This window comes from Salvia hispanica, chromosome 1 (assembly GCF_023119035.1).
Source record: "Salvia hispanica cultivar TCC Black 2014 chromosome 1, UniMelb_Shisp_WGS_1.0, whole genome shotgun sequence".
Lineage (NCBI taxonomy): Eukaryota > Viridiplantae > Streptophyta > Magnoliopsida > Lamiales > Lamiaceae > Salvia > Salvia hispanica.
Window position 1 is genome coordinate 27540924 of NC_062965.1, and position 69835 is coordinate 27610758.

General features: G+C 35.2%; 9 protein-coding genes across 16 annotated transcripts; 1 reads left to right on the forward strand and 8 right to left on the reverse strand.

The window, feature by feature from the left end:
• Positions 1–3920: 3920 nt before the first annotated feature.
• Positions 3921–6643, reverse strand: LOC125202466 (zinc finger protein GAI-ASSOCIATED FACTOR 1-like). Its single transcript, XM_048100863.1, has 4 exons — positions 6096–6643; positions 5601–5997; positions 5330–5526; positions 3921–5008 (listed from the first exon to the last, which is right to left on the reverse strand). Exons 1-4 carry the CDS (start codon positions 6196–6198, stop codon positions 4317–4319), a joined length of 1389 nt encoding a protein of 462 aa, XP_047956820.1. The 5' UTR covers positions 6199–6643; the 3' UTR covers positions 3921–4316.
• Positions 6644–9897: 3254 nt separating this feature from the next.
• LOC125201279 (zinc finger protein ENHYDROUS-like) lies at positions 9898–12473 on the reverse strand. 3 transcript variants are annotated; one of them, XM_048099326.1, is made up of 5 exons: positions 12318–12473; positions 11938–12041; positions 11442–11838; positions 11118–11362; positions 9898–10800 (listed from the first exon to the last, which is right to left on the reverse strand). In XM_048099326.1, the coding sequence occupies exons 2-5, from the start codon at positions 12035–12037 to the stop codon at positions 10112–10114; spliced, it is 1431 nt and encodes a 476-aa protein (XP_047955283.1). In that variant the 5' UTR covers positions 12038–12041; positions 12318–12473; the 3' UTR covers positions 9898–10111. The 3 variants fall into 3 exon arrangements, with proteins under 3 accessions (XP_047955283.1, XP_047955282.1, XP_047955281.1); XM_048099325.1 differs by having other exon boundaries at positions 11938–12052; XM_048099324.1 differs by having other exon boundaries at positions 11938–12144.
• A 5436-nt stretch (positions 12474–17909) lies between these two features.
• LOC125192950 (phragmoplastin interacting protein 1-like) lies at positions 17910–21906 on the reverse strand. The gene is made up of 5 exons (XM_048090636.1): positions 21889–21906; positions 21295–21566; positions 20463–20631; positions 19511–19557; positions 17910–19434 (listed from the first exon to the last, which is right to left on the reverse strand). Exons 1-5 carry the CDS (start codon positions 21904–21906, stop codon positions 18159–18161), a joined length of 1782 nt encoding a protein of 593 aa, XP_047946593.1. The 3' UTR covers positions 17910–18158.
• A 7-nt stretch (positions 21907–21913) lies between these two features.
• Positions 21914–26176, forward strand: LOC125192958 (splicing factor 3B subunit 4-like). Its single transcript, XM_048090646.1, has 9 exons — positions 21914–22016; positions 22135–22223; positions 22314–22370; positions 22513–22575; positions 22724–22789; positions 23420–23506; positions 24632–24725; positions 24823–25331; positions 25915–26176. The coding sequence occupies exons 1-8, from the start codon at positions 21914–21916 to the stop codon at positions 25290–25292; spliced, it is 1029 nt and encodes a 342-aa protein (XP_047946603.1). The 3' UTR covers positions 25293–25331; positions 25915–26176.
• Positions 26177–34049: 7873 nt separating this feature from the next.
• Positions 34050–34841, reverse strand: LOC125192968 (transcription repressor OFP7-like). The gene has a single exon (XM_048090656.1). It carries the CDS (start codon positions 34839–34841, stop codon positions 34050–34052), a length of 792 nt encoding a protein of 263 aa, XP_047946613.1.
• A 3425-nt stretch (positions 34842–38266) lies between these two features.
• On the reverse strand, positions 38267–40289 carry LOC125202082. The gene is made up of 5 exons (XM_048100406.1): positions 40058–40289; positions 39516–39694; positions 38994–39068; positions 38712–38763; positions 38267–38531 (listed from the first exon to the last, which is right to left on the reverse strand). Exons 1-5 carry the CDS (start codon positions 40206–40208, stop codon positions 38434–38436), a joined length of 555 nt encoding a protein of 184 aa, XP_047956363.1. The 5' UTR covers positions 40209–40289; the 3' UTR covers positions 38267–38433.
• Positions 40290–41421: 1132 nt separating this feature from the next.
• On the reverse strand, positions 41422–43661 carry LOC125201684. Its single transcript, XM_048099899.1, has 6 exons — positions 43359–43661; positions 42870–43045; positions 42690–42770; positions 42161–42232; positions 41866–41917; positions 41422–41689 (listed from the first exon to the last, which is right to left on the reverse strand). Exons 1-6 carry the CDS (start codon positions 43498–43500, stop codon positions 41574–41576), a joined length of 639 nt encoding a protein of 212 aa, XP_047955856.1. The 5' UTR covers positions 43501–43661; the 3' UTR covers positions 41422–41573.
• Positions 43662–46919: 3258 nt separating this feature from the next.
• On the reverse strand, positions 46920–49375 carry LOC125201771. Of its 4 annotated transcripts, none has more exons than XM_048100018.1 (5): positions 49126–49375; positions 48392–48573; positions 47800–47871; positions 47432–47511; positions 46920–47202 (listed from the first exon to the last, which is right to left on the reverse strand). In XM_048100018.1, the coding sequence occupies exons 1-4, from the start codon at positions 49256–49258 to the stop codon at positions 47440–47442; spliced, it is 459 nt and encodes a 152-aa protein (XP_047955975.1). In that variant the 5' UTR covers positions 49259–49375; the 3' UTR covers positions 46920–47202; positions 47432–47439. The 4 variants fall into 4 exon arrangements, with proteins under 4 accessions (XP_047955975.1, XP_047955974.1, XP_047955973.1 ...); XM_048100017.1 differs by having other exon boundaries at positions 46920–47275; XM_048100016.1 differs by having other exon boundaries at positions 47460–47511; positions 49126–49374.
• Positions 49376–53593: 4218 nt separating this feature from the next.
• Positions 53594–55858, reverse strand: LOC125201766 (E3 ubiquitin-protein ligase RNF170-like). 3 transcript variants are annotated; one of them, XM_048100007.1, is made up of 6 exons: positions 55626–55857; positions 55151–55329; positions 54966–55052; positions 54397–54459; positions 54085–54136; positions 53594–53907 (listed from the first exon to the last, which is right to left on the reverse strand). In XM_048100007.1, exons 1-6 carry the CDS (start codon positions 55759–55761, stop codon positions 53816–53818), a joined length of 609 nt encoding a protein of 202 aa, XP_047955964.1. In that variant the 5' UTR covers positions 55762–55857; the 3' UTR covers positions 53594–53815. The 3 variants fall into 3 exon arrangements, with proteins under 3 accessions (XP_047955964.1, XP_047955966.1, XP_047955965.1); XM_048100009.1 differs by lacking the exon at positions 54966–55052 and having other exon boundaries at positions 55626–55858; XM_048100008.1 differs by lacking the exon at positions 54966–55052 and having other exon boundaries at positions 55127–55329; positions 55626–55858.
• Between the last annotated feature and the right edge of the window lie 13977 nt (positions 55859–69835).

The window sequence follows — 69835 nt, forward strand, 5'->3', positions numbered from 1 at the left end:
CATTCACCTTTTTAAAGGTGTTTTTGTCCACTTTTTTTCTCCTAATTATATTAAGGAAAACACACATGCGTTCATACCAAAATCTATATTTTTTACTTAGAAAAGACGGTGAAATTTGATTTCTAGGGTATAATTTATTAAAGAATTCCGGCCTACTTTCTTTTCAGTAAATGCAAATATGATTTGTTGTGAACTTGCTTTAGTGTTCCACATTGGTAATGAGTTTGATTTTCCATTAATAAATCTTGTCCAACAAGCATCTTTAGGGTGATAATTGATTTTTATATGCCACAAGTTTATAGTACTATTAATTAATTTATTTAATAACATTAAAACCGTACACATGTATCATTGACATTAAATTTACGTATGAAAAAAGTGGAATATTATGTTTCTCTTTGTATAAGATTTCTTGAACCTTTTAAAGTTTAAACTCCTCAATCATATCAATAATAATACCCTTTTTTATAATGCTTTTATAAATCGTAAAAACTATTCTTAATTATTTAGTTTAAACTTTTATTCATAAAACAATAATTTGTCATATATATCAATGTTTTTTCAACATACTCCTATAATAATACTTTTTTTATATTAATATTTTGCACTATATTACATAAATACATCCTTTTATAACAACTGTGCGTGTTTTTGTTTTTGTAGTATTTTCTTCCTTAGTTGTCTTTAGTTCATATATGTGTCATCAAGGAACCCTGTTAAACTGCTGCAATTTACCACATCTCGATGAGATCAACCAGTGTCACCCTGAGAAAGGTCAATCAAGGGCGAGACAATACATAACAGTGGAGTCAAAGCCTTTTTTAGTCTCGTTGTCGCACCCTTAGGCACACCGATGCTTAATCATACACCTGATAAATTGACTAAATCTTTTTCGCCATTAATTCAATTACTACTAATTATTTCATTCAAGTTACAAGTAGCGTGTAAATGTAATATATTGGCTTACTTTATTTAAAGTTTGACTCTATCTATTAGTATTACCTCTTTTTGAGCATATAAAAGCCCCACGCCACGTTTCGAAAAATTCAGTGCCGTAGTTTTATTGTTTTTACATCTTTTAATGGACCATACATAGTTGTAAAACAACTTCACATAATTGACAACTTCTTTACAATTATTGGAAAAGTTTGAGCTCTGAAGAAAGGTAAGAAAAAAAAAAGTTGCAGTTAAAATGGTGGAGACAACGATGCATGTATTGCTAAATCAATTTTGGAGAAAGCGGCGTCGTTTCATTCAGCCATAGTGCCACTTCACATCTTTCTTTTCGAATATTTTCCAAAAATCAAGTCACTCTTAGTTAACTGACATAAAAAGTTTTTTTCAATTCCTAAACATTTTCTCGTTAATAAAACTATACTATTTCACATTATGATGCAAAATGTGTCATGAAAATGACCGAACTGATAGATAAATCTTAATGTCTTGAAGTTGAATATATTACTAACGATTGAAATTGATTGTGGAACAACGAAAACCACTATTTATAAGTGGTTAATTTGAAATTTCTAGGAACTCAAGAAAAATAAAATAAATTAATTATGATAATTATATGAAAACCACTCCAAAAAAATAATAGAATGACGATTTTACCCCTTAACGTTAACGATATCAGATGCCTGAAATCCTTTGTAGGTCATGGCAAAGGCTTATATTTGTTTGAGTTTAATTACACCTCTAAATTGTTAATCAACGTGTCTTAACTCATAAATTATAAATTGAAGGGTCTTAATCAAATCGATTTGCCGGCGATTTTATTCACATAATATGATGATGATGATGATGATTAATTTACAGACATACAATTAACTTTAAACTATATTTAAAATATATAGTAGTAGTATAATATTATGGAGACAAAAGCAATGGTTAAGTGATGTACTTAGGAGCTAAGTTTTGTTTATACGTACACACACGGAAAATAAATAAATAAATTAGGCAAAAGAAAAAAGAAAGAAGAGTCTTGAAGCATACAAAAGAAAAGGGGTTGAGATTCTGACTAATACAATTCGTAAAAAGGATTAATAGCCAACTCTCAAAAGCAAAGACACAATGTATTGTTTAGGTGTGGAAAAACAGTGGATATAAATTGGCCATGACAATTAAAGAAAGTATATATGGATCTTTAATAATATTAATGTTATCTTATAGTAAATGTGGACACTAAAATGTACACGTAAAAGTATAATTATTTGAAGTTGATTTGTCATCCATCGAGATCTTACTAAACGTATAATATCCATTATAGTTGAGATATATATAATGTGTGATTGAAGCTAATCTAAAATGTTATCGTGATTGATGAAAGTTCAATAATGGTAAAAATAATCGCATATTGTTTACATTTCTTAAAACTCGTACTGGCAAAGAAAAAGTAAGACTCTTGTTTATAGATGGGAGTGCGATTATATTTTTTTTTACTCGGTGGTCCAAAGTATAATTTTAACTACATAAAGACTACCATCCTTAGATTTTTGTAGTATATGTGATTAATTCGATCCCAAAAAATACCCTATGATTCATGGACTTTTTTCCTATGATTCGATTCCTTCATTGATTTCTTAAAAGTGGACCCAATTCCTATCAATCTAGCTAGGCAAAGAAAACATTGTGTCGTTTAATATTATTACAAAAACTTTTGAACATTATCATGTTTAAAAAGATATCACATGATGACTAGTTATAAAATCTACCAAATGTTTATTTGCTCTTATTTGGGCTGCCAGCTATCTGAAATATTTCGAAATGGGCTTTTCCGACATAAGGAATTCTATCAATTTAACCGTTGTAATTTAGATTTAAAAAATATTCCACTCGTCCAAAAAAAAATAGACTAGTTTTATCATTTTGGGTGTCACTCAAAATTAGACAAGGTCTAAATATGAAATTTTTTTAACCAATTAAACACCATGACACCACTAATAAAGTTGGTCCACAATCCACTAACACTATTTCTACTACTTTTTTTCCCTTTCTCTTCTTACTTTACCAATTGCACATTAAAACTCGTACCATGTACAAGTTTGCCTATATTTTGGGGACGGAAGAAGTATCAGTTAGTAGTAAGTACATTTTCTAATGGAATGGGAGTCGAACAAAGGTTGGACCCAAGAGCTTGAGGCACGCGTCCCAAACATCACTAGTTTTGAACGGGAACCAGTGGTTACCGATTCAAAACTGGAACCATTAAGTTACTTGTGAGGCCGGTTATGATTTCTCACTTTCCATGAAACCATAACCATCCGTTGCAGATCAGAGCCGGCGACATCCTTAGTTTACTTTGGCCTCTTGACCTTATGGTGGACAAGTGACTAGTTACTCGTATGATTTATTTTAATTTTTTTTACTCGTATGAGTGCTTAAATAATTTGATTTGATGCCCAATCGAAAAAAGAATGGTACAAGTATTTTCAAGGATTCAAATTTCTTCCGGAAACCATCATCCATATAATTGTGTAAATGTAAGTTGTATCCTAGTGTAAAATCATATACTACTATAAACCATCATGTAATTATGAACAAATCTGACGTAAAGATACATGCTTTCAAGCCCATCATTTGATATTTTTGAACTCATATATAATGGTAGCAACTTGCCGGCCTCACACTTTGACCAATACTAATATATTGACAAGTCTAATGATTCCCAATTCATGTCATTTTCATGATGTCACACCACTATAATCATAGTCTTATTGCATTATTTTGCTACAAATCAATCCAATTGTACATTACACAAAATTTCACTTGTGATTGAGCAAGATATCATCATCTTCTAAACTTTCTTGCTACGCTTCTCACTTCATTTTTATTTGGATAAGACCTAATTTATTGACTGACATTTGCCCCACAACCACCCATCATGTTTAAACATCACTCACCTAAACTCGTCTTTCCAGTGCTTAATAAACAAGATTTTTTCAGCCAAACATAAAAAGGGAATCCACAAACACAAGCTACAATCATTATTACATATGTTTATCTAACTAATTTAATGTGACAAAATATATACACAAAGCGTTGTAGCATGTGAGTTTAATACCTAGACTCATAATTGGTTCATATCTCATATCGAACCCGAGCTCGTACCTGGACGTATGATCACCCGATGAGACGAAGTATGGTGGCCGCCTACTCCACCTTCGATTTGAAACTGGAAAAAGAAAAACACAAATACTAACAGTAATTCTCTTTTCATCAAAGGCCTTAGGCCAATGAAATGCAAAATGGTTGCATCTCATCCAAAACTTTAAAACTCAGGATTTTTCACTACAATCAACAGCATTGTTTGTTGAGCTTCATCTTATATCTTGGCCACTGAAGTCTCTACCAACGTCGAGACCACCGTTCATCAGAACTGATAGTCCGCTAGTGGAGCCGCCAGTGGCGGCCATCCCCAAGCCAAGAAGGTCTAGGGTAGTATGCTTAGGCCCAAAAATTGAAGGAGTTCCCAACATTAGTTCCTTGAGACCAGAGCCACTATCACAGGCCAGCCCGAGACCAGCTAATGATGGCCCGTCGTGAGAAACACTAGGAGACGAGGACGAGGATGCAATTCCGAGACCCCTCAGTAACGACGTGTTTGATGCTGCAGCGCCCATCTGAGCGGCCTTTTGTAGCAATGCCGTTGCTGAGAGAGATGGCGGTGGTGCTGCTGGAGGATACTGCATATGGTCCTGCCCGGCTGTTCCGAAAATTGACGACCCTTGATTCACTGCAAGGCCGAGAGCTACTGGCTCTGAAGATGAAGACGGGGCAATAGCAGGCGTAGGGTCAGGACAAGCAATTGAACGGAATATATTTGAGAAGCCGGCTGTTTGAGATTGGAAGCTTCCAGAAGATGTGGATGAAGCAAACAGAGTGGCAAAGACATTACTACTAGAGCTTCCATTACTGCTAGAGCCACCCGTCAAGTTTGTCATCGCGGGTGTCTCCTCCAACATCCGGCCATTGGTCGAATCAGGTTTTGCACTTTCCAGCATCTCCGTAACTACAAGAAATTAAAATGAAGATAAAAAAAAAATCAACTAAAACAACAAAAGAAGCTATAACTTTTCCTTATAAATGATTCTATGCATAAAGTGAAACCATGCTTCCACTTCTTGGATCTTAATGCTTGTTTGCTTTACATAAAGTAAGTAATTTTTTAAATCAATCTCCCACTAATCTGTCCATTAATATCTAGTTCTTGCAATAAAAAAACAGCTAATCCAAAACCATATGCAGAGAGCAACAAAAACCATAAACTGACAAAACAGAATCCAAGATTCAAAGGCAACAGAAAAGGACAAATCAGGATTTAGCAAACTACCATGATTGTTGTTATCTGGTAAGGCCAAAGATACCACATCAGTTTGAGTAGAATCTTCATGCTCCGATGGCAATGGCAACGGTGGTGGAGGCGATGAGGCCGGTGAAGGTGGCGATGGCGGTGAAACAGAGGCTGGCTTCGATGTTTCCTCTGCTAAAGCATCACAAAATGCCCTGTGTGTGATAAAGCTATCCTTCCTACACACCACAAAATCACAATCAAGAAAAAGAGGCGAAATTCAATTCGATTTCGAAACCAAACCAAATTCAACCTGTTGAACAGAGTCCCACAGTCGCATTTGTACTCCTTCGTTCCACAAATCTTCGAATGCGCCTTCCAATCGGATTGAACCGCGTATTTCTTGGAGCATTTGTCGCATTTCCACTTCTTCTCGCCGTGCTTCCGGCAGAAATGCTTCTTGATCCCGGTGAGATCCCCGAGCGCCCGAGACGGCTCGTGGTGGACGCAGCTCGGCTCGGGGCAGACGTAGACGCGCTTCTTCACATCCTTGCTTGATCTCTGCCGCAGCTTCCATGGCAGATTGTGGCCACGCCGGTGCAGCTGCAGATTCTGATCGCGCTGAAACCCCTTTTTGCATACCTCGCAGACGAATCTGTTCGTCGCCATTAACGTCTTCGGTGATAAAGCGATCACCTCCGCGTCAGGATCTGATCAAATTAAATAATCCCCAAATCAATTGAATTGCATATTTTGAACTACACAGTGATAAAAAAAAAAAAAAAGGTGTGATAAATTCAATTCTCACCGGGCATGCCGGGGAGATTCCGCTTCTTTTTCGCAATTGCTTTCTGCGGCGGCGCTGCATGATTTCCGGAAGAATCATCGCCGGAGGCGGTGGAGTCATTCATTTTTTATCTTCTATTTGAGCCCTTACTAATTTTATCTAACGAAATTGATTCAGAAACCGGAAAAAATGCGTGCCCTAAAAAAGGCGGCGGCGGCGATTTTGCAAACTCCGGTAAAATGGCGGCAAAATAGAGCGGTAAAGAAGTAAAATTTACGAGTTTGCGGAAATGGGGTGTGGATAAAAACGGAGGAAATCAGGTGGGTGTTGAGATTTGACCAAAATTATAGAGGTTGGAATGGGAAAAGTTACAGAGATTGGCGGCTACTGTGTTGAAATGAAGGAGTGGAGTGGGGGAGGTTGTACACAGAGCTTAATTTGTTGCACCTTTTCAGATGAACTCTGCGGTTCAGAGCTGCCGGCGAGGTGGAAGGGCGGTGGCTTTTTTGAGTCGGCGGCTGAGAGAGAGAGAGAACAAGTCTTCTTTTTTGGGTCTTCAAAAAAATTATTTGTTGAAACATTATTAATGAAAGTTATTAATGTAACTGAATAAGTATACTAATTACTAGTAGTACTATACTATAATTATTATTTTCCATTTTCTATACGTAAATACCTGAACCTGAGGTGTCGGAAGCTTTGTATACTAAAAAAAAGTAAATCTTACAAACTAATAATAGTATCATATCGTAGTACTATAACTATTGTTTAATTTATGGGACATCATATTTTAGAGAGGTGATGACATTTTGGCCTCGGCCACAACCACAACCACAACCCATTATTAGTGCAAAGTATTTTAATGCATGCTACAAAATTAAAAATTAAATTAAACAAATTTTGAAAAGTTTCGATCTCATTTTATCACTTGCTATATTTTAATCCCTCCGTTCCATAGTAATAAAGTCTTTTTTTCAGCAAGGAGATTAAGAAAAATTATTTTAGGTGAGTTAAGTGAACAGAGAATAAAGTGGAAAATGAGAAAGGTAGAGAAATGAATATAGAAAAAAATAAGAGAAAGTAAAATAAGTGTAGAAAAATGTATTAACATTTAGTACTAAAAAGGAAAATGACTCTATTACTATGGAACGTACCAAAATGGCAAAATGACAATATTACTGTGGAACGGAGGGAGTAAGGCCATCTACAACGCCGTCTCTTATCCATCTCTTAACCCCCTCATCTCTTCACTATTCATGGACCCCACTGTACTTTTTCACTCCATATCTTAATTAAGAGACATCACCTACATGGCTACATCCCTCCATCTAGGCCTGCTTATTCGGCCGGTTTCGGTTCTAACCGGACCGGTTGACCGGTTAACCGGTTTTAAATTTTCATAAATTCAAGAACCGGAACCGGAACCGATCGGTTCCGGTTTGGAACCGGCCGGTTAAGAACCGGTCGATTCCGGTTCCGAACCGGAACCGATGTGTAATTTTAATCCGAATTTATTTATAATTTTAAATAGTTCAATACTAAAAAAATAATAATCCAACATCTAGAATTATAACAAATAATACCTAAAAATTAAAATAAATACCCAAAATACAAACCAACAATACAATAATATTCATATATGGATAAGAGTGATGCCAAGTGTAGTAGGTCGGGTCGATCTAGTTTATGTTAGCAATTTTTTACTAATACAAAAATAGGAGTTCTAAACTTTAGCAATTTTTTAAAAAAATTGAATTTTAAAATTGAATTTCATTTTCCCTTTTTTGGCTAAACATAGTATTCATTGGAATTTTCAATACTAATTGATATTGTTGTGACTATTTGGTTTATACCGGAACGCTTAATAAATAATTCACAAATATGTTAAAATTGTATGTTAAATGAATTGTTACATAAATTTGTAATAAATATATCATATGAAATGATATTGTATTTGTATAAGTTCTTTTGAAAACTAAAAACAAACTTATGATGTTCTATTCATTGTAGTTAGTTCATAAAAAATTAAGCACCCCTACCTCCATCTCTTAACCATCTCATCTCTTAACTATTCATTCAATTTTATTTTTTAATTTTATTTTCAACAAATCCAATTAATAAAAAACACACTTCATTAAATAAAATAAAATTACAATTTAAAATCTTAAAAAATATAAAAAACACATAATTAAAATCCTAAAAAATATAAAAACACTTAATTAAAATCATAAAAAAAATATAAAAAGATTTGTATTTTTTGAATTTTATACTATATTTTTTTTAATTTTTGAATTTTTTCTGAATTTAAAAAAAAATCAATTTTAACGGATATAAACGACGTCCATTCGTGGGCGTCACGCACGAACCACGGCTCGCCACGTCGCCAAGGCGCGTGGCTAGACGTCTCACCAGCTGCCTCTTCGGAAGGAGACACGGGACGCGACGGAGACGAGATGGCGACGAGACGGAGTTTGCATCGCTGTCTCACTGTCATCTCGTCGCGGACGTCTCTCTGCGACGAGATGGAGACACCCACGCGATAATATTTAGCAATTATACCAATTAAACCGTGATATTTTATCAATGAGTAGTGTATCTTTATTTTAAAATCTGTATCTATTGTAGTATTGCGTACCCATCAACTAAAAAATAAAAGGAAATATTAATGCGTAGAATTTATTTTTCATAGCAAAATATTTGGCATAATTTGGAACCGTGACTTTACAGATGACAAAAATTTCCGATAGTAAATTGGAACAATTAAAAAATTGTGATACTTAAGAATTAATGGTAGAGTTTTTATTCATACATTTAGTAATGTTATCAATTTCATCTTAATCTTCTAAACTTGTCAATTTTATCCAAAATTTCAGTTATTATAATTAGTCTACTCCAATTTTTTGAACTTGTCAATTCTATTACAATATTTTCAACTTAAAACTTGCAAATAATTTAGAAATTGAAACTAACATAATTTTATCATTTTCAGTCTCTAACTTGTGATATTTTTTCTAAACATATAGACTACTCTCTACACCCACGACAAAATTGTCATATTGTGAATGACATTATAATATTGGTAAAATGATTGATAGTGGTGTGAATAGCACAAGTTTCTCACTCTAACTAAAGGTGTACATCATTAACAAACATTGTAAATAATGGCTACGCAAGGTAATAAAATAGTGAGTTATGTCGATCCCCACTTATACAAATGGCCGTACCAAAATTTTCGGATCCAAAAAGAAATTGTGGCAAATATTTAGTAAACTAAAGTGTTCACTAATAAGACATGATATTACCCCGAGATTAAATATTTAGATCTTATTTATTCAATCAGATAACATTCATAAAACTTGTAGTAGTATATTAAATCGAACATCAATATTTTCTTATAGCACGTCTCTCTCACACACCTAGAAACAGATACAGAACCTATCCTGATAATCAAGTGGGATTATGGCAAATCAAGATGATATAAAGACAAGTCAGTACTAACCTTAAATGATTTGCTTAATTTGTTCCAACCCACACCAATCAAACACCCACTAGGATTCAACATCACATTATCCTCATCCTAATTAAGTTTTAAAAGATAAAACATGTTGTGTGAGAGATGATGCTTCAATCAAGCACACCACTATCATGACATAAATATTCACCTAAAAACTTTTATTCATCTGTCCCTATCAAATTTGACTCATCCCTAATCTAAGATAGTTTTAAATTAGCATTATTTCATTACTTCATCTGCTTCACCTTCTACTACTCACATTGGCCCAACCTAGTCATTATTAGATAAACAATTTGTGCACAGCAGATGTGATCACTAAAGTAATTCAACTTCTAATTATTTATATATTTGACTATCCAACATACTGTTCTACTTAGTAAAATTACATATTTGAACTATACTAATCAGTAATCACATATCACAACTGCTACTAGCATTTCTGGAGAGAAAGATAAATATGGGTGCACCAACAAACCTTCAAACAGACAAATCTTATGCTGCTGCAGAAACGTCGACACCATCATTAAAGTTGATACCCTGCCGTTGAGCCACCATTAGCAGCCATCCCCAGCCCGAGAAGGTCGAGAGTAGTGTACTTTGGGCCGAAAACGGATGGAGTTCCCAACATTAATTCCTTCAAACCAGACCCACTATCACAGCCTAGTCCGAGCCCGAGCCCGGAAGCTAATGATCCCCCACTTGTCTCCATTTTCTGCTGACTCCACTCCTCGGTAGAATTGGGAGATGAGGAAGACGAAACTATCCCAAGACCCCTCAGCAATGACATGTTTGGTGCAGCAGCGCCTATCTGAGCAGCCTTCTGCAGCAATGCTGTTGCTGAGAGAGCGGGTGGTGGCGCTGGAGGATACTGCCTGCGCTCCTGTCCTGCATTTCCGAAGATTGATGAGCCTTGATTGACAGCCAGACAGAGAGCTACAGGTTCTGACGATGAAGAGGGTGCGGCATCAGGGGTATAATCAGGGCGAGCAACGGATTGAAATAAGTTGGTGAATCCAGTTGTTTGCGGTTGCAAGCTTGCTGAAGATGTGGATGAAGCGAATAGGCTGGCAAATACATTACTGCTTGAGCTCCCACTACTGCCAGAGCAACTGCTACTGCTGCATCTCGCGGCTAAGCTTGTGGCGTTAGGCGACTCTTCCAAAATCTGGCTGCTACTGGGATTGGCAATGGTGCTATCCAGCAACTCCGTCACTAAACAATATCAAGAAACAAACAGAAAATACTTACTACTTATAGAAACAAAGAAGCAGTAACAGATAACAAGCAACTTCAAGATTATATGCAGATAACAACAGAAACCAACAACTTCTTTTATACTATTATATAGTTCTTGAACATAGTCCAAATAATATGCAGATAACAACAGAAACCAGTAACAGACAAAACTTCAAGATCAAAGACAAGTAGATAACAAATGTTATTGTATTTTGTCCAAATCAACAAATGTGTAGAGGAAAAGACAACTAATAGAATAAAACAACAAACAAATCCAAGTTGTATTAATATACCATGATTACTATTATCATCACTGCTGTTATCAGGTACTATACTGGAAGCAACATCAGCTGCAGCTTGAGGAGGATCTTCAGGTGTAGAGGCTTGCTGCTGCTGCGATGGTGGCAGCGCCGACGAAACCCTAGTTTCAAGATCTTTAGCCGCATCAGCAGCAGGCTCGGCTGCCAAAGGAGCTTTTTTTGCACCTTCATCTGCCAAAGCATCACAGAATGCCCTGTGAGTGATATAACTGTCCCTCCTGCAATCAAAACCAGATTAATAAGCCGTCAATTCCACTTCAAGACTTGAGTTTCCATGGAACTGAAGCCACTCCCCACCTCGAAAACACGACTCCACATTGACATTTGTACTCTTTCGTTCCGCAAATCTTCGAATGCGCCTTCCAGTCGGATTGAACTGCGTATTTCTTAGAGCACTTGTCGCATTTCCACTTCTTCTCGCCGTGCTTCCTGCAGAAATGCTTCTTGATCCCGGTCAGATCGCCCAGCGCCCGCGCCGCCTCGTGGTGGACGCAGCTCGGCTCGGGGCAGACGTAGACACGCTTCTTCACATCCGTGCTCGATCTCTGCCGCAGCTTCCACGGCAGATTGTGGCCCCTCCGATGCAGCTGCAGATTCTGATCCCTTTGGAAGCCTTTGTTACAGACTTCGCACACAAATCGATTCGTCGCCATCAGCGTCTTCGGCGATAGGGCAATCACCTCGGCATCAGGATCTGATCCAATCACACACAAATTCTCACCTCTATGATTCAAAATTACTCACAAAAATTAACAAAATCAACTCTCGAAGCTTCTATTCCACTTCCACATACCTGGAGTTCCAGGCAGATTGCGTTTCTTCTTCGCAGCTGGTTTCGGAGAGATCGTTTGATTACCAGAAGAAGAGTCGCCAGAAGCTGCCGACTCATTCATGGCGCTGAGATTTCTCTAAACCAGTAAAATAACGATTCTATTGATCTTCAAGCGCATAAAATTAGTGCTGAGGAAATTTGAGCGCTTCAAAACTTTTCCTATTTCAGCTACAGAAATTCAGCAAATTGAGGTCAAAAATGTCGCCGCGTAATCACCTCCGGTGAGGATAGGTGTGAAAACATTGAATATCAAAATTGCAAGTCCACAAAAATGGATTGGGGACAAAAACCATTTTATTATTCACTTCGGCCAAAATTAAATTACTGAAGCTGAAATCTACCTAGCGTGAGATGTAGAGCTAGACAGCGAGGTTGATTCCGCTGCAGCGCGCCGTTCGCCGACTGGAGAAGGTCGGCGGCGGGTCAGAATTAGAGAGAGAGAGAGAGAGAGAGAGAGAATTCGGTAGAGAGAGAGAGTGTGTGTGTCCAAAAAGTCTTCGTTGTTACCTTTTCGGTCTTCATATCTTAGGCTTATCTGCTTTTATTTACCATTTTTGGATTTTCTTTTCTATTTCCATTTTGAATTTTTGTACACAGATTATCTAATTACAGTTTGTATAAAGAAAATTTAAAAAGGTAATTACGAATTAATTTACTACTAGTATAAATATTGGTCTCAAATAAATTGAAATTAAAACTGTCTCTCAACGAAATTTAATTAGAGATTGCGTAAAGAAAATTATTATCGGAAGGTCATTTATGTGTCGATCTACGACATAACATTGGGTTGGGGCTACATAAGGGTTCTCATTTTCTATTTGAAAAATATAAAAATTTAACTTAATTATTGTATGTTTTTATATTTTGGACAAAAGAATCTTTTTCATGACAACATTAAGCTAGTAGTAATTTTATTTGGGATGTATTGAATTATATAGTACAACGTTAATTTTCTACTTCCAGTTTATTCAGAATCTCAAATAGTTGTAGTCAATAGTGCATAAAAATGGTAAAGTTTATAATGTCGATATTCACTATGAATAGATAGTAACCATTAATAAACTTAAAAATAAAGAAAAAATGATAGTACTGATTAGTTCAATCCGCAAAATATACTATGATAGTATGATACTAATTAATTATCCATTCATATATAATGGCACAAGTGGGGTTGAGGGCAACGACAGACCCATGATATATAACTCGTGGGATCGGATATACCGAATACTTAATGTATGGAGTATAATATTTAAATAATAATTATTTAAAAATATAGATAATATTTAAATACTAGTACTATCTCTGTCCACGAAAATTTGTCTCATTTTTCCATTTCCGTCCGTCTCCCAAAATTTGTCCCATTTCACTTTTACCATTTTTGGTAGTGGATCTTATATTCCACTAACTCATTCCTACTCACATTTTATTATAAAACTAATACATAAAGTAGGATCCACAATCCACTAACTTTTTCAACTCACTTTCCATTACATTTCTTAAAACTCGTGCCCGGTCAAACCGGGACGAATTTTCGTGGACGGAGGTAGTAATATTTTTGAAAAAATGCATTACAATTCTTTTAGTATCTACTAAGTGGAGTACTAATTAAATAAGCTAATAAAGTCCCATTTCATTTTGAAGAACAAAATTTTTATTCACCACACAATAATATTGCACAAACTACGATGCGTCTTCATCACCACATTTCTACGCAGAGTTATCTTGGTTCTGCTCTCTTTTTCTTTCATCGATCTCTCCTCTCAATTTTAATCACTATCGATAACTTAATTGTATATCTACTCTCTCTCTCTCTCTCTATTTCTCTAAATCCCAGTTTTCAACACTTTTTCGTTTAACTTTCGTGGAGCGGTGGAGGCGTTGGCCGTGGGGTCGGAGGTGGGCTGTTGCGGGATCGGCCGACGAATTCTCGTATATTCCGGTGGCATTCATGGACCCGCGGTGGGGTCGGCCGACCCCACCTAGGTCCGTCTCTGGTTGAGGGATGACCAATTCCACTGTCTGAGGGTCAGAAAACTCCATTAAATTCAGTCTTTAATGTTGTAGTCGACAACATGGTGCAATAACCTCTTTTGTAACTGTGACTTACTTTCGTTATTCGTTCGCCATGTATTGCCAGTGGTGTTCATCGCACTGCCTCTACCTTCCGAAGCTAGCGACAACCTTATTCATTGTGTCTAATTCCATGATAAGATTTGTCATTATTTATATACATATACTAGTTTTCTCCTAATCAAATTAACAAAATGAAGATTTTTTACAGCATAAAAGTTTAGAGATCTCAAATTATGCATGATTGCAAATTTGTCGGTTGATGATAGTTGAAACTTGATAGGTAGTATGACCGTATATTTAGGGGTGGTAAATCGTGCGTGTTGTGTCGTTATTACTTATTCATTCGTTAATTGTAGATTCTTTCGTGAACGAGATAACGCATTTAAAGGTTTAAAATTATTTATGAAGAAATTAAAAGTATGGAAGCCAACAAAATTTCTTTTTGATTAAGGCCTACTCTGTTTGACTCTTTTGTCCCATTCGCAATTTGTCCTCTTCTTTTGGTTGTATCTTAGTTGTCTCAGAATTTCCTTTAATTATGTTAATTGACTATGCTTCAATTCCACAAACTAGTGACAGAACTTGGACTTTTCATAAATTACAAGTTTTATTTATAAGACCAAATTTGTTCTTGCCAAAAGCATTTGATTAAGCCGTAAATAATTTTTTAATTGTATCTAGGCATTCATTGGTATGTATGTGGCGTGTACGTCTAATTAGTATTATTATATGAACTTTCTAGTTATCTTTTGATGACTATTGCTTTCAAGTGTATCACTATCAATGCACAAAAAATATGAAAAAGATAAGTAAAAATTAATGAGCTACTTTATTTTTGTAAGGTAGTGGAGGAACAATAATAGTAGGCAAAAGATAGAGTGAGATTTTATATATTAGTATGATACATAAATAAAATGTTTTCGTGCACGAAAGTGAGACCGTACCACCTCAGCGCACGTGATGTTGTAATACTTGATAGGAACATAATCTCACCATCCTTCCATGTACCATATATACAAATAATGCACCTTTGAGGATCCAGATTTTGACATTGAGACTAGGGGTGGCTAAATGGGTTGTCTGCGGGTATCCGCACCCGACAAGTCGGGTACTCATACCCATTTTAGCCAAATTTGATGTCACAATACCCGTCCCGCGGCATACCGGGATTATCCGATACCCGTGTCGGATATCCCGTACCCGACATTGCGGGTACCCGTACCCGACCCAAAAGCCTAATAAAAAATTTGAAAATCATAATAACCGCCAACATTCCCTAATTTACTTTATTAATATCGATGGTAATGTTGAATAGATTGAGAATAAAAGTGAGGGGACACTTTATAGCTAATTCCGGTGAGTTTTCAATTGTATGTTCGTTGGAATATAAAATGTTTTAAAAGAACTCTTAGATTATATAAAGTACTTCCATTATTTCCCCTTAATAGAGGCATTTCAATTTTTTCACTCATTTTAGAAATTTAATAATAGAAATACTCTTCTATACATTATTATCTCTCTAACTTTATTTTTTCTCCATTCTAACTATTTATTTTTAATTTTTCAAAATGAGTACGTATATGGCTATTAAGTAAGTATTATTTAACTATTTACTTTTTTTCTCCACTTTAACTATTTAAACACCTTTATTAATATGGAACGGAGAGAGTGTTAAAAGATAGAATATGACTAATACTAATAATAACAGGTATTATCAGGACTAACGGGTATACCCGCTACCTGTAAAACTCTAAAACACACTACCCGATCCCGCCCCGTTTCCCGTTATCGTCGGGTGGCGGGTACCCAATACCCCGCGGGTAGCGGATCGAGATGGGAATTACCCATTACCCGCTACCCATTTTGCCACCCCTAATTGAGACTAAGGCCATCCGCATCCCTGTCTCTTATCCGTCTCTTAACTGTCTCATCTCTTCACTATTTATGGGCATCACTGTACTTTTCACCTCATCTCTTAACTAAGAGACAGCACCTGCATCCCTCCATCTCTTAACCATCTCATCCCTTAACTATTCATTCAATTTCATTTTTTATTTTTATTTCCAACAAATTCAATTAATATTTCATTGAAATATTAAATTAATACTAATAATTCATTAAATCATTAAAAACCACAAAAATTACAACATCCGAAAATACGAAAAATACATAATTGAAATCCTATGGAGTATTTTTTTAATTTTTTAATTTTCAATTTTTATTACAATATTGAAAAATACAAAAATTAAAAATTACAATATTTTAATTTAATTTATTTTCGAATTTTCTTGATTTTTAAAAAAAAAAAACAAAAAAAAACATTTTAAACGGATATAAACGACGCCCACTCGCGGGCCGGCGAGTGGGCGTCACGCACGAACCGGAGCACGCCACATCGCCAAGGCGCGTGTCTCACCAGCTCGAGGCCGGCCTCTTCGGGACACGTCACGCGACGAGACGGCTCGTCTCTTCGGGACGAGATGCATGCCGCATCGCCGTCTCGATGAGACGAGATAGGGACCGCATCGAGACGCGATGCGGATGCCCTCATAGAAAGTGTAGTACTAGTAGTAGTTAATTTGGCTTTGCCACTATTAGTATAGAGCATGGTATTTTTTTATGTTGGCGATGCTAGAAATATATGTGGCATTGACGGTAGGGAACTACGAGAGAGATGGATAATGAGAAAGAAAGAATTAGAGAACAAGCAAGAAAAGTTAGGGAAATACATATGATTGTTGTCAGTAGAATAAACATCGGCGTTGATAGAACGACGACGTTGGAAAAGCTGCACCGGCACCGTGGGCCATAAGTCTCAGCCGGCCTAAACTCACTTAATAGTTGAGATGGTCATGGGCCTAGGCCGAGCTGTATGTGAGCTGAGTTTTTAGTGGTCTTGGGTCTGGGCTGGACCTGAGTTTAAAAATGGACCAATTATGCCCACTTTAGGCAATGAGTTTAGCCCATTTAGTTTCACTGATGAGCTGGTAAGGACGTAAGGTCAATCCGACTCGATTAACAACTTTAAACTTAGAGATTTAAACCACAGCTCTAAATTGCAAAGAGTGAAACATACTAAGTTCATTATTAGTGTGGAATTGTTTGCATCTATGACCCAAAAGACAATCTGGCATCACTTCTACACTAATTTGACTATAAATGTCAAACAAATAACAACAAATTAATTAGCATAGAAAAATGTATTTCGGGTAGTTATAAGAAAAAAAAGTGTTTGACCATAAATTATTCGTCCTATTTACATATTCTTGTCAAAAAAATAATTTCGGCCATAAATCAAACTGTGGAGCAAAGTCCGAGCTATTTAATAAATTATTAAGATTATAATAAAAATGACTTTGGCTTAAAATTGAGGCAATACAATATGATTAATCATATTCTTCTTTCATTGATAAGGTTGTGTGGTGGATTTGTGACTACGAAATTTCAGTGGCTCCACAACTGGCCGACAATTAAATTAATGACTTCCAAATCAACTATGCCTAGCACCACCTACCTCATATACTACATTTCTTTCTTTTTAAGAAACAGAATCATTTTATTTCAAAATGCTGGATGTCAACGACTTTAATTAAAAAAGTTGAATATATATCTACAATATTCCTATTAATTTAACACAGGCATGTGATTTTGTCTGGAGCCTTTTGATTATTTTGTCAACTTCAAATTTAAAATTGATTATACTTTGCTAGAATATAGTTACAAAATACTACATATTTCTGACGACAACAAGGCAGCAATGTTCACTGTATTTGGCTCGAATTATTCTTCGATCTCATTCACAGTTGGTTTAAGTGATTAAACAAACTGAAATAAAAGAATACATTGCACGACTGAGAAAATAGACAGAAAATCAAAGTCAATCTCTAACCTTGTGTCATGTTTTTTTGTGGATAAAACAACTGCATGATACTATAACAACAATTTTGCATGAAAGCTAGAAGTACAATGGGAGCAAAAATGAAAGAAGCACAAGCTTCCCTCTCATTGTCAATTCATTCTCAATATTCAAATGTATAAATTAAAAAGCCTCCTCTCCTTTTTCTCCAGAGTTGTCGCCGACTACATGGTGTGGCATTCTGAATACTGGACTATGCTGTACCTGGAGTTGTAGGACCAGCAGCTTGTACCTTCGGGCAATCCGATGAAAGATGGCCCTTTTCTCCACATTCGTAACATGTTCGCCTCCGTATCTTTGAACTCATAGCGGCCGAGACACTGCTAGGAACTTGCTTTTCAACTTCTACACTAGCATTATAATGGTTGACTTGATAGTTCTCTTGTGGCACCTTCAAACTGGCAGCAGCAGGTACCAGCAGTTGTGTACCTGGATTTGTAGGAGTAGCAGCTTGTATCTTCGGGCAAGCTGATGAAAGATGCCCTTTTTCTCCACATTCGTAACATGTTCTCCTCCGTATCTTTGAACTAACATCAGCTGTGACACTGCTTGTAACTTGCTTTTCAACTTCTACACTAGTATTATAATAGTCGACTTGATAGTCTTCTTGTGGCACCTTTAAACTGGCAGCAGCAGGTAACTGCGGTTGTGTACCTGGATTTGTAGGAGCAGCAGCTTGTATCTTCGGGCAAACAGATGAAAGATGGCCTTTTTCTCCACATTCGTAACATGTTCGCCTCCGTATCTTTGAACTAACATCAGTTGTCACACTGCTAGTATTATAATGGTCGACTTGATAGTCTTCTGGTGGCACCGTTAAACTGGCAGCAGCAGGTAACAGCGGTTGTGTACCTGGATTTGTAGGAGCAGCAGCTTGTATCTTCGGGCAAGCTGATGAAAGATGACCTTTTTCTCCACATTCGTAACATGTTCGCCTCCGTATCTTTGAACCAACATCAGTTGTGACACTGCTAGTATTATAATGGTCGACTTGATAGTCTTCTGGTGGCACCTTTAAACTGGCAGCAGCAGCTACCGCATTGACTTGATAGTCTTTAGGTGGAGCCTTCAAACTGGCAGCAGCGACCCCCTTGCCATTCTCGACTTGATTATCTTTTCGAATTGGTTTCGACTCAAAAGCAGTACCTTTCTTCACGGCACAGCTTATTTTAATAGGCCTCCCACAGACTACGGTTTGATCCAAGTTCAAAGCTGTTTTTAGAGAGAGGCTGTCATCGAAATCGACATGGGCATATCCCTTGAACTCCCCCGTCTCTTTATCTTGACCAAACCGAATAGATTTAATTGCGCAGCCAACAAGAGTATTTTTCAAATCATCCTCGGTTATATCCCATGCCAGATTACCCACATATATCCTATTGTAGCCCTCCTCAACAGATGGTGCAAAATTGGGCAACTTGTTTTCTTTAGTTGGCTTGAAAGGCTGGATTTTAAGGAAAAATCCACCCCTGGAAAATAGTAGAAATTCAGATCAAGACAAAGTGAACAGGAACTTCGAGTGTTACAATATTACTATAAGCTTACATGTCGGAACCATCAAGTGCCAATGCTCTCTTAGCTGCAGCTTCGGTCTACAAGAAAAAAAGCACAAATTAACATAATGAAAGTGACCATGCCTCTCCATCAACTTGATACAGTGATTTAATAGAAAAATTTATGGTCCTAGCTACACAACGGGCTCGAACTATCATCAAATAGAGGTACAATGATGGTTATCTTTGCCTCTCAAGGCAAACATGCCATGATGGAACGCAAAATCTCCAGGACCATATCAGAAAGACATGCAATCATTATTTCCATCTCATAATTTAAGCAAAAACCCACATTATTGTGAAAATGTTGAAGTTGGGATATTATGAAAAAGCATAATGGGACACAAACTGATATTTCCCCTTTTAAAATATATGATCTTATTACTTGTAAGCTCCAATTCCAAAAATAACTTTTAACCTAGGAGCTCAATCTATAAAATAAGCTTAGTTAACATGGTACTATAAGATTGATTTACTTTATTGAATTTCAGAAAGTGTGATTCAACAGCTAGCTGAAATGCAGCAATAACATAAATAAGATAACTAATCTAATAGAATTCCCGTTCTCTGTCATATCTGTTGTACTTGTATTGCATGCATTATACTCCCTTCGTCCACGAATAAGAGTCCCGTTCACTTTTTTGCACTTGTTTTGTAAAAATGATAATAAATAGTTAAAGTGGAGAAATGATAAAGTAAGATAGAGAATAATGTAGATACGAGTCTTATTTACATTATTCTCTATCTTACTTTATCATTTCTACACTTTAACTATTTATTATCATTTTTACAAAATAAGTGCAAAAAAGTGAACGGGACTCTTATTCGTGGACGGAGGGAGTAGCGTTTTAGATTGGTTCCACGTCGTCCTAAAAAATAACACTAACCGCGGAATGTACGAACAAATCATACAAATTCATCCTCTATCCAGTCAGAGAATCTACCTTGAAAGTGATAAATGCTATTCCTCGGAACTTCCCAGTGTCAGGAAATGTCATACAATCAATGAAAGTAATGGTTCCACAACCTTCAAAGTAACTTCTAATATCATCCTCATTGGAGTAGTATGGAATGCCTCCAACGTACACTTTTTGAGAACTCTCTAAATTAATTCTGCAGGATAAAGCAAGATGTGATGAGTGAAACTATTCAGAGCTAATCAAACATATGAGGAGTTTTAAAAGTTTCAAAATGTAAAGCAACCCTGTTGCAAAAACTCAAGACAAAATTACAGCCTACAGCTGCGCAATGTAAGTGTTGAAGCAAAAAGGCATTGCATTTATCATGCTAAATTTTCACAAGAATCATGTTACTAGCCGTCCATTGAAAAGCTAAAAACAGCTAGGAGAAGGCAAAGAGGAAGGATAACTATGTCTAGGTTGGTCAAGTACTCTTTGTGCATAAGTGAACACAAGAAGGGTTGCTAGTCTTGCTCTTTTGGCGAGTTATGAGGTCTTCTGATAAGTTCCATCCAAATATTAAAGTTAAGAAAGTATGAGTTAACATGCTACTCATGCAATTTGACATAGTTCTAAGCAATGAGCCACAATAAAGTAGAGCTACATATCAAAAGCTTAGCTCATTAAACAAAATAGCAATATTGAAAAAAGTTTACCATATAACCTTCAAATGAGAAAATTAAACAATTACTGTTCAGCCTTCACGTATATTATCTGATTGGTAAATAAAAATATACTACTACCAAACAAGGTCTATTTACAAGTAAAGTCCACGACAAATAAACCATCCAATAGAATAAAGTCCGGAATGGCATACCTATCATTATCAATGCTCACATCAGGATTTGCCACAATTTTCTCCGTAGTGGATCCATTTTCATTGTGGTTAACTTCTTCCTTGACTGCCCCATCTTCTGCCTCCTCATTTTTTTTATCTTCATTCTTTCTCTTCTTTATCATCCACCACTGTCGTGGCCTCTTCTTCTTCTTGTTGCTTTTCTTCTTCACTTTAACTGAAGCCTCACTTTCATCTTTCTGCTTCTTCTCCACATTCTCTGATGTCTCACTTACATCTCTCTTCTTCCTTTTCTAGTAATGATGTTAATGGAGTTTGGTGCATTTAGTTATTGATACTGCAATGTTGGAAAATGTTTTCGATGTCAGATTTAAGGAATTTTTTTGAAGGATTCTTGGTAACGGCCTTGAAGTTCTAATGACTTGGGTGGTTATAGTTTACTACGAAATAGGTTTTGCATTTTAGATCCAAGGTCGCTTATGTTCATTCTGCATTGCTTTATACATCCTTGGTTTTAGAATTCTGAGTGGCTGTTTTGTATTTGTGTCCAACTACTCATCGTATTTTGTTTATTCCAAGAGTTTAGCCTTATGCTGCCAGTTTTATAGTGTGCACCAAGCCACCAACCAACATATGATGTATGTTTCCCTTGGTATCTGAAGACTTATGGTTTATCTTTTATGTGGACATACAGGCAGGTGAAGAGCTATTATGGGAGCTGTTTGTGCAAGCAGGTCCAGTTGGTACGTCTCTGCTTTTTTTATAGACCTTATTCTGTAAACCTAAGTAACTTTGTAGATTTTGTTGCTTCGCTACGCACTCTTTCCTTTATATTTATCTTTCTGTTTTTGCTTGTTCCAGTTAATGTATATGTGCCCAAGGACAGGGTTACAAGTGCTCATCAAGGCTATGGATTTGTGGAGTTTAGAAGTGAAGAAGATGCCGATTATGTAATCTTTTTCACTTCCAACATTATCATTACCACAATTTTCATTTCCTTATCTCATTTCATGTGTTTTGATCATCAATTCCTTTTGCAGGCAATCAAAGTTCTTAATATGATTAAGTTGTTTGGAAAACCTATTCGAGTAAATAAGGTATGTTCTATGCATTTATGTTTTCGTTCAGCCAATTGCATTTCTTCCACTGTTCTATTTGGTTATGACATATCTTACTGGGTTTATATAACAATTGCTGGTTTATAAGAGCCTGATTGCATGGTCGTTATTTGGGCTGTAGGCTTCACAAGATAAGAAAAGTGTCGATGTTGGAGCTAACCTGTTTATCGGAAACCTTGATCCTGTAAGAATTATTTTACTTTCTCTGTCAATCGCTCTATGTTCTATAAAAGTATTTATTTAAACTGGTGTAATGTTCTAGACATATTTATTTGAGGTGAATATCTTTCAGATTTTGGTTGATCCACAGCTGAATGGTTTTATATATGCAGGATGTTGATGAAAAGCTTCTTTATGACACTTTCAGTGCTTTTGGTGTTATTGTTGCAAATCCAAAGGTTTGGCCTCTGTCATCTCTTGGACTTATCCATTTATTCTTGTTGTTTTTGTATGCTCTCTGTGAAGAATTGGAATATATGTTTTTGTACTATAAGACAATGAAACAGTATAAGTCTGCTGGGCACTTTCTCTCTACAATGGCCTATCGTGACCTGGGGTGCATACTTTTCCTTGAGAAATGGGGATAGTTACACTTCTATGTGCCATTGAGATATATCTTTCCTTAATGCTAGTTGCTACCATTCTAGATTTCATGGTCCCTGCCTCTTTATTTATTGTTGAAGTTTATTTGTTAGTTAATAGTAGTAATTTCTTTCCTTTTCATTTTTGTATTACCATTTGCAGTAATTATTTTTTCCTCTTCTTCATTGTTTACTTGTTCATAAATATTAAATACTGATGTTCATAAACCTCCTACTGCCTCAGGTTGAATATTTCACTGATTAAAAGTCCATCTGTAGTTAGGATTAATATCTGTGTGTTCTTGCCCATTACCCTTCATTAATCTTTTGTTTTTGCCATGTTTAATGCCTCATGATGAATGAGATCATCTTTTTCCAAGTGTCATCTGTGAGAGTGTATTTTGGCTTTCATTTGCTGCTTGTTTTAAGTTTTAGTCCCATTTGCAGATAATGAGAGATCCTGAAACTGGAAATTCTCGCGGTTTTGGTTTTATTAGCTATGATTCATTTGAGGCATCTGATGCCTCTATTGAGGTAATATTTTCTGTCTAATCCTGTGCTTGTGCTGCCTGTGTATATTGGGGTGGGGGGGAGAACTATATCTATATATATAACATAGCACCTTTACCAAATATAGAAGCCCCTCTGAAATTTTATGTGAAATATTAAACATTATAATAATTGAAGTTTTAAACAATTATTCACAATTATTCATTATCAATGGTTAATCTAATTAAAAAAGGGATATTGGCATCTAATATCATAAAACTTTCAAAAAGTTGGGTTTTTCCCACGAATTTCAAAATTGGCAAATAATATCACGAACTTTACCCCGGGTTTGTTTTTTCCCACGAATGAAAAAATTCCCACAAATAATATTATGATACAGTTTTTTTCATAATTTCTCGACAACAATTTTGAGAGCTTCAAGTTTTTCAATCTTTGAAGATAGTTTTTCTTGAAGTACACCCTCCAAAATTGTTCTTCAATCTATTAAAATAACATGATTTTTTTTTCATTCGTGGGAAAAAACAAACCCAGGGTAAAGTTCGTGATATTATTTGCCAATTTTAAAGTTCGTGGGAAAAACCCAACTTTTTGAAAGTTTCATGATATTAGATGCCAATATCCCTTAAAAAAATTAAGTGAATGAACATAACAGATTAGGTATTTCAGAATAGATTTTGGTTATGCATTTTGTTTAACAAATTATATTTCCATATGATTTTGTAAATATTTTATAAAATTTGTGGAAATCTTTGCAATATATATTTGTCAGTATTGTTTCTAATATATTTTTTTTAAGTATTAGTATTATTATAACATGTTAGCATCCTAAATTAATAGCTTGAACCTTGAGGGTCATCATCATGCTGTGGTGTGTCTGTCTTCAGTCTTGTGTGATGCCAGTCAGCCAGTGTTTAATGTTAGTTAAACACTGATTTTGTGGTCTCACAATAGATTCTTTGACGTATTGGTGCTATGAAAATGATTGATTCTCTCCTAGGAGGATGGGGTATATGCTTGTACTTGAATTAAGTTATTCTCCGACTGATAATTTATAGATAATTGGGAAGTTCAAAACAAAATGTTTCTTCTCTGTTTCAAATGGCTCATATATTTGCAAATTTGAATATCCTAATATTCTTCATCCCACAGACGATGAATGGGCAGTATCTCTGCAATCGTCAGATAACAGTGTCGTATGCGTACAAGAAAGATACGAAAGGAGAGCGCCATGGCACCCCTGCAGGTGAGTTCTGCTTAAGACTTTGAAGGTCCTAGTTCTTGCCACTAAAGCCTAATAGTCATTCATTACTGAAGCAGTTTTGCCCCATTACAAATTGCAGAAAGAGTTCTTGCTGCTAGTAATCCTACTACCATAAGAAGTCGGCCCCACACCATGTTTGCAAGTGGACCTCCAACAATACCTCAGCAAAACGGTGGTGTCAGCGCCCCAGTCGCACCAAGGCCCTTCACAAACGGCCCTGTTCCTCCCCCTCCGATCCCAGCACTCAGTGTGCCACCCCCACAGAACATGTATCAGCCTATGCAGATGCAAGCGCCATCTTGGCAGGGTCAGCCCCCGCAACCTGGTCACACTGGCATTCCTCCACCAATGCAGCAGTTCAGAAGCATGCCGCCACCACCTCCACAAATGGCCCCAGCTCCTATGAGACCTCCACCGCCTCCATCTGGAATGGCTGCTCCACCTGGTTGGCGACCACCACCGCCCCCTCAGCATCTCGTGGGTGGAACCCATCCCATGCAGCATATGTCCATGCCTCCACCTCAGCATATGCATATGCCGCCGCAGTAAATTTGACACTCGAGTTGTCGTATGCCTCTTTAGAAATTGGTACTGTTCTAACCTGCTTCTCATTATGACATGTTCAAGTAGTTGCACAATATATTCTTGTTTAACTTCTTTTGCTGATGATTATACAGTTAGAAGTTCGTATATGCTTTCACCTTCAATTTTGAAATAACTTAGTTTATTATGATATCTGGATTTGCAAAATAAATGCTTTATCTTTAAGCTTGGTCTGTTAGTGAAGCATGCATGCATATGCTACGATCATGATACTCTTGCATCAAGATCTACTTTTCAGTCTCTCTCTCTCTCTCTCTCTCTCTCTCTCTCTCTCTCACACACACACAGCATTATTGTCATTGTCTTGTCTAGCTCCTTGAAACTAAATTCTTTCCCCAACAACCAATAAAGCTTATCCATTCAACAATTAGTAGTTACTATATGTTTGTCTCCTCCACATCAACTACTATTCATCTAGGATTTACCAGTACTGTCTTTGTTTCCTTCCCAGTTTTTTCTATTTCTCTATGCTAAATTATGCATTTTGTTTATCTGCACTTCTCTTTTGTGATCCTTTTCTTTTTCTTTTTATACACTAATAGAATTTATACGCATGTGAATTTTTCAGTTGTGTCCTTTCTGATGGATTTATGTTGTGGCCAAGTTACTACAACTATTCATCAATCACTTTACTTTCAAGAAAGACAGGTTAAAGTGACATTACTGAAGCTCATATTTTAGGAATTTGGAAATACTTGTCCTTTTCTTTTTAAGTCCTAATTACTAGTACTAAATATTTTCTCTTATTGTAAGTTGTTATTAAGAGAGGTTCATTTAGACATTTCCACACTTCTTGCTTATGCATAGTATATGGCTCCGTTCGGTTTCCACTTTTGTTCATGATTAGAGGTTGTGTTTATTTTTATCTCTTATTCGGTTGCCATTTTTCTCAAAATCTTGACATGTGACAATGTATCTTGGCATATTGTCTGGTGCTAAGATTACAATGTATCTCACGATTATCTATCAGACCACACTCCTATAACTAATTTAATCCAGGATAAAGTCTATTATGGCTTATGTTATATAGTAATGGAAGTGCAATAGTTGATGTCTATAAGTAGCAACCACAAATATTTTTGGCTGTATTATTAAATTATTCCTGTTCATTGAGTAGTAGAAACAGTGCCCTAAAGTCAGAAATTAGATTGAATACTATGTGAGAGATACTGAGAGATTGCATATGTAAATGGATAGATCTGGGAAAGAGGATAAAGAGGTAAAAGAATCTCTGATAGCGTGAGAAAAGAAGCGTTCTGTTAAGTCTTTTCCATTTGTAGCAAACTGAATTTTCATCAATATTGAAGATAGCAAACAAAGTGAAAATCTAATTTAAAAAGAAGAGAAAGTATACATATGTGAGGTAATCAGAATCTGCATCTCGACTTCTCATCTTCAATAGTTCCAAATTTGAGAAACGTCCACACTCATACTGTTGTCTTAACATAGTTTATGTACAAATTATGCACTCTATGTGAGACTTGTCAGCTTTCAAACATCAACCAAAGCCCATAATTAAATAAATGGCAAGTTCACAAAAAAGGAACTTGTGAGTCCAACACTGTAATTAGTGGCGTTGCAAGGCAGAGGCGGTGTGATAGTAGTTGCGAACAATGAATACGACGACGGAAAATGAAAGTGAACAAGGATGGAGTGGAGCTTCGACAGCTCCGAATACCAAATTTAATGGAATTTTCAGTCTCGATGGATCGATGGTAGGATCGGTCGAACCACTGACCCCATCTGGAAATGCCATTAAATTCAATGTAGACAGTGTTATAATATCAAATAGTATAATAGAACAAAACAAAAGGACCAGGGAATCATTTCATAAAGCTTCAACGATAGCAAGAATCGGAATGATCACATAGCTAATTAATCTCAAGAAAATGAGACTGATACTATAGTTGAATGATGATTGTGTAATTCATTGTCGTTGACTGATATTAGGTCAAAATAAGTACTAGCTACTACTATGTTTTAGACATAGAAGAAAGAAAGGAATAAGATTATCAACACAAGAAACATCAACGATGGTATAGCACATTGCCTTGAAGTTTGTTTAGAACAGTAGGTTAAATAGAACGAAATAAAAAAGAGTAATGTATTTGGCCATATTATGGCTAATCATAAATATTTATGAGAATGTGCACAAGAATTTATATGTAAATGTAATTAGTATATTATTTCAAATTCAATATTTATATGTCTAAAAAAGTAATTTGTTTTATATGGTTCGATGAAATTTGAACTCTTTACTTTTTTATTCTTGGTCTCAAAAGTTGGTATACATAGTCAACCTGATGTTACACAAATAGTACTATTGTAGTGACAAATAGGCAACAAAAAAGATTATGGTAATAATGAAAATGATTTCCATAACATGTGCAGTGGTTGATTATCATTCAAAGGACATAAAAAGAGGTTGACGATCAAATCTTAACCAAAGCTAGGTTTGATATAAAAAAGAATATTGTACGTCGATTAAATAGATAGTATCGATATTTAGTTTTGAAATAATACTATCACTTATAATACGTTTTGATTTATAAGACTTGGTCTTTCCTCTCAAACACTCCTAAGAGTATGCAATGTAACTTTCCAATAATATTGAGAATTACTACTATCTTCGTTTCTTGTCAAGTGAATCGTTTTTTTATCCAGCAAAAGGTTTAACAAAGTGTTTGGTTAGATATATGGAATAATAAAATATGAAAAAGAATAAAGTAGGAGTATGACATATATAAATTAAAGTAAGAAACATATTTTTGCAAAAAAGTAAAATAACTCAATTATGTTTGAACATTTTAAAGAGAAATACTACGATTATGGAAAGATGATTTTGCATAATTGAGTCGGTGTGACATCCATGCATGGTAGGTGTCTATTTCATTCAAATCGACTCTTTTCCATCGCATTTTTTATTGAGTAATGATAAACAACCAAATTTTGTACAACCAAAATAAAGTAATATTAATATTTAATGTATTAATTATATATTAAAATTATAAATATAGTAAGTGGATAAGTTAAAAAGACTTATTAGCATTTAACCTCATTTTTATTTTTATATTTGAATTTTTTTTCTATTATTTTTAAATTTTGAATTAAAGTATGCACTAAATAAAATTAATGGTTCCAAAAAATTAAAAAAAATATACATAAATCATAAATATATGACCATAATATTATACACTTTCCATGTACTATATATGCATCCATATATTTTAATAAAATGCATAAATAAACCTATTTTTATACAAATAAACTAGTTTTTGGTTGTACAAAATTTGGTCACATAGATTTGTTGTTTTTTATTTCCTTACCAAAAATTTAGGCACGTCTTCAGAAGGAGAGACATTACTTCTCAAATCGGTGGTCAGATCTAAATCAGTTGATTGCACACCAATTTTCTCGATTTTGCAAACGCTAATCCATCTTTCACGTACAAACGCTAATCCATCTTTTCCTAAATCTTGTGATCAAATTTTTGCTAATCCATCTTGTTGTAAACTAAAGAAAATTTTGTATAGAGGTAACTGGTTCACGAATTGTCAATTTTGATTTGGAGTCAATGGATATATTAGAATTATAACCAATTCGGTGGGCAAGAATCCCTCGTTGTGCACAGCTGGGCCAATACATGCACATACAACATATTATTCTATAATAAAATATATTAATATTATAATTTTAAATTAAAATAATGGGATGGGTGTAACAGCATCCCCTGGTATGCTATCAGCCAAAGCATGGTGAAGAAAATGGTTCGCCCTCTATTACTTCCACCTTTGTCATTTTCATTTGCCCCCTTAATTAATTGTTTACTTTCACTTTTTTTTTATCATAAGCCTCATATTGCACTAATCCATTTCATTCACATTTTATTATATCAGGAATATAAAAGTAGGATTCATATTACACTAATTTTTTCAATTTAATTTTCTTTACATTTCTTAGAACTCGTACCGGAGCCAAAATGGATAATTATTGGGAGACGTAGGGAGTACTATTTTAGTGTCTTTGATTTCCCATTTTTTTAACTCTATGATTTTTTTAGTGTCTTCGATTTCCCATTTTTTTTAACTCTATGATTTTTTTAGTTGCATCACAATTAGACGATTAACCTAGTGTTCCAATATTTTTAGAGCCTAAATCGGGCAACTAAGACCAATAGAATGGATTTGGTTCAACTCATAAGACATGAATACAATTTGAAAATGGAACCGTCACTTATATTGATCCAATCGACAATTTTAATTTAACCATGCACTACAAAAAGGAAGAATATGGGCATGTTGCAGGCAAGGTTAGACAAATAATATGAGTTAAATAAAAACATTAAAGAAACAATACATTAACAGATTAACTAAATACCCCAAAATTCATTTTATACTACCAATATATATATATATATATATATATATATATATATATATATATGTTTTGATCTATGAAGACTAGATTTAAATACAGAAACGCAGAACAAGATCATACGTAGGGCATTTTTAGGTCATAGTTAGTCTGTTTTTATGTCTATATATATATATAGAGTAGTGATATGGGGAAAGTGCCCCTTAAGTATATAACTAGAGAACAAATCACAGCCACAAGATCAAGAAAATCAAGGGCTAGTTTTAACACATGAGATTTTCGAATTTGAAGGAGAAATCAGTTCACTCTATCACAGATTTACTTCACTATACAAGGCGGGGGTATAATGGACATTTCACTAATAAAATTAGGGTTAACAATTGAATTAATTTCTCATTTGCAGAATTCATCTCCCGCCATCACTGCTCTTCCCGTCGCCTCCATCCATCGTCGCCGTCGCTTCCATCCACCGTCGCCGTCGCTTCCATCCATCGTCGCCATCGCTTCCATCCATTGTCGCTGCAATCGCTGTCGCCTCCATCCATAGTCGAACAATGAATCGAAATGAGAAAGATTTTTCAAAATGTAAGTTGTTCTACTAGTTTCTGATTTAGATTTCTCATTCTTATTTAGATTTAGTTTTGAGAATTCTGCAAATTCAAACGTCGAGAGTTTTTAATAAGTGAGATATGCAGTAGTTTATTATGGAATCCAAATTGAATAGAACAGACGTTAGCTTACAGTTAATTACTACAGTTAACTACTTCTATGTTTTCTGTAGGTTTTGATCGACAGAAAAAAAAGAAAAACAACAACCGTAGACTCCGATCGTGAGTAACAACTACCTGCTCTGTTTTTCATTTAGTGAAGTATTACATTATTAGAGTGAAGTGTTTGTGATCTATGCTTATTCTGCTCTATTTTTTCATTGGTTTGAAGTAAAACAGTGTTAAAGTGAAGTGTCTGTCATCTATGCTTGTAGTGCTTTGTTTTTCCAATTCAATGAAGTAAAACATGCTTACAGAGTGAAGTATTCCAGTGTTAGAGTGAAGTGTCTGTCATCTATGCTTGTAGTGCTTTGTTTTTCCATTTCGGTGAAGTAAAACATGCCTACAAGTGAAGTATTCCAGTGTTATAGTGAAGTGTCTGTGATCTATGCTTGTAGTGCTTTGTTTTTCCATTTCAGTGAAGTAAAACATGGTTAGAGTGAAGTATTCCAGTGTTAGAGTGAAGTGTCTGTGATCTATGCTTGTAGTGCTTTGTTTTTCCATTTCAGTGAAGTAAAACATGGTTAGAGTGAAGTATTCCGGTGTTAGAGTGAAGTGTCTGTGATCTATGCTTGTAGTGCTTTGTTTTTCCATTTCGGTGAAGTAAAACAGTGTTAGAGTGAAGTATTCCAGTGTTAGAGTGAAGTGTCTGTGATCTATGGTTGTAGTGCTTTGTTTTTCCATTTCAGTGAAATAAAACATGGTTAGAGTGAAGTATTTCAGTGTTAGAGTGAAGTGTCTGTGATCTATTCTTGTAGTGCTTTGTTTTTCCAATTCAGTGAAGTAAAACATGTTTAGAGTGAAGTATTCCAGTGTTAGAGTGAAGTGTCTGTCATCTATTCATGTAGTGCTTTGTTTTTCCATTTCAGTGAAGTAAAACAATGTTAGAGTGAAGTATTCCAGTGTTAGAGTGAAGTGTCTATCATCTATGCTTGTAGTGCTTTGTTTTTCCATTTCAGTGAAGTAAAACAGTGTTAGAGTGAAGTATTCCAGTGTTAGAGTGAAGTATCTGTGATCTATGCTTGTAGTGCTTTGTTTTTCCATTTCAGTGAAGTAAAAAATGGTTAGAGTGAAGTATTTCAGTGTTAGAGTGAAGTGTCTATCATCTATGCTTGTAGTGCTTTGTTTTTCCATTTCAGTGAAGTAAAACATGGTTAGAGTGAAGTATTCCAGTGTTAGAGTGAAGTGTCTGTGATCTATGCTTGTAGTGCTTTGTTTTTCCATTTCAGTGAAGTAAAACATGGTTAGAGTGAAGTATTCCAGTGTTAGAGTGAAGTGTCTGTGATCTATGCTTGTAGTGCTTTGTTTTTCCAATTCAGTGAAGTAAAACATGGTTAGAGTGAAGTATTCCAGTGTTAGAGTGAAGTGTTTGTGATCTATGCATGAATTAATAGTAAACAAATAACAATGCTACTAATATGAAGGCTTCGAATTCTTGTTATGATATGATGATTGTATGTATAGCTGATTGTTAGTATAATAATACTTGTATATGAAATACTATGGTGCTTCTATATACAAATGTATTCTTAACAAAGGTGAAAATTTTAGTAATCATTGCTAATGTTATCTTTCTTCTATTGATTTCAGTAACACTGCACCATATATAGATTCAAGAAGCTGCATTGCACCTTAGAGTGAAGTATATGATGACTGTTACTATGGCGAGCGGGAACACGATTGAAAATGTATTGCCTAAAAGAAGCAGCAAGTGAATACTCCAAAGGCTAAGAACAAAGTATTGCAGCTCATTAATATTGTCGGAAACAAACCATGAGTCATTGAATAACTTGGCGACAACATCAAAGCATTATCAAGAATGTAGCAACAACATGGAGATAAATGTGGAAAAATGATTGTAAACTTCAAGCGTTCATGACCATTTGTATGAAACTAGTTCATAATATGTGTCATTTAGTACAATATAAAGCTTATCCGTTTCAATTAAATTCAATATTATGTTGACTATTAATTTACTTCACTGCATAGCATATTTGCTTCACTATAGAGCAGTTTTACATCACTGTACACAACAGTTACTACACTATATAGTATTTCAACTTCACTGCAAGTATATGTTCACAATAAATGAACCAAAACATGTAATTGAAATAAAAATCACTCAAAAGTGTACTAAAAATGAGTCATAAGTGCTCTACAAAGTGAACTATTTATGTCCAAATCCTCACTGCCTATGTTTTGCCTTCTCATTCCCCTTTTTGCAATTCCCCAATCAATGCTCTCTTTTGTGTGGAAGACAGGACAACACCTTCTGCAAGAAGATGCTTCTTACCTGGGACAGAAGGGCAACAACAAATGTCAAATGGTGACCATGATTATCCTTACCCGTAAAAGGAGCAAATATCATACAGTAGCTACATATTAAAACCTTCATATAAGTACACTATAAAGCAACTTTAATTAACTATAAGTAATATAAACTTCACTATAAAGCATGCAAAATATATTTCATTATAAGCATATACTAGTTCACTATATACTCAATATACTTCACTATATGTTCAATATACTTCACTATATACTCAATATACTTCACTTTATGAAATATTCACAATAAATCACTGTTTGTATAAAAAGGCAATGTTATACTTCATTGTTTGTTATATATACTTCACTATATGAAATATACACATCAGTGTAAACATTAAATCACTAGTGTATAAAAAACCAAAGTTATACTTCACTCTATGAAATATTTACATCACTATAAATGATAAATACTTCACTCCAACGTAATATAAGTAGTTTTAGAGCTAATCATGCTGTGCAATTCACAAAACGCGTACACTTCCATTTAAAGCATATATACCTCACTCTGACATCTTTTTTCGCATCATACACACACTAATCATGCTATAAGAACAAACACATAGACTTCATCTTCATCACTTTAACTGATAATAATTGATAATTACCTTTAGATTCTTCTTCTTCTTCTTCTTCTTCTTCTTCTTCTTCTTCTTCTTCTGATGAAGGGGAATCTGAATCAGAATAATCTGCCAACGATGGTTACGGAATTGAATCCATGCGATCAGAAATTCAAATGTCGTTGATCAATCTCGCTGGAGAAATGAATCAGAAAGAAATCGAGCTGCAGTATTGAATCGTGGCTGACCAATCGCGATGAGGAATGAATCGAGATGAATAAATCAGGAATCGTTGAATTGTGATGGAGAAAATTCGTAAATCATGACTGATCAATTCACAAATTTGGACGATTCACGATGAACAAATCAGAAATCTGGATGATTCAGGAAAAACGCGATTTGATTAGGAAGATCAAATAAGAAATCTGGACGGAAGATGGACAATTTTGAATCTATGGAAGAAATCATAAGCTGAATTTGGTTCAGATTGTACAAATCGCTACACACAATTCACGTTAATCTTATGAGTTCCGAAAATGCCCTTGGGCTTTTATTTTGAGAAAAATCTGAAAGATTATTTAAGCCATAGGATTAATTTGGAGTAATAAGATATGTGGCTGAGATTTAGTCTCTAGTTATACACTTAAAATTAGTTAGACCTTGATCACTCCTCTCTATATATATATATATATCACTCGCGACACCCGCCGCCGGCGCCGGTAATTCCCCATCGGAGGCGGCGCAAACATCTCCGCCCAAATCTCCGAGAAAGCCTCGACGATAACCCCATGGTAACTCCTCGAATTCAAGGACAGGAAGCACTGCAGCAGCTGCTCCAAATCCTTCTTCTCATACATCTGCTTCTCCACGATCATATCCATCATCGACCTCCTGAAATCCCCCAGCGGATCCTCCGATTTCTTCACGATCGCGAAGCTCTCCTTCACCTTCCCCTCCACCGTGCACGGAATCAGCTTCTTCAGCATCGACAGCCGCGCCGGCGCCGGCGGAGGCGAATTCCCCTCCGCCGCCGCTCGATTCGACGATCGAGATGATCTCCTGCTCCGGCGGCGGGGAATTCTATGCGATTCTCCGATTGGGGAGGAGGATAGCGGAGATGAGGAAACTAGGGTTTCGATTTCCTCGGTGCTGAACCAGCCGCTGTCGGCGGAGGAAGTGCTGAGGCGGAGGCGGCTGGGGACGTATCGTTTCTTCTTCTTCGAGCGGCGGCGGATCTTCTCCGGCGGTGGCGGCGCGGGGATTTCAGCGACGACGTGCCATTTTTCTTCTTTTTGCCAATTGAATTGCGGCGAGTGGTTATTGGCAGCGTGAGGTTGGGGGACATCGGAGGAGTGTGAGAGTGAAGGGACGGGATCTGTTGGGAGATCGGAAGGATGTTTGGAGAGGCAGGATTGCAGAGTGGTGGCGATGGCTCTGCAAATTCTGAGCTTGAAATGCTTCGCCATTGCTTTTTTAAGCTGTGTAAAAGGCTTTATATATACAAGAGGGAGAGGGAATTCATTGTCTTTTTGTAACTACTATTTTCTGTTTTCTACTTTTATCTTATTTGGTGGAGTAACATTTCATGGACATGTGTCGGTCACCCATTGGCTGACGGATTTGCATGCATCCGCGCGGAATGGAACGTGCTAAGGGTAGTCTCGTGCTTAGTGGCTAAGCACGCGGCAAACGTGCTTAGAGTAGCCACTAAGTACGCTGTTATTGATGCTTTGATAATCTAAAGGTACAAAGGAACGGCAGATTGTTTCTTTCGTCATATCATATATACAAACGTAGAAACAATGTAAAAACTATGTATACATCAATTGATAAAACTTTATTATATAAACACGTAGAACAATTTCTTATTATATGGGTCGTTCGGCTACCATGTATACTTATGACTTAAGGGCATGTCTAATCTTATATCTTGTTCGGATGTCTTTCTAAAAAAAAGCTTGGCTCGTGATACTATATCTTGGTTCGTGAAAACAATATCAAGATTACGTTGTATCTCATGATTATTTATCTCAGCTCTATTTCATAAAACTATTTTAGTCATAAACAAATATCGATTTTAGTTTATCACATCAGTGTTATATCTCATTGTTAATTTGTGAACCGAGCACCACTACTAGACGTAGAGAACGAAAGAAAGAGTAGGCAAATTTAGGAGAAAAGGACCTTCCAAAAAATTTAATCATTAGTATTGTAAAAACGTAGAAGAATTCTTTCTATTTATATTAATGAAACAAAGAGTTGGTAAATTGAAGAGAAAAGGAATCTTCGCCGTATGTATTATGGTTTTGACAAATGTAGACAAGAATTAAAGCTTCCATGCTTCTATTTCCATATAATCATTTTGTATTATGTGATGCAATATAAAAATGAGTCATTCACATCGTAAAAGAATAACAGACCTCATAAGAGGACACGTCTATCTGAACTTACATAGACGAGATATGATGATCATTACTAAGTCGATCGAACAACAAGAAATATGGAGTAGTATAATGTCAAGTATAGTACTTATTAAAAAACTACTATTCATAAATTACAATAAATGTAATTGTGGCTAAGTTCACTATTCAAATTTCGGCAAAACTCTAATGCACGTACGTTGGCATTGATTGGTTTGAAAATTTGATGTGAACTATTGAGTGAACGTAGATATGTACACACTTACCTTCATAATTTTACAAATTCAAACTACAAAATGACTTCAAGTTTAAACTTCGGACTATAATTTAAGGATAACCCTAAAAATTACGCTATAACATGCATGCTCGTATTTGACTAAGTAGGGAGGCGAACTCATGTGCAAACGTTCGTACGGTGAAGACAGATCCAATATTAACATTTTTATATGTTAGCACGATGCATCCGTTCGCACGGATTTTGTTCATTACAAGTTGTCCATGGGCCACATTTTGCCGTCTCCAATATTTTAAATTGTTGATTAGTCAATTTTATGTATGTCCCAACAACAATACTAGTACTACTATTTATATATTCTTCAATTTGATTTTGGAACAATGTTGTTTTTGTACCTTTTCACTATATTGGTAAAGAGTTAATGTATGCAGATAGATTTACTCTCTTTTTTGTTGGTTATTATAAATGCTAACCACATAGAATCTTACGATTCGAAATCATGTTCAAACATTTCAATCCGGAGTTACCGTATTCACTATGTATCAAAATAAGTTAAACTAACCCAAGGGGAGTGGTCGAGTGGCATGAGACTCGTCCATCCTTAACCAAATGGTCCTTTGAGTATGAAGTAGCTTTAAATCCTTGGGCCAATTATCTCACCCATTGAAGTCAGTAGTCAATCACTGGGCCTGGCGATAGATACCCTTGGTAATTAAAAAAAAAAAGTTTAACTAAAAGTAATTTTGAACTAATCAAAATTTATATATTGATTAAAAAAATAACCAAACATCTTATATATTGTCTTTCCTTTTTGCTCTCTTTTCTATATATGTGGATTAAAATTAAGTCTAACCATTTACACATTTGTAGAAGCAACATTGAATGCTTCCATTACCTGTAAACAGTCTCCTGTTTGGTGCAATAACATGAAAATTTGACTTTTGCTTCTGTTTTTCATTTAATTAGGTCCATTTTTAGGAACTTAGGTTTATATACTTGTCTTATCTCATCAATTAAATATGCTTGAAAGTACATATTGTGTATGTTCTGATAATTACAAGAAATTGAAATTCTTCATATCTTATTATTCAAATTAGTTGCAAGTAAATGATATGAAATGGTTAAGTGACTAACAACTACCTAAACTAACAAAGCCAAATGATATATTGATGAAATCTAAATTAAGAGAAACTTCTTCTAAGTCATGACATGCATTGTTGAGGAGATAATGTTATTGCATTTGATATATTGGTGAGGAAAAGCTCGAAATGACGAGTTGCAGCTAGACAAGACTAAAAATGAACCGGAACTCTTATTCGCGGACGGACTAAAATGGAAAAATGGGACTCCTATTCGCGGACGGAGGGAGTAGTTGAGGTGAAACTTTTGGGCTCGGAGTCTTAGAAAGGAATGTTGAGTGCGTTAAATAAATAGATAAAAAAAAGTAAGAGAAAGAATAAAGTAGAAAGTGAATAAAGTAAGAGAGAGTAAAGTAAGAGAAAGAAAAAAGTTATTACGAAATGACTCAACTATGAGAGAATTTTCCGAAATGAAAAAATGACTAAACTATGAGGGAACGGAAGGAGTACTAGTTTTATAATATAAGTTGAGTAGAATAATTTAGTGGAATGTTGGACTACGTAATATGTATAGTAAGAGTTACCTGAAACTCCAATTGCAGACGGATAATAATGAAAAATCGAGACACCTAATCGTGTATACTAAGGGATACTATTATTGTATCGATATGGGTCTATTCAGTGTCCTGATTTTGTCAAGAAAATTCTTATAAACACAAAATATAGTTTTAAAATTTACACATTGTAACTTGTTATATCAAGTCAGGCAAATCAAACAATACATAAATAAAAACTCATCCATGTATCGATATAGTTGGATTTGTGTAACAAAGTGAAGTGGAGTATTAGTGCCGATTCTTGATAAACTATCCCATTAAATATAATTCAAAAGATTTTCCCAAAAAAAAGGACAAAAGTTTACATATAACGCAACAAAAATATGTGAGAAACTGCTAAATTAAAAGTCAAATTACGAGTATAGTGGTGAATGGATATGAGCTACTACTACTAAAATATTTCAAATTAATTGCAAGTATATAGTGTGAAATAGTTGAGTAACAACTAACTAAACTAACCCATATCATACTACTTATCAATTAAGAAGCTGCAAACAGTCGAAATTGATCAATACGGATAAAAGGAAAGATCAAGAGAGCTTCAATGAAGTAGCTAGAGCTTTTCATAACTGTATATGTATATGATTTTCATTCTTCATCAGCATAGCTTCACAAAAACATAGCATCCTTCCGGAAATCTTGCTCAAACTCACATTTTCCTGTCCATTATCGATCTCCATTCTATTCCCCGCCAAATGCCTCAAATTCTATCTCCTTAGCCGCCTATTCATCCAAATATTAAACCAAATAAAAAGTGCACACAGGGCACATCTCAGCATTTGAACTAGTCGGAATTCAGTCCCTTCTGTCAAACAAAAGAAGCTGTGAGTAGCCAAACAACCAACTTGCTATTTCAACATGCAGCTTACACTAAACTATACAACAAGACTATACTAAAGTTGATGCTTCATGCTTTTCGCATAGGAAACAAAGAAACAAGAATCATAATGATATATAGTGTAAACTGAAGCGAAGAGGAACATACCAGTCAGCCAAAAACGGAAGTCATATATTGCGTAGGCAGTTTGGATCAGCAGCTGCAAACAAGGATTAGAAGGAAAGCAAATGCATAAGCAAAAAAACATTTTTCTTTGTAGTGATACTGAAACAAGTTAGAGGGGTGAAATGCTATCAAACGAATGACTGCATTTCAGTAGATATTTGAACACTCGTGCACTAAGACTTGTATACCGGCATAGATCATGAATTGTATATGCGCGTAACAATGAGTTAGAGGAGAAAAGTAAACTCATAGAGACGAACTTACATAAGATAACGGCATATTTTCAAATATCAAGTAGTACAAGGTTCCTTTAATGCACTGGAGCAGATTCACCTCTTTCTGCAGAGTAAATTGAAACATGGAACATAGTTAACTTTTGCCAAATTGTCTTGAAATAGCAGGAAAGAATCAGATCAAAGTTGAACTAGTAGATATATATATATAACTGGAATCACAGGGAATTATACAACAGTTTTAGAAACTGGAGTTCTAGAATTTGTATGAATGAGACAAAACCAAGGCACATCCTCACACAGCACATACAATTCAATTCAATGCAGTTTCATATGCAAGAAAGAAAATCATTGGACAGAAGTAGTTCTTCTCAAAGTAAAAGAAACAGCAGCATAAGACAAAGAAACTTACAAAAGCATGTAAAAAAGCAAAGATACTTCTATTAGCAGATAATCAGATTAGTAGCACTATAACAGTTAGAACTAATTCGATTCAAATATATCCATCTCGAAGAAATATGTCATATAGTGAACAAAAGCAAAACCAGCCGACCTTATGTGCACGATTAAATAGCAGGATCTGTCCGAGGACCTCAGCAACTTCTTTTCCTGGCTGAACCATTACAGGTGAATGTGGAACAAGATTATATACCTGGGATTCACACATAACCTTAGGACACTTGAACTTTCGGAAATCATCGATGAGTCTCCAAAATCGAAGAACGCAGGTACCTGTAGCCACATATGTAGGTGTTGTTGAGGATGAAATGATGATATTTAAACAATACAATGAACCAATTGGAAAGTGAGCAGAACATAAGAAGCACAAATTGGGTAAAACAGAGTCACATTAAAGTTATCACAACAGCACGCTTCAAGTAGCTCAATCATATACTATGATTTCTTCATCTAGATTCTTGATTAAGAAACACATAAAACCTAATTCAATTCCTCCCACATTTAACTCAACTGCGTATCTTATTTTAGAAACTAAAACCCTAAAATTAAAAATTCCAATTTCTTCAATTCAAGTAAGTTGAAGCAGAAAAAAAGGAAGGAGGAAAGAAACGAAGCGAGAGAGAGGGAGAGACTTGCCGCAAAGCCAATGGCCACAGTTAGTCCGGCAAGGAAAGTGGAAGTCATTAAAGCAGAGGTCGCAGCGCGAATGTTCCCGCGGCTTATCCTTGGTATATTGTAAGCCCAAATTCTTGCGTTTTCTGAACCAACCCAGGCCCAGCATCGTCATCTTCTCTTCTCTTCCGTTTCAACAATTTCTCAGGCTGATAATTTGTGAATATTTCCCATTTTGCGATCATGATTTTTTCAGTATATATGTATTGATGATCATATATTCTGCCATGGCAGAAGCAGAACGCGGGTGATCATTTCTGTTGAAGTACCAAAATACCCTTCCGTATAAATTCCTTACTGTACGAAAATACCCCTACTCTATTTTGTTTATTCTCTCTACTAAGATCGTAGAATAAATACGCCACTACCTCTTAAAATAAGAGCATACACTTATTTATAGCCAATTATTTGTACATGTTGACGAATAATAAGTTGTCATGTGGCAAAAAAAAAAATTAAAAAAGACTGCTAGCAATATGTTGTACACTATACAGCAATTTTTCTTGGACAGCAATATCCAACACGCTAGAAAACAATATTTCTTGGACAACAATATTCAACACGCTGAAAACCAGACTGGTTCCAAAACCTATACAATTGTCTTTTCTGTTGCTTGAACTATTTACACATTTTTATGGGCAACATTCAAATTTTTTATTACGTGTAACAGCTCTCTTTGTGGTATGGAAATATCACTATCAAACATAAATAATGGGAAAATAAAAATGGAGGAAGTTTCGGTTTTAGCTCCCGTGTCTCAATTAATTACTACTAGTACTGATGTTTTCCACTTGTAGGAAATTGCTAATTAGGCTTATATACTTAGCTCCCCCATCTAAAGGTTGTCTCATTAATTTCATTATTGAATAAATTGAAAAAAAAATATAATGTTGAATATTAAAGGTTGTTTTTTTTATTCAAATTGTGTTTTATCTACTCTTATTTTGATTAATTTCATACTCCACTTATGTCTTAATAATTCACATGATTTAGTCCTAAAAATGATAAGTGTTAAGATACTTGTGATTTTTACAGGGGCCTAGAACTTTGCTATGGCTTTTTTTTTCAGTCACAACAATAACGACACCAATAAGAGCATATTGGCGTTAAACCGTTAAATTATAAATTAAATTACAAGTACAAAGTGTGAAATGGAAACTAACTAAACTAGCCCATGATCACATCTATATGCATATGTTTTTCATCCTTCATTAGCATAGCACACCATTTCACAAAAACATGGTTCGACCAATCATATTCTATTGCATTTTATAAATTGATGAGATCTAAATTGCGAGTAAGTAGTAACTTAAAATTCATGCATTATCTGAGAAGATAAGGCTATTGCATTTGATATATTGATGAAACCAGTGAATAATAGTAAGGTCCAAATGATGAGTTGCAGCCAGACAAAGAAAATCACTATCCACACCAAGCATTTGAATTTTCACAAAAACACATTTTCCTACAACGGAATCCATTATCGATCTCCATTCCATTCAGGCAAGCGATCCCGCAACCATCGCCTATTCATCCAAATAGTAAGTAGAGACAGAGCACATCTCACCATGTAAACTAGTCGGAATTCAATCCCTTCTGTCAAACAAATTAAGCTGTGAGTAGCCAAACAACCAACTTGCTCTTTCAACATGTAGCTTACACTAAACTATACAAGAGTCGAATAAAGTTGATGCTTCATCCTTTTCGCATAGGAAACAAAGAAACAAGAACCATAATACGATCGGTCTAAACTGAATCAAAGAGGAGCATACCATTTGGCCACAAACGGAGGTCATATATTGTGTAGACAATGGGCATCAGCAGCTGCAAACAAGGATTAGAAGGAAAGTAAATGTAGTAGCAACAGGATCAAAAAACATTTACTACTTTTTAGTGATACACTGATACTGTAAGAAGTTAGAGGGGCGACACACTATCAAAATTTGCAGAGAGGTATTTGAACAGTATTTTATACCACGCACTAACACTGATATACCAGCATAGATCATGAATCGTAAATGTGCGTGACAATGAGTCAGAGAAGTATGCTCATGGAAATGAACTTACAGTAATAAACCGTATTGTGCTAATTATAGTATCCATCACTACTTCCATGCGATCAATCAGATCTCCATATTTCTGCCGAATAAATTGAACCCAGAAATTAGTTAAACTGTTGCCAAAAAATTGTATTGAAATAGCAGGAAAGAGGCATATCAAAATTCACTTCATGGAGGCCTTGATTATGAATGATTGAAAACCAAGCCACATGCTCATACACCACATTAACATACAACTCATTTTCATATGCAAGAGAGAAATCCATTGGACAGAAAGAGACACTGGCATAAGACAAGTAAACTTCCGAAAGCACGTAAAATGGCAATGAGACTTGTATTAGCAGATAACAGATTAGATTATGTATAACAGTTAGCAATGAAATTTTCATTCAATCAGGATAACATGTCAAGGCATGGCATACAGTCAAGAATTCTCTCGTCTTCCCTATTCCCCCATTCTCTGAAAAAGCAGCATATGTCAATATTTAATAAGCAAAAGAACTTGAAATAACTATAGCTTCAGCAAAAGAACATACCGTGAAGAAGCTAACCCCAACCTTGCGTTGGCGATCATATTGCTTCATCCCTCCGAGTAACTCACCAGCTTCTCTTCTCAGCTGAATCAGTACAGGTGAATGGGGAACAAGATTATATATCAATGGTTGAAACTTGAAACAATTAAAGTAGCAGCAAAAGAACAAGCTAAACCACCTGACCTCGTTTTCACGATTATATTGCTCGATCTCCCCGAGGATTTCACCAACCTCTTCTCTTCCTGGCTGAATCATTACAGGCGTATAGGGAACAAGATTATATATCCAGGATTGACACATAGGGCACTTGCACAGTTGGAAATTTGCCATGAACTTCGAAAATCGAACAAGGCAGCTGCCTGTAATCAATAAGTAGGTGTTGTTGAGGATGAAATTATGACATTTAAGCAATACAATAAACCAATTGCAAAGGAATGTGCAAAACAGAGTCTCACTAAAGCTATCACAACATCATGCTTTTCAAGTTTTCCTGATCAAACATATCCAATGTAACAATATGCATATCATTTCCTCCCACATTCAACTGCTTAACCTTTTTATAGACAAAGGAAACAACCAAAACCCTAAAATTTTGAAATCACAACTTCTTCATTTAAAGTTGAAATTGAAAACCAAAAGAGTTAAAAAAGGAATGCAGAGAGAGAAACATGCCGCAAAACCAATGGTCGCAGTTAGTGCGGCATGGAACGTGGAAGTCATCGAAGCAAATTGGGCAGCAGTCATCTTCCGGCGGCCTATCCTTCCTGTATCCTCCTCCGCCCAAATTCTTGCCCTTTCTGAACCAACTCAGCATCTTTGTCTCTTCCGTGTGATCAATTTCTTATATTTGTCGATTGTAAATTCTCATTTATTGATCACGATTCACGATGCTATTTTCTGTGTATACGTTCAGCAGTCCCACTCTCACCGCCATGACAGAACGAGCTGAAGCTTATGTGGATGTACGAAAATACCCCTCGCCTTTCCACATTAACTCATTTCGTACATAAGTCTTGGAAATTACATATACCAGAGATAATGTTTAATTTTACTTTTGAATTACATATACGAAAATGCCCCTACGCATTACTCACATTAATATAGGCCGATGGGGCCGAAATATATTTCATCATATTTTACAGGAATAGAGTCATTTTACTACTCCCTCCGTCCGAACTAAATTGATACAAAATTATTGGATATGAAGATTAGAAAATTGTGTTCAATAAGTTAAATTAAAGTAAAATAAAATAGGAAAGAGAATAAAATAGGAGAGATATAAAGAGAATAAAATAGATGATGAAATAAAGTAAGAGTGATTGGATATTTTGTTTTTGGTCAAAAAGGGAAATGACTCAACTTTGTTTGGACGTTCCAAAAAGGAATACGACTCAACTTAGTTGGGACCGATGGAGTAGTATTTTGGTACTTTTCATATCAGTGAAATCATTTCTCTTTTTAGTAAAATTCGGCGCATTTCTTTTCACTTACTTTAATCTCTCTTACTACTTTATACTTTCTTCATCTCTTTACCTTTTTCCTTTCCTACTTTATTCTTCATTTACTTAACTTATCTAACACAAATTTTTTTAATCTTCGTGTCGGAAATAAATATCTTTACTGCTATAGAACGGAGGGAGTATAATTGGTAATTATATACTAAGATTCACTTATAAATGAAATAATTTTAAAAAACACTGTATTTAACATACAATGCTACCAGCCTTATTTTTAAATTTTATTTTGTAATTATTAATTAATTTATAAAATTACAACTAGCAAAATTATTTCATTAAAATCATGAAATGAAATGTGTCTGTATTTATAGAGTATAAAAATTACAAATACCAATAAATAGCATTAATAAAATTCTTGAAAATTACATTTACCAAAAATTATGAAATTTAAATTTCTAAATTATTTTAGACTTAAATAATAAATAAATTGTTTATTATATAATTAGAGGTGTGTGGTTTGAAGTTTGAACTGGACCGACAATCCTCCGCCCTCCCACCCGCCCCACTCGAGTACACTCTCCATTCGCGTAACCATACGCGGGATCAGATGTACACGGTCTTCCAAGAATGGAGGACCGCCGCTGACCCCACGGAGAAGATGCTTCTTCACTCGATGCTCGAGAGCATGCGGGTTGATTTGGAAATCGCGAGGGCACGACTAGCGGGTTCCGACGTGGGCTCAGATACCACGGGTGGCGGCAGGCGGCGGCGGCGACGGCGAGGACGGCGGCGACGGCGACGAGGAGTAGAGAGTGGCGGGGCTCGTGTGTGGAAACCCTTTTTTTAATATAAAATCATGTATATTTTTTTAAAATCTTTATACTTTTTTTTAATGAAATGAATTAATTTTCTCGTATATGTGTCGTAAATTTAATTCCGTAATTTAATCGTAATTTTAATTCCGTAAATGTAGTATTTTTTGAATTATTTTTTGCGGCTGGCCTATGGCTGACCTAAATCTGATGTTGCAGGTGTATTTTTAGTGCTGCTGACGTGGCAGGGAGGGAGAATGACTGGCCTATTGCTGGCCTATTTAGCATTGGAGATGCTCTTAGACCATGTTTATCGGTCATTTATGATCGACCTCCATGTCACCAAGTAATTAAAAAAAAGAAAATTATATAAAATAAAGTCTCAATCTCTCTCCTTGGCCATGGTTTCATGGAATGCAACCACAGACCGGTGGTTGCTCCATCTCATTTCACAATACAGCCAATAAGATTGTGCCACAATCTCATTTGTTGCTAAATATATTTTTCAAAATTTGTATATCTTTAATATATTATATTAAAAAATTATAAAAATTATATTAAAATTCATAATTTTTAATTCTCTATAAATAGAGACCACATTTGATATAGTTTTTCAAAAAAAAAAAAATCTCATCTTTTCTCCTTGTATAATTATTTTTATTTCAATGTCTAATTTTCCTCTTCTGTTGGTTCATCAAGGTATTACTACAATTTTTATAATTTATATTTTTTATAATGTTTAGTTTTTTTATTTATTGTGTTTTTTATTAATAAATTTAGTTTTTTTATTTATTATGTTTTTTATTAATAAATTTATTCTGCAATGATAAAAATTTCATGTAATAATATTATTATTAAAAGGTAATATAAAAATAAATATTATAATAGTGTAGTTGGGTGGTCATTGATAAACCATGACAAAAATTGTGGTTGGGTTGGATGAATATTGATGATGTGGAAGAGATAGAAATGAATTAAATATTGAAAAAGTAGATGGTTGGGTTGGGTTGTTTGGTTGCTGATAAACATAGTCTTACGTGATCACAATTCATCTCGGTCATCTATGGTTCAAAGCATTTTGGAACTAAAGTGTAAGTTATCATACAATTTTAACATTTAAGTAGCAGTTAAAATATATTAAAAAATTATTTTGAAATTTATATATATAAAAAATAATCTTATTTAGAAAATTCAATTTCTAAAATAAATTAAATTAATTTTATAATGATCCTTATTTATATTTAGTCTCGTAAAATAGAAGCATATTTGTAAAAAGAAGAATGATCCTTTTGAAATACTTCCTCCAACCCACTTAAAATTGTCACATTATTTAATAGCTTGTAAATTTGGATGAAGTAGTTGAGTGTGATTAGAAAGTGATTGAATATATCATGTGAAAAGAGGAGATAAATTTATTTCCCAATATGAAAAATTGAAATTTTGAATGAAATAAACTAAATAAGAAAGATAATCATCTTGAATGGGACGGACGAAGTATATTCTTAAATTTTTCGTTCTTTCTCAATACAAATTCTTCTTCGTCTTTTACTTTTTCTTTATTTTACTTAGGGGCAAATTAAAAAAAAAAAAACATGAAATTTGATCAACTCTAGCCAATCTCGTAATTTTTCATCAATTTAGATTTGGGGAAAATTTTGTATGATTTAAAAGTAAGAATACTTTAGCATTTAAATTCTTATAATTTTTCATACTAATCAATGACTTTTGTGAGTCAGGTACAAATTTGCAACAAAATCACAAATTTCGAATTTCAAAATTATAGCGAACATAATTTCCTCCAAATACAAATAAATGGGACAATTCAGAATAATACACCTATTAATTGAGAATTTTTTATAATTCGCCCTATATTTAGCTCTAACTCTTTTATCTTTGTGTGGTTATGAATTCATTAACTACTCCTAAACAACATAATTTGAAATGGTTGAGTAACTAACAACTAATTAAACTAATCCTTGATCATATATATTAATCAAGAAGCTGTAAACAGTCGAAACTGATCAATACAGATAAAAAGAAAGATCAAGAGAGCTTCAATAAAGTAGCTAGAGCTTTTGATAATTGTATATGGTTTTCATTCTCCATCAGCATAGCAAGACATTTCACAAAAACATAGGTAGCATCCTTCTGGAAATCTTGCTCAAAAACACATTTTCCAGCAACAGAATCCATTACCGATCTCCATTCTATCCCGTCAAATGCCTCAAATATTCCCGTATACGCCGCCTATACATGAAAACAGTACCAGATACAAGCAGAGCACATCTCAGCATTTGAACTAGACGGAATTCAATCCCTTCTGTCAAACAAATTAAGCTGTAAGTAGCCAAACAACCAACTTGCTCTTTCAACATGTAGCTTACACTAAACTATACAAGAGTCGAACAAAGTTGATGCTTCATCCTTTTCGCATAGGAAACAAAGAAACAAGAACCATAATACGATACGGTCTAACCTCAGTCCTCAAGCAAAGAGGAACATACCATTTGGCCACAAACGGAAGTCATATACTGTGTCAGCATATTGTATCAGCGTCTGTACACAAGGATTAGAAGGAAAGCAAAATGCATTAGCAAAAAACAGTTTATTTGTAGTCATACATTATCAAACTTTGCAGATAATGTGCTTTTAAATTCTCACAAATGCATGCCTGCATTTCAGTATATATTTTAACAGTATCGTATACTGTATTGTATGTATAATTCAATTGTATACTATTTGGCAGTCATGCACGGATACTTATATACCGGCATAGATCATGAATTGTAAATGAGCGTAACAATGAGTTAGAGAAGCAAAATAAGCTCATAGAGAAGAACTTACATAAACAGAATGCAAATTGTCAAACATAAAATCCGGCATTCCTCTCAAGGTCTGGAGCAGATCTACCTCTTTCTGCAGAATAAATTGAAACAAAGAACGTAGTTAACTTTTGCCAATTTTAGTCTTGAAATAGCAGGAACGAAGCAGATCAAAGTTGACTTCATGGAGTCCCCAATCCAATAGTTATATACTCCATATAGTTGAGTCACAGGGAATGATACAACAGTTTAGAAACTAGAGTTCTAGAATCTGTATGAATGAGAGAAAACCAAGGCACATCCTCACACATCACATATAATTCAATTCAGTGCAGTTTCATACACAAGAAAGAAAACTGTTTGGACAGAAGTAGCTCTTCCTAAAGTAAAAGTGACAGCAACATAGGACAAAGAAACTTACAAATGCATGTAAAATGGCAATGATTCTTCTATTAGCAGATAATCAAAGCAGTAACACTATAACAGTAAGCTTTGGATATATATATATCTTGAAGAAACATGTCATATTGTGAACAATTGTCTTGTATGAGAGACTAAACAGAAGCACTGAAATAATTAAATGAACATGCCATGAAGAAGCAAAACCACCCGACCTTATGTTCACGATTAAATTGCAGGATCTCTCCGAGGACCTCAGCAACTCCTCTTCCTGGTTGAGTCAGCACAGGTGAATGGGGAACAAGATTATATACCTGGGATTCACACATAACCGTAGGACACTTGAATTTTCGGAAATCATCCATGAGTAGTATCGAATGTCGAAGAACACAGGTGCCTGCAAAAGGGAAAATATCTCATGTTTATAATGTCTCCATAAGTAGGTTTTCTCGTGGATGTAATGATCACATTTAAGCAAAACAATAAACCAAGTGGAAAGTAAGAAGCAAACATTGTGCAAAACAGTCTCACAACAGCATGTTTCAGTTTCAACTAGCTCAATCTTGTATGATCTATCATTATTCTCCATACTGATTCAGGATAGACAGCAATTTGGCCAAGAAACACATAAAACCTGATTCATTTCCTCTCACATTCTGCTAAACCCTAAAATTGAAAATTCCAATTTCACATTGTGCAAAACAGAGTCTCACAAAAGTTATCACAGCAGCATGTTTCAAGTAGCTCAATAATCTATCATTCCTCTCCATCTTGTTCTTAATTGACAGCAAATTGACGAAGAAACACATAAAACCTAATTCATTTCCTCCCACATTCAACTCAACTGCTAAACCCTAAAATTAAAAATTCCAATTTCTTCAATTCAAGTAAGTTGAAGCAGAAAAAAAGGAAGGAGGAAAGAAACGAAGAGAGAGAAGGAGAGACTTGCCGCAAAGCCAATGGCCACAGTTAGTCCGGCATGGAAAGTGGAAGTCATGATAGCAGAGGTCGCAGCGGGAATGTTCCGGCGGCTTATCCTTGGTAAATCTCAAATTGTTGCGGTTTCTGAACCAACCCAGCATCGTCGTCTCTTCTCTTCTCTTCCGTTTGAACAATTTCTCAGGCTGTTGAAGTTGTGTATATTTTGAATTTATTGATCATGCTTTTTTCAGTATATACGATTTGAGATGATCATCTGTCCTGCCATGGCAGAACGCCACCTTTCTATTGGTGTACGAAAATACCCCTCCGCATTTCCTCAAACACCTATTATGTTACGAAAATACCCCTACCCTATTTTGTTACTCAGCTTAATGCCTTAATCCATTTGTCCTCGTCCATGCAAGTCCAACTCCATTATCATTAATTGTCGTCGCATAATAATGACTTTAATTATTTTTATAATTGATAAATAATTTTCATTCATTCTATAATTTATTATTATTTTATAATTTTATTAATTAATTATGTTTAATTATTAATAAAATATATTAGTTAGACTTGTTATTTAATAAACTTTGATAGTAATATCACACTAAATTGAATATTGTCATATATATATATTTAATTAAAAATAAGTTTAATATATAAGGTATATATTTATACAATTATATTTATATTTCACTAAAATTTAATTATATTTATCCTCAATTAAGCTTAATAAGATTTTATTATTCACTAAATTTGATCAAAACTACATTTTATTATATATAATATACAGTAGTATTTAAGTATTTATATAATATACTCCATCCGTCCCAAGATAAGCGACGCACATTCCTTCTTAGGACGTCCCAAGATAAGTGAATCATTTACTTTTTTGGTATTCTCTCTCTTATTTTGTAGCTCTACTTTATCAACTTTCTTACTTTATTTACTTTCTACTTTACTAACAAAACCTCATTTCCTTAAATCTCATGCCGAAAAGTTTGTGCTCACTTATCTTTGGATGAAGGGGGTATTTAATTATATATGCTACAATAAAACAACCCAACCAGTGATTAGACCTGCCGGACCAGTTGAACTGTGATCCAATAGTTCCGCCAGTTCGCTTACCGGTCCGGTTCTTAAAACATTTTGTCTTCTATTCAAGTGGGTCAATGGTCAACTTACATCCATATTACAGAGTCGGAGTAATATTTTTCTCAATTTACATACTATTTCCAGTTTTGGAAAACTATTTAAATATTTAATTCTATTTTGTCTTTCTTTCTTACGTTTTGCATCAAATATACATAACGTGTGTCAGTGGAATAACAATGATTTAATTTATTTTTATCTTTCTTTCTGACAATTTGCAACAAATAGTCAAATATCCATAACGTGTGTAACTGAATAACAATAATGATATGATAAAAATGTTCCATACTATTTTTTGTTTTGAGGTATATAAATTGTAGTAATACTCCCTCCGTCCACGAATAAGAGTCCCGTTTTTCCATTTTTGTCCGTCCACGAATAAGAGTCCCGGTTCATAATTACCATAAATAGTAAAGAGACCCCACATTCCACTAACTCATTCCACTCACATATCATTTAAAATTAATATATACAAGTGGGACCCCTATTCCACTAACTTTCTTCCACCCACTTTTCTTAACATTTTTTAAAACCCGTGTCATTTAGAAATGGGACTTTTAATCGTGGACGGAGGAAGTATCGTCTATTGTGCACCCAAGATATTGCTTGACATAAAAGAATAATTATAAAAGAACAACATTCCACAATGAAAAGAAAAAAAAAACTTAAAGATAAAAAACCTTTAAATATACATCTTTTCAATTCATTGTAAAATTCATGATCCTAATTTTAGGGATAAACTATTAACTTTTATAAAAAAATTGATTTTATAAACAAAATAATTTGGTAAAAAAAAAAGAAAAAAGAAATGGCGAAACCAGAAAATCGGTTCTTAACCGCTAAAATCAGCATAAGAGCATCTCCAATGGTCGGCTAGCGACCGGCTAGCCGATTCTTCGCGCTAGCCGATCGGCTAGCCGAACCATTGGAGGCGGCGAGCGGCTAACCGGCGAGCCGATCGGCGTGGGCTGGCCGATTGGTGGCGCTGGCCGCCATTGTGGCGGCCCCGATCGGCCAGCGCCGAATATTCTTTTTTTTTTTTTTTTTTATAAAAAAACCTATATATAAACGCGATTTTAGTTTCATTTTCATTTGCACTACTTGTTTTAACGAGTTTTCTCTCTTTCTAACTTTCTGTACAAGAGCATCATCGAGCGATGAGTAACGCGGGTGGTAGCGGTGGTGGTAGTGGTGGTAGTGGTGGGGATGCTGAGGAGTACGAACGGAGGATGAACGAGGCTATGAATGCCTACATGAACCGCGGGATGGAGCGGTACATGCGTAGGGTGGAACAGCAGGCGATACCTCGCCCTCCACGGGTTATCCACCGCCGAGCAAGTGATTGATCGGGATCACGCCGCTGCACATCAGCCGGCCAGTACGACGACTACTTTTCGAGAACCCGCGGTTTCCCGCCAACATGTTCCGGCGGCGTTTTAGAATGCGCAGGGAGTTGTTTATGCACATCGTTGGCGCATTAGAGCGTCGATATCTGTGTTTCCGCTTTAGGCACGATGCGGCTTGCAGACCCGGCCACACCCCTATTCAAAAGTGCACGGCGGCAATCAGACAGTTGGCCTACGGAGGTGCGGCAGACATGTAGGATGAGTACCTCCACATCGGTGAGTCGACAGCCCTGGAATGTCTGAAGGATTTCTGTGGGGGCGTGATAAACGTTTTCGGTGAGCAGTACCTTCGAAGCCCTACTCCCGAAGATTGTCAGAATTTGATGCAGATGCACGGGGAGAAGCATGGGTTCCCCGGGATGTTAGGCAGCATAGATTGTATGCATTGGGAGTAGCTGATTACCGGCTACAAGTCAAAGAATCCCACGTTGATCCTCGAGGCCGTAGCTGATTATCGGCTGTGGATCTGGCATGCGTATTTTGGGGTAGCCGGGTCGAACAACGACCTCAACGTCCTGAACTCGTCTCCCCTCTTCAAAGAGAAGTGCTAGGGCGTCGGTCCAGCCGTCTCATTTGTGGCCAACGGCAACCGGCATGATATGAGCTACTACTTGGCGGATGGTATATACCCTCGATGGCCGGTCTTTGTGAAGACGATCAGGCAAACAGGTGATGAAAGGAAGGCCTACTTTGCGGAATGACAGGAGTCGGCGCGCAAGGACGTGGAGCGCGCATTTGGTGTGCTCCAGTCTCGATGGGCGGCAATTAAGGGTCCAACGCATTTGTGGGATGTCGGATGTGTTTCCCAGAGATAATGTACGCTTGCATTATCCTGCATAACATGATCGTCGAAGACGAAGGCGTACAACCTGACTAGTTGAGCCAATGATGATGAAGCCGGTCCAAGCCACGGAACGGCCACCCCTAGTGTACGATGTGGGGTACCTCTCGATGAAGCCGGCCGCCTCAAGGAATTTGCCAACATGCGTCAAGTGGATGCTCATATTCAACTCCAAAAGGATATAATTGAAGAGTTGTGGGCACGGAGGATTGCACGACGATAGTTATGTACCTTTTTAAATGTAATTTTTTTTTATCTATGTACCTTTTTTAAATGCAATTAATGAATTTTCCCGTATATGTCTCGTAAATTTAATTCCGTAATTTAATCGTAATTTTAATTCCGTAAATGTAGTATTTTTTGAATTATTTTTATTGCGGCTGGCCTATGGCTGACCTAAATCTGATGTGGCAGGTGGATTTTTAGTGCTGCTGACGTGGCAGGGGGAGAAATTGCTGGCCGATTTCTTGCCGAAGTACCATTGGAGATGCTCTAAAACCGTCTATTCAAAACTAAAACCGGACTTGCAGTTCCAAAACTATGGGCTCATCTTTATACAATTGTATTTTCTATTGCTCTATTTGCTACCTATATGGATTGAAATACAGGCTAAACTATTTACACTTTTTTAGGCTCCTCTTTATGGTATGTAAATCTCACTATCAAACATAAATAATGGGAAAAAGTTATCTTGTGAGTGAAAAATAAAGAAAGTTTCGTTTTAAGCTTCTGTGTTTCATTTAATTCTATGTTCTCCACTTCAGGAAATAAAGGTTGTCTCATCTCATCTATCTACCAACTATTGATATTTATCAAGAAAGTGGAATTCCTCTATGCTTTGTTATTCAAATGGTGTTTCATCATCTACTTATTTTGATTAATTTTCATATTCTACTAGTGTCTTTTACTAATTCACATGATTTAATCCTAAAAAGGATAAATGTTAAGATACTTTTGGTTTTTACAGGGAAATTATTTGGTATGGCTCTTTTTATCACAACAACAATAACAACACAAATATGAGCCCACCCGCGTTACACAATTTCAACTAAGCATATATTATTGCATTTGATATATTGATGATATCTAAATTAAGAGTAACTCAAAATTCATGCATTATAGAGAAGATAAGTCTATTACATTTGATTATTGATGAAATCAATTAACAAAAGCTCCAAATGATAAGTTGCTGTTGGACAAGAGAGACAGAAAAGCACTATCCACGGCAAGCATTTGAATGTTCACAAAAACACATTTCCCTGCAACAGAATCCGTTGTCGATCTCCATTCTATTCTGCCAAATGCATCAAATTCTATCCCCATATATGTCGCCCAACCATCCAAATCAAACCAAGTACGAAAATAGCGCATCTCAGCGTTTGACACAGTCGGAATGCAGTCCCTTCTGTCAAACAGATGAAGCTGTAAGTAGCCAAACAACCAACTTGATCTTTCAACATGTAGCTTACATTAAACTATACAAGACTAAAATAAAGTTGATGCTTCATGCTTTTCACATAGGAAACAAAGAAACAAGAACCATAATACGATGCAATCTAAACTGAAACGAAGAGGAACATACCATTTGGCCACAAACGGAAGTCATTTATTATGTCGACAACTTGCTTCAGCACCTGCAAACAAGGATTAGAAGGAAAGCAAAAGGATCAAAAAACATTTTCTTTGTAGTGATACTGGAACACGTTGGAGGGGCGAAACTCTATCAAATTTTGCAGAAATTTTGCATTTAAAATCTTACAAATGCATGCCCTCATTTCAGTGATCACTATTTTAAACTGCTATTGTATGCATAACACTTATATACTGATATAGATCATGAATTGTAAGTGTGCATAACAAAGAATTTAGAGAAGTAAAATAGATATGAACTTACAATGAAAAACAATAATAGAACAACTAGAGCTTTTGACACGACCTCAATCTGATCTCCATATTTCTGCAGAATGAATTGAAACACAGAAATTAGTTTAACTGCAGCCAAAAAATGTTTTGAAATAGCAGGAAAGAGGCAGATCAAAGTTGACTTCACGGAGGCCTCAAACAAATAGATTATATATATATATATCTGGAATTTGTATGAATGATTGAAAACCAAGCCACAAGCTCATACATCACATTAACATACAACTCAATTCAATTCAGTTTCATATGCAAGAGAGAAACCCGTTGGAAAAGCACGTAAAATGGCAACGAGAATTGTATTAGCAGATGACAAGATTAGATGCAGTATAACAGTTAGCAGGGAACTATTCCATTCAATTTCGATACATCCATCTTGAAGAAACTTGCCAAGGCATGGCATATAGTGAAGAATAATAATTCTCCATTTTATAGAAACGAAGGAGTTCTAAGAGTGAAGCATATGTCTGGAAAATCAGCATACACCAATATATACTAAGCAAAAGAAGTTGAAATAATTAAAGCTTCAGCAAAAGAACGCACCATGAAGATGCGAAACAAAATCGAGTCTTCTCGATTTTGCTTCTGCTCTCTGAGGAGCTCATCGAGCTCACCAAATTGTCTTCTTAGCTGATATAAGTGAATGGGGAACAAGATTAAATATGAATGGTTGAAATCATTATAGCTTAAGCAAGAGAACATGCCATGAAGAAGCGAAACCACCAGACCTCGTCTTCAGTATTAAATTGCTCGATCTCCCCGAGGATCTCACTAGCTTCTTCTTCTCTTCCTGGCTGAACCAGTGCAGGTAAAAGGGGGACAAGTTTATATACTGAGCATTCACACACAGGGCACTTGCAACGGTGGTAATTCACCCCGGATCTCAAATGCCCAAGAAGGCAGCTGCCTGCAAAAGCACAAAGATCTCATGTAATCCCATGACATTTAAGCAATACAACAAACCAATTGCAAAGAAAAACATGAGAAGTGCAAAACAGAGTCTCACTAAAGCTATCACAACATCATGCTTTTCAAGTTTTACTGACTAAACATATCCAATTGAACAATATGTAGATATCATTACCTCTCACATTCAAAAGGCAACAACCCAAACCCTAAAATTTGAAATCACAATTTCTTCATTTAAAGTTGAAATTGAAAGCAGAAAGAGGGAAAGAAAGGAATGCAGAGAGAGAAACTTGCCGCAAAACCAATGGCCGCAGTTAGTCCGGCATGGAACGTGGAATTCATTGAAGCAAATGGGGCAGCATTCATCTTCCGGCGGCCTATCACCTCCGCCCTCTTTCTTCTTGCCTTTTCTGAACCAACTCAACATCATCGTCTCTTCCGTTTGATCAATTTATTAAGCTGTTGATTCTATCTGTGGATTGGAACTTCCCATTTATTGATCACGATGCTTTTTGCAGTGTATACGTACAGCAGTCTCACCGCCATGACAGAAAGAGATGAATCTTTATTGGATGTACGAAAATACCCCTACGCAATTCCACATCACCTCGTTTCCTTACGAAAATACCCCTACTTTGTCTCATTCGAATTAGCTGAATTAAATCCGTAATTTTTATTTTTATTTTTTTGATTACTCTCTCTGTCCGCGTAATAGTTTGTTGTAGTTTTGTGTTATTATTCAAATTGTGTGTGTTCTATCATCTATTCTTATTTTGATTAATTTTTATATTCCATTGGTGTCTTTTATTACTCTCTCCGTTCCATAAAGATTGTCCCATTTTTTATTTTGGTCCGTCCCACAAATTTTATCCCATTTCACTTTTTATCATTTTTAGTGGTAGACCTCATATTCCACTAACTCATTCATACTCACATTTTATTATAAAACTAATATATAAAAGTAGGACCTACGTTCCATTAACTTTTTCAATTCACTTTTCAATACATTTCTTAAAACCTGTGCTCGGTCAAAATGGAACAATCTTTGTTGGACGGAGGCAGTGGCGGACGTAAGATTTTGAAGTTGGGGGGGTCCAATTATCTTATAACAATCGTAAAATATTATTTGATGTCGTTGAAGCCGAAAGTTGCGATATTATTATGATGCGAGGGAAATGAGTAATGTGATAGATTTAATTAGATGATATAGAAACTAGATATGTATATATTTAATATTATTAATCATGAATAAATTTTGAAATAAGTTATAATGAAGTATATAACAAGAAAATTTTTGTGTATAATATTGTAGAAAAAAAAAACATCACAAAAAAATACTACTAGCTTAAAGAAAATTTGAAATGATTAATTTTAAATATATTAATTAATGAAGTACATAAACATGAATTTTTGTGTATAATTGTGTAAGAAATAGTATAAATAAACATCAGAAAAATAGTAAAAATACAATTGAAACTGAAAAATACCAAAATGGTCCAGATGAGGCTTGAACACAGGATGGGGAGATGGTAGGCGTGTATTCTTACCAACTGAACTAAGTTGGTATAACTCCCTTCGTCCCGGCTAAGATGATACATTGCTTAGCTGGCACGGGGTTTTAAGAGTTATTGGTTAAAGTGTTTAAATTGGAGAGAGAGAAGGTGGGTGTAAGTATTAAAGTAGAGAGATAAAGAAAGATGTATATTTTAATAGAAGTGAGAAAAAGTGGTTGAGTGTATTAATTGGAGAGAGAAAGTTACCAAAAAAGGAAATGTGTCATCTTAGTTGGGACAAACTAAAAAGGAAAACGTGTCATCTTAAGCGGGACGGAGGGAGTAGTTTTTAGGAATATATAATTATACTAATATTCGAAATTAATGGGGGTTCCATGGGTCCCCCAAACCCCATGTAGGTCCGCCACACGGAGGGAGTAATTCACATGATTTAATCCTAAAAATTAAAAAGGGATGAATGTTAAGATACTTCTGATTTTTGTAGTGGCATATTTGATATGGCTTTTTTTTTTATCACAACAACAATAACGTCATGCATGAGCATATGTGCGTTACACAACTAAAATATGTGAGAAAACTGTTAAATTAGTATTACAACCTACAAGTGTATATAGCAATATATGGTAATGAACTCGCTACTCAAAAAATTCATATTAACTGCAAGTGTAAAGTGTGAAATGGCCAATTAACTAACAACTATACCTAAACAAACCCATGATAATATCCAAAAATTGTATTCACATATATGTTTATCATAATTCATTGTCATAGCACACCATTTTCACTCAATTTTAACCAATCATATTCTATTGCATTTGAGATATAGATGAGATCTAAACTAAAAGTAAATTCAAATTCATGCATTATTGAGAAGATAAGGCTAGTGCATTTGATATATATTGATGAGCTCCAATGAGTTGCTGTTGGACACAGCAAGCATTTAAATTTTCAGAAAAACACATTTTCGTGCAACAGAATCCATTATATCGATCTCCATTCTATTCCGCCTGATGCCTCAAATTCATAGATCGAATAAACATCCAATTAGGAAGTATAACCAGAGCACATCCAAAGGGAAATATCCAATTTGGTCGCAAACAGTATTCGTATATTCCCCAGACAAATGGCAGCAGCATCTGAAAACAAGGATTAGAACAACATTAATTTTCTTTTAGGTATTTGTATGTATACTATTTTGGCACTCGTGCATGATATACGGACATAGATCATGGATTGTAAATGTGCATAACAATGAGTTAGAGAAGTAAAATATGGTCATGGAAATGAAGTTACAGTAATACCTGTATAACACCCATGCAGTGGCGGATCCAGGATCCGAAAACGGAGGGGGCGGAATATATTGTATTAGCTTGATTTAGTGCGGACATGGCTATTTTTTACGTTGTTCGGGGCGACGCCGGAGGCAAACGGAGGGGGCGGACATTACGTCCCTATAAGGGGAAAATAGTCGCACGGAGGGGGCGACCGCCCCCTCCTACCCCCCAGATCCGCCACTGCATACAACAACTAGTAAGCAATTATCAAATCCCCTTTCTTCTTGATGTATACACAACTGTCAAAGCTTGATCATTCAAAATTCATTTACTCCATATGCTCATGGAACTTCTTATTCCACTGCCTGCTACTTTGCTTGAGCCAATATAAACTCTTTTTAAATAAGCAAACTTTTTGCTCCTCACCTGGCTTCTCAAAGCCCTTAGGCTGCACCATATAGATTGTCTCCTCTAGATCCATGTAGAAAAGCTGTTTTCACATCAAGTTGGTGCAGCTCCCAATCAAAATGAATAGTCATGGCCAATAGAATTCTGATAGAAGTATGCTTCACCACAGGAGAGAATACTTCTATTTAGTCTATTCCCTCTACTTGTGCAATCCCACATTTTAGATGCAGCCGCGGTCTCTATTTGTGGAGACACTTCATTGCAGAACTATTCTTAAAAATAGACATGTAGTTTGTGGAGACACTTCATTTCAGAACTCTTCTTAGAGTTATAACATTAGTTTGCAACTACATGAATAAATATTAGTTTATATGATTTGTAAATATCAGTCATGATATTCAGAATATTGAAATGGATATATTTTGTGATGTCAACTGATATGATCTTCGGTTCCTACGTTCTCATTTTAACAAAGTTCTCAAACAGTTTGTTTTGTGCATATGATGTTATTGTTAATTAAGTAGGTCTTAGTCATGATATTATTGTTTCAAAAATTTCAGATTGTAGAATACTTGGTGGAAAGTAGAAAAATAAACAAACTAGCAAGGAATTCGAGTGGCAAAACAACATTGGATATCTTGCGTGTGAGCTTTCACGACACAGATACATATAAAGAAATGAGAAGAATCTTGCAACGTTTCGATTCTCTGGCAATGGTCAAACAGTTCCCCAAGTTGACCGAAATGGCAATGGTGGTGGTGATTCTAATAGCCACGATGGCGTTCCAGGCGGCGGTCAACCCCCCGGGGGGTGTGTGGCAGGAAGACAAGCCATCACCCGACATTTACACGCCATCACACAAAGCGGGCAGAGCAGTAATGGCAACTAATAGTCCTGGACTATATATACCCTTCCTTGTTGCTACCAACACGGCTTTCATTTCATCCATGATCACAATCGTCCTCATCAGCACCGGAGCGCCACAGGTATATTTCTTCTTCCTTTCAATCACGACGTATTCGATGTGGGTGGTGATTGCGTTTATTGGAGTGAGCTATGGAGTTTCTTTACTCATGACCAATCCCACGATAGTAGTAGGTGTGTTCGTCTGCATCTATATATTGTTGCTGATCTACTTCCCCATACGCACTTTGTTGGTTCTTTTCCGGAATGCAAAAGAGAGTCGAACCAACCCTTAAAGACCTTGTATTCTTAAACAACTTAAGAAATCACAAGACTCCTCTATTATTTTCGTCTAATATTTACTTTTCCTGCAATTTATTTATGAGCTTTCTTTCACAAACCCTAAATTGTTCGATGGGAATTCTTCCGCGACGATCATCGCCCCTATCAGCCACAATCTCAATCCGTTTAGCCTCTATCGACCTAATATTCCTATCACAATATCACATAGTCATTATATAGATGATGACGATAACGAACACACAATATAGATGTGTAGTTGCCGTAGTAGTGTGTTACGGACGTGCTCCATAACGGTCCCTGCTAATTGGCAAAGGACAGAATAAGACAATACCGGGGCCCGAAGAGGGTCTGCGGTGGACAAACTCTGAGCGGCGGTGCCAAAATCAAAATTAGATCAAAGATAAAGGTTCATTTGGCTGATGTGAAATTACAATTGCAATAGTTAAAAAAATGTTTGCAACGGTGTTTGAGACATTATATCAAATTTATTTTGGCACCATGTGACCATTAATGTGTGTAGTTTTGTAATCCAAGAATTGGGCCGATTCATAGATTAGGCTCTTTTCATAAATTTGTTTTGGACAAAAACTTGAGGCCAATATAAATCATACTCGATTTAGAACCTTCCTTTCATATGTTAGTTCCTATTTATTTTACTATTTTCTCTCTGTTTTTTATATTATATTTATATCTTTTAATTTTTTAATTTACTTTTTTCTTTGTTTTTTATATTATATTATATCTTTTAATTTATTGTATTATGTTTCACTCTCTCCATCTCAACTAAGTTGAGTTGTATTCTTTTTTGGATGTCTCAACTAAGTTGAGTCATTTTATTTTTATAAAAACACATTCAATCACTATTATTTTATTCATCACTTAATTCACTTTATCTTTATTTCTCTTATTTTATTACAGTATCTCTCTCTCTCTTATTTTTCAACACAATTTTTAGTCTTCATGAAGGGTTTTGCCTCAACTTAGTTGGGACGGAGGGATATATATTTATATTTTTATACTTTTTTATTTTTCTTTGTATCGTAGTTTTACTGTGTAATTGCTCTTTATTTCGAAAAACAACGAATTTTTTTATTAAAATCTTTATTATCTCTATTGAATTTCATTGTGGAGTTTTATGAATTTTGAAAAGAATATTGTAAAATTTCAAATCATTAGGAATAAATTAAAAAAAAGATACTATAAAATAATGTATTCCCTTCGTCCCGCTAAGATGGCAATTTAAATGTGAAAATAAAATGGATGTAGTAAGAAAAAAGGGTAGAAGAAACGGATGTATTAAAAGGAAATACAATTTGAGTGTGAAATAAGCTGAGTTAGTAGGATAATATAAGCAAAGAGTCACACATTCATACTAGCTAGAGAACATACAAACATTTAAATGTGGAATCAACGAAGGGCTCTGAAAATGGTCCGCATGTCCAAATGCTGAGAAATCCAGTATAAAAGACGTAGTGGGAAAGCATGAGCACCAAGATCTACCTGACGCCTCTTCTTACTGAGCCACGACCTATACCAATCCCTCACACCAACAAAACATATCGGGATCAGTCCGAGTATGAGCATTACCATCATCAACACCGCTATAGCATTGTTTCCTTTGGATTTCATAACCTCGTCTGGTGTGATCGCATTAATCGACTCTGAGAAGGTGATCCAGATAGCTACCCATGGTGAAAATGGACATTGATATGAAGAAACATGGGTAAAGTGCATGCTGGATCTTGATGCTGAAGACGAACATCGCGGTGAGGCAACATAAGAAGGCCACAGTGTTGGCCTACATAATGTTTATGTATGTATCGGGATGGGTGGATGCCATCACCATTATGGTGCTTCTCATCTTCATTCCATACTCCACCCGATCAGGACTGCCACCACCATTATGGTGCTTCTCATCTCGGGGATCACTATGACAACTGAAGCGTCTGTTAAGAGCCTTTTCATCTTTAAGTAGTTGATGGTGGTTGGAGGACTCTCGATCAAGATTTGGAAGGCAGTTTTGCCCATGGCGTTTGTTGTTCCAAGCTTTAGGGCTTTCTTTTCCACCAAGTTAGATGCCTGCAGTAATATAAGTCAACAAAATCAATAATCGTACTACTAAATAAGAATATGCATATATATATATATTGGGTTATCAGCACAAATATGGGTTATGATATGATCACATCCCTATATAATATATATATATATATATATATATATATATATATATATATAGGGGTGTGTTAGGGTCCTTACAGCATCTTAGTGTAAAACACAGCACTAATCACAGCCCTTGGATCATTAGATTGGATGGTTGTGATTAGTTACATTATCATACTAAAAATCTACATTATTAGCCGAGGTACATTATTAGACTAGAAATGTACATTGTAAGACTAAAACTGTACATTATTAAACTAAAATGCTACATTATTATCCGAGCTACATTATTAGTCTAAAATTCTACATCATTAGATGACACATGGCATTAATCTAACCGTTAGATCATAAGATCCAATGGACTGCAAGTGTTTTGAGTTTTACTTATACTTAGCGTTCTGACCTGAATACATCCCTATATATATATATATATATATATATAGGAATGTATTCAAATCCTTTTCATATCTTTTGTCATTTTTCCTTCTTAATCCTAGCCCCACGATTTTGTCATCTGACGGTTAGATTAATGCCATGTGTCATTTAATAATGCACATTTTCATTCTAATAATGCACAACGGCTAATAATGCAACATTATAGACTAATAATGCACATTTTCATTCTAATAATGCACAACGGCTAATAGTGCAACATTATAGACTAATAATGCATTGATCACAACCATCCAATTCAAGGATCCAATGGCTGAGATTAAGAAGGAAATAGGACACTTAGGGTGCAAAGGAGCCTAACGCACCCATATATATATATATATATATATATATATATATATATATATATAGGGGTGTACTATGGTGCCACCACAGATAAAATAACACTATACCACCACCAATATACACCCTTAGATCCGGAAATCCAACGCTCAAGATTGAATTTGGAGAACATAATTGAGATAGCTGTCTAGTGTATACAGAATTGCTGTCGGGGGCATTTTAGTCATTTCATATAGAATCAAATTGGGGATATCCCCCAAAAATAGCATCACTCTCCAAATCCGTCTCTCTCTCGCCGACTCTTCTCACTCTCTCTCTCCCATATAGCGATTACTCTCATCCTCCATATTCACAAATCGATTTTCTCGCTCCTCCGCCTCTAAATCCCGCCACCTCCGCCTCCGCCTCTAAAATTTAAACCAGATTCAGATCTGGAAATTGAGTCAATTACCAAAAATCGCGATGCTTTTCCTTTTTACTACTCCAAAATCCAATCCCTCATTCTGAAACCCTAGCACATCCACATTCTCCATCCACAGGCTTGAATAATCAACTTCCGGCGGATATTCGAAGGGGAAAACTTGGTGATTGTTGATTACGGTTGACGGCGACAGCGATTTGAAGGGAAATTGTCGAAATTCTAATTTCACCGACGATCGGTGAGTAGAACTGAGTTTTGATGGCAAATCGAAGAGCTTTGCTTGGCGATTGTGAACTATGTTCAGTGGCAATACATTTCTCCAATGACGCCTAGGTAAAATTTCGATTCGCCTCACTATGTTTTTAGTTTTCTTTTTCAGTTTTTTGTTTAATTTGCTATGTATCGTGGCGAGTTTTGCAATTGTATCGCATTTTCGCTCAGTGTATTGTTGATTTTTGGTAGTTATCTCCAAAAATTTTAGAGAATTTTGTACTGTTAATTGTTTTTGGAGAATTTTACTCTGTTAATAGTTTTTGGAGAATTTTGTTCTGCTTGTTCTGTGCATCTGAGTCTATTTGCAGTGCTTTGCACATTGCAGTGCATCTGAGTCTATATTGTAGTAGATTGTTATATGCATTGCATATTTGTTTTATGAATTGCATACTTTAGTTTAATTTGTTGACAGTGTCTTGCAGATTGCAGTGCTTTGCATATTGTAGTGGATCTGAGTTTGTATTGCAATATTTTGTTATACTTTGTTATATGGATTGCTCGATTAGGAAACCCTAGATCAGTGAGCAACTGTAACCATCAACTTTGGTTGATGTGCCTTCGATTTTTACTCAATTAATCTCGATTTGTGGATGATTTGGTTGTTGATTAGTTGTTAAAACGTAGACACCGGATGTTTTTGGATATTACTTGTATGATGGATGATATTTGATTGATGTTCTTAGTTTAATGATGTGATAGAAGAATTATAATGGCAAGAAAGAGAACAATAACTGAACCGGATGAGGACGAAGTTGAAACAAGTAATAGTTAATGGAATATGAATGAAGAAGAGATTGAAGAAAGCAGCAATAGCATGAATGAAGATGAAACACAATCTGTACAAGGAGGTTTAGGTATTGTGATACATCTTGCAGTTTTCCATATTATATTTTGCAGTATTGATTGTTATATATTGCAGTATTGTTTTATAACAAGATGTTGTAGTGCATCAATTAGAGTATTACTGTGCATCATTTAGAATATTGCAGTATTCTTCCCGCTGCTTCGTGGCAAATACTGTACAATACAACAATGCACAACAACGACATTCTTGTAATTGACTCTATCATGAGTATTGCATCAAAGCACTTCGAGGAGGGGAATAGAGGGGACCAATAGATGTTGAGAAGATGGTCACGAACTACAACAGTGACCAATTATTGAACTTTTTTTTTTCTTCTTCAAACATAGAGTTTGATTTCTTTATTGGTTTTTTTGTGTAGATGATTTGATTGATATTTTGATTTGGTTACTACTCGTACTTAAAACAAGTCGGTTGTATTTTGGTGTAGCCGATGATGTAATTTGAATGTTCTTTGTTGCGTACTTGTTTGATCTCCTATAATTCTATATCTTTTGGATGCTTAATGTAGTAAAAGAATAAACATCAACATTTTGATCTCTTGTACATCAAAATATAAACTGCAATTGGATAAAATGAAAAGACATCACATTAGGCAAATCATGTATAAACTGCAATTAACCATATGGTGGACTGCAATATATACCATATAATGCAGCAATCTGGTAAAAACGGAGTACGGCCATAAGAACTGAATCAAAATTGAATCAGAGCGAATTTGGATAGCAAAACACCATGTAATTCCAACACAAATTGAAACACACAACTGAACAAGTGCATTTAACCATTAGGCAGATCATATATAAAGTGCAATTAATCATACGGTGGACTGCAATATGTACCACATAATGCAGCAATCTGGTAAAAACAGAGTATGCCAATTGCAAATACTATGTGGTAACAAAGCAATATTCATGGACTTAAAATACAATTTGGTAAGGTACAAACAAATATGACTACAATCTTCAAGTACTTCGAAACGAACTAAGTGATCTCTTATTCATTTCTGCCCCAATTTCTAGAGTCACGGGGACACATTTCTACACATTTCTACACCGACGCAATGGTTTGGTCATCAAATTCATGGCATTCTCCTTCATGGACACCAATCAGCTTGTAGAAAGCTTCCTGAATTGAATGCAACCAACCATATGTAGGACTGCAATATGTAACACATTATGCAGCAACCTGGTAAAAAACAGAGGATGACCATAAGAAATTATTTCATACAAAATACGAAATATGAAATACATAAATCAACAATTATTTCATACAGAATTCGAAATACATAAATCAGCAATTATTTCATACAAAATACGAAACAGAGCACTGCCATAAAATCATAGGTCAACATTCTGCATTATGCCTTATGAAATAGAACACTACGCAACCATATAACACAACATAAGCCGAATTAGTTCAGATAGTATTGACTGCAATACATAATTATCTAATCAGCAAGATGTAATACGCAAAACAGCAACTAGTACATAGAAAATACGAAAAATAGAAACATAGTATTGCCATAAAATCATAGCCTGCATATTCTGCATGATTCCTTACTCAACCAAAAACTTCTCATCAACTCATCAACCAAAATCAAACAAAACTCATGCATGATTCCTTACTCAACCAAAAACTTTTCATCAACTCATCAACCAAAAACTTCTCATCAACCAAAATCAAACAAAACTCAGCAACCAATATTGTACATAATCAACTAAACAATTAACGCCTCAATTTGATAAAATCGACAAACAATAAATTACTGAATCTGACAATAATCGATAGCGCGACAACACATGAAAAATCTATCGAGAATTGATAATCTGACAAAGCTCACCTTCTGGAAAAACACCCAAATAAAAGTTGATAATCGATTCACTCATATTCAAACGAAATTGTGGAATGAATTGCAGAGAACACGCCGGCAATTGTGGGAGAATCGAATTGAGATGAAATCAGTATGAATTGAACAACTCGTTTTGCAGATCGGAATGAACAACTCATGATTTTGCAGATTGATATGGAAATCGATATGGATTTGGATTTTGCATAATCGAATTGAGATGAAATCGATATGGATTAGGAGATCGATCTGGAAATCGATAATGATTGTGTGATTTGAATAAAATAGCGTGAAATTGAGTTGAGAAAATGAAGGAAAGAGGCGTGAATTGTGTGAATTGAATTGTAATTGCATAGATGAATCAGAAAAGAAATTACCTATTTTGCCCTTAAGCATTTTAATTTGAATAAACAATAATAAAATGAGCTGCCACATGGCAGCTTAGCAACGATCTGATTTTCAGATCCTAGGGCTGATATTGGTGGTATGATGTTATATTAAAAGGTGTTGTCATTTTAACACATTCCTATTTATATATATATATATATATATATATATATATATATATATATAGGGATGTGATCATATCATAACCCATATTTATGGTGATAACCTAATAACCCACATTTTATGGACGAAAATATCATTTTATGGAATAAAAGTATCATTTTATGCATGCTGAAAAAATATCAGTATAAATATCATTTTTAGTAAAAATGATAGTTTTGACCCATAAAATGATAGGGTTATTAGGTTATCACATAAATATGAGTTATGATATGATCACCCCTATATATATATATAGGGGTGTGATCAATTGCTAACTTTCTTAAGTTGCTAACTTGCTAACTCATCAACGTAGTGTATTAAAAATGTCAACACGATGACATTAAAATGTCAACACATAATTTTGTTGAACTTCAATATAATGTGCTGATATTATGTGTTGACATTTTGATGTCACCGCATTGACATTTTTAATGCACTATATTGATGAGTTAGTAGAGTTAGCAATTTAAATAGTTAGCAATATAACGCACCCCTATATATATATATATAGGGATGTACTAATATGCTAACTAATTTTAAAGTGCTAACGTACATCCAATCACGTGCTGCCACGTGGCACGAAAAATGCAATATTATATATAGAAAAATGCAATATGAATTTCGACAGATTGCATTTTTGTTATATGAAGATTGCATTTTTTATTGTTGAGTTTTGCATTTTTGATATTGACTGTTTAATTTGCATTTTATATCTATACGGATTGCATTTATATATGTGAAAATGCAAAACTTAACAATAAAAAATGCAATTTATGTGAAATGCAAAACTTAACAATAAAAAATGCAATTTTCCTATAACTAAAATGCAATCTGCGAAAATGCATGAACAACTTCACAAATGTGTATTGCATTTTTATATATACAATATTGCATTTTTCGTGCCACATGGCAGCACGTGGTTGGATGTACGTTAGCACTCTAATTAAGGATGCGCCCTAGTGCTCCCCTATATATATATATATATATATATATATATATATATATATAAATATAGGGATGTAATCAATTGCTAACTAATTACCAATCCCAAATTGAGACCAATTTTCAACCATTAGATTAGAAGATCTTGTGGTTAATATAATGCCAAGTGTAATATATTTTAAATTTAAATAATTATTAATTAAATTAAAAGGGTATTAATGTCAAATCCTATATGTAGTAATTATAACTAACTACTTTCTCTCTCCTCAAAATCATCTCAAATCTTTAAATTTACGTAACTCTCTCAATTTAAATTATTTTTTCGCAAAAAATATATCAAATTAAAGATAATTTAATAAGGATTCCAACGAGATCTCAATTGCATATGTTCCGACGATGTTCGGGTGATGAAATTTGATAAATTATATTTCAATTTTCGTACATGTTGATAAGCAGCTTTTATCAACAAATGCAACAAAAAATCTCAATATATTGTAGGCAAAATCTCAATATTATGCATGTCCAATCTCAATAAAAATGTGTTGATATTTTCTTGTCCTTGTATTGATATTCTAATGTCATATTGTTGATATTTGTAATACACAATGTTGATATAAAAAAACACACACGAAAATTATCATATGATAACATAATGATGATATTACCCTTTTGTTGATATTTTGTCTACTATTTATTGAGATTTGTGAGCTTTAATCTCATCCACTCATTTTAAAATCCAAGGGTGGAGATTTAGTCTTGATTTTGGATTAGGGTGCTATAAGCATTAGAATAGGACCATATATATATATATATATATATATATATATATATATAGGGGTGCGTTAGGCTCCTTTGCACCCTAAGTGTCCTATTTCCTTCTTAATCTCAGCCCTTGGATCCTTAAATTGGATGGTTGTGATCAATGCATTATTAGTCTATAATGTTGCATTATTAGCCGCTGTGCATTATTAGAATGAAAATGTGCATTATTAGTCTATAATGTTGCATTATTAGCCGCTGTGCATTATTAGAATGAAAATGTGCATTATTAAATGACACGTGACATTAATCTAATCGTCAGATGACAAAATCGTGGGGCTATGATTAAGAAGGAAAAATGACAAAAGATATGAAAAGGATTTGAATACATCCCTATATAAATATATATATATATATATATATATATATATAGGATCATGATCAATTGAGATTATTTAGGCTAATTGAGAAATGAGATGCAATATCAGCCACTCATTTTTATTAAATGAGTGGTCCAGATTTTGCCACACAATAAATATTTTTAGATTAATTAATTATGAAAGGGCAGAATGGTAATTTCATATTACTATCCCCATCCGCCTCTCATCTCCTCTGTAATTCCTTCTGCCATCTCTATTCACTCTAGATTCACCCAATTTTTCTCCTGAAATTAACCCAATCTTTCTCATCTCGCTACTCAATTTTCAAATCCAGTTGTTTCATGCCATAATTGAAACCTGTTTGCAGCTCAAAATTCAAATCCAGTTGTTTCTCTTCAATGGCATTTGATAATTTGATGGCGATGGAGCAGCCATGGATGTTCCGGCCACAATTCGGCGACGCTTGGATTGCCGACGTCTTCGCCAAGGAAACCGATACCCTAACAAAGGCTCTGCAGAAATCAATCTCCACGACCTCGTCCGATGGCGACGCCTTCTCTGCCGAGATGGCCTTCGCCAAGCCCTCTCCGCCGACCCCCTCCGACAGCTCCGAGAACGACGCTGCGGTGTCGAAGCAGCCCTCTGCTGTCACCGCGAAGGAGAAACAAAGCCTTCCGATGCGTCTTCTTTCGAGAAGCAGCTGTAGGAAATGCAAAAGCAGCTCGAGAAATCGAAGATCGAGAAGGAGCAGACCGATGAGATGTTGAAGGTCAAAGAGAACAACTCGAGACTCGAGATCGGGAGAAAGAGAAGCTCAAAATTGAGCTCAGGAAATTACAGAAGATCAAGGAGTTCAGACCTACAGTGGTTAGCCCTAATTCGATTAATTGCTTTCGCAATAGCTCAATTGCACAATTGCGTTTCATCTCACCTTGATTACCCCTATTTCAGTTGATTTTACAATTTCTTAATTGCTTTTCATCTACCATGTTTTAATCCGAATTCATCTATTTGAGACATCCCAAAATTTAGTTGAATCACTAATACTTAGAGCTGCAATTCTTAATCTGCAACAGGAGTTGAGCTTCTTTTGATTCTTTGAGCTGAATTTGGTTTGGCAATTTTTGGATATCTATTTTCAATTTTCATTACTCTCTGTCTTTATTAAC

What these genes read in the sequence shown, in the direction of transcription:
- LOC125202466 (XM_048100863.1), bottom strand. Translation starts at nt 6,198, where the DNA reads ATGAATGACTCCACCGCCTCCGGCGATGATTCTTCCGGAAATCATGCA. An exon ending in GAATCTCCCCGGCATGCCCG is followed by an intron (nt 5,998 to 6,095) that starts GTGAGAATTGAA and finishes TAATTTGATCAG; the next exon opens with ATCCTGACGCGGAGGTGATC. An exon ending in TGTGGGACTCTGTTCAACAG is followed by an intron (nt 5,527 to 5,600) that starts GTTGAATTTGGT and finishes TGTGGTGTGTAG; the next exon opens with GAAGGATAGCTTTATCACAC.
- LOC125201279 (XM_048099326.1), bottom strand. Translation starts at nt 12,037, where the DNA reads ATGAATGAGTCGGCAGCTTCTGGCGACTCTTCTTCTGGTAATCAAACG. An exon ending in TGTGGAGTCGTGTTTTCGAG is followed by an intron (nt 11,363 to 11,441) that starts GTGGGGAGTGGC and finishes TTTTGATTGCAG; the next exon opens with GAGGGACAGTTATATCACTC. An exon ending in TGATGATAATAGTAATCATG is followed by an intron (nt 10,801 to 11,117) that starts GTATATTAATAC and finishes GATATTGTTTAG; the next exon opens with TGACGGAGTTGCTGGATAGC.
- LOC125192950 (XM_048090636.1), bottom strand. An exon ending in TAGCATTTATCACTTTCAAG is followed by an intron (nt 19,558 to 20,462) that starts GTAGATTCTCTG and finishes TTTTTCTTGTAG; the next exon opens with ACCGAAGCTGCAGCTAAGAG. An exon ending in GCACTTGATGGTTCCGACAT is followed by an intron (nt 19,435 to 19,510) that starts GTAAGCTTATAG and finishes ACTATTTTCCAG; the next exon opens with GGGTGGATTTTTCCTTAAAA.
- LOC125192958 (XM_048090646.1), top strand. Translation starts at nt 21,914, where the DNA reads ATGTTTCCCTTGGTATCTGAAGACTTATGGTTTATCTTTTATGTGGAC. An exon ending in GTGAAGAAGATGCCGATTAT is followed by an intron (nt 22,224 to 22,313) that starts GTAATCTTTTTC and finishes TTCCTTTTGCAG; the next exon opens with GCAATCAAAGTTCTTAATAT. An exon ending in CATCTGATGCCTCTATTGAG is followed by an intron (nt 23,507 to 24,631) that starts GTAATATTTTCT and finishes TTCATCCCACAG; the next exon opens with ACGATGAATGGGCAGTATCT.
- LOC125192968 (XM_048090656.1), bottom strand. Translation starts at nt 34,841, where the DNA reads ATGGCGAAGCATTTCAAGCTCAGAATTTGCAGAGCCATCGCCACCACT.
- LOC125202082 (XM_048100406.1), bottom strand. Translation starts at nt 40,208, where the DNA reads ATGACGATGCTGGGCCTGGGTTGGTTCAGAAAACGCAAGAATTTGGGC. An exon ending in CTGTGGCCATTGGCTTTGCG is followed by an intron (nt 39,695 to 40,057) that starts GCAAGTCTCTCC and finishes ATGTGGCTACAG; the next exon opens with GTACCTGCGTTCTTCGATTT. An exon ending in TATTTAATCGTGCACATAAG is followed by an intron (nt 39,069 to 39,515) that starts GTCGGCTGGTTT and finishes TTTACTCTGCAG; the next exon opens with AAAGAGGTGAATCTGCTCCA.
- LOC125201684 (XM_048099899.1), bottom strand. Translation starts at nt 43,500, where the DNA reads ATGCTGAGTTGGTTCAGAAAGGGCAAGAATTTGGGCGGAGGAGGATAC. An exon ending in CTGCGACCATTGGTTTTGCG is followed by an intron (nt 43,046 to 43,358) that starts GCATGTTTCTCT and finishes TATTGATTACAG; the next exon opens with GCAGCTGCCTTGTTCGATTT. An exon ending in TTGGGGTTAGCTTCTTCACG is followed by an intron (nt 42,233 to 42,689) that starts GTATGTTCTTTT and finishes TTTATTCGGCAG; the next exon opens with AAATATGGAGATCTGATTGA.
- LOC125201771 (XM_048100015.1), bottom strand. Translation starts at nt 49,258, where the DNA reads ATGCTGGGTTGGTTCAGAAACCGCAACAATTTGAGATTTACCAAGGAT. An exon ending in AATTTAATCGTGAACATAAG is followed by an intron (nt 47,872 to 48,391) that starts GTCGGGTGGTTT and finishes TTTATTCTGCAG; the next exon opens with AAAGAGGTAGATCTGCTCCA. An exon ending in ACAATTTGCATTCTGTTTAT is followed by an intron (nt 47,512 to 47,799) that starts GTAAGTTCTTCT and finishes CCTTGTGTACAG; the next exon opens with ACGCTGATACAATATGCTGA.
- LOC125201766 (XM_048100007.1), bottom strand. Translation starts at nt 55,761, where the DNA reads ATGATGTTGAGTTGGTTCAGAAAAGGCAAGAAGAAAGAGGGCGGAGGT. An exon ending in TTCTATTATTGTTTTTCATT is followed by an intron (nt 54,137 to 54,396) that starts GTAAGTTCATAT and finishes CCTTGTTTGCAG; the next exon opens with GTGCTGAAGCAAGTTGTCGA. An exon ending in CTTCCGTTTGTGGCCAAATG is followed by an intron (nt 53,908 to 54,084) that starts GTATGTTCCTCT and finishes TCTGTTTGACAG; the next exon opens with AAGGGACTGCATTCCGACTG.